Source organism: Rutidosis leptorrhynchoides, chromosome 6 (assembly GCF_046630445.1).
Source record: "Rutidosis leptorrhynchoides isolate AG116_Rl617_1_P2 chromosome 6, CSIRO_AGI_Rlap_v1, whole genome shotgun sequence".
In the NCBI taxonomy this organism is placed as follows: Eukaryota; Viridiplantae; Streptophyta; class Magnoliopsida; order Asterales; family Asteraceae; genus Rutidosis; species Rutidosis leptorrhynchoides.
Genome location: NC_092338.1, coordinates 177072933 through 177145021, shown reverse-complemented (window position 1 = coordinate 177145021; position 72089 = coordinate 177072933). Strand labels below are relative to the sequence as shown.

The window sequence follows — 72089 nt, the reverse complement described above, 5'->3', positions numbered from 1 at the left end:
GCTTTCGTTCGAAAGATGGAGGATATCACATTGGGAAATCCATAAGTTACGATGTGTTTACTTTGACGCATATATTGCGGGGAACCCAAATGCTATTTTACGCAATGGGTTAAGAAATTATTTTGACTCAATATATCCGAATATTGGACTTCGTGATTTAGAAAAAGCAGCTAACATGCAACATAAAGAAGCATGTTATGCTTACGGATTAGTAATGTTCGCTTCTCACCAAAGTGAGAACAAGAACATCGGGCTACAACTATTAAACAAAACGTTCCCACAAGTGACGGAGTCGGTAATTGGGGTAAGAAATGAGGTTTTTAGATTGTTACGGGACTGTTGGACATTACGTAACCCTCGTCCCTTTGACGACGTTACAACACGCTGTCTTATCAACGGCCATAACGGTTATGTTCCACAAGACCAAGGATGGGAAGTAATCCTAGTAAAACCAGAATGCATGACTTGTTTCTGGACGTATGAATTACGTGTCTTTATTGCCTTTGCTGAACGACTTGTGTACTAGCTAGAATTATCTTCACAACCATCTTGTATCCAATTTATTGTGTGCTATATTTCATGCTATATGTAAAATAAGTGGTATTGTAAATTTGTGAAATATTGTGTAAAAGTTTGAACGCGAAATATTATTATAATCAGTTTTTCATATAGAATTGTAGTAGTTGAATTGTATATTGGCTACTAAGTATGAACTTAACGGGTAGGTACTACCCGAATTTAAACTTATAAAACACTAATATGAAGAAAAAGCTTTTATAAATGAGTTCATATTATGCTACGAAATACTATTAACTACTCTTAATATTCTGTATGATTAACTTGTTCCATTTGACTATTTTGAAGGAAATGGCACCGACTACTCGACACACCGTGAATATGAATGAAGAGGAATTCCGTACTTTTCTAGCTTCAAACATAGCCGCAGTACAGGCTGCGCTACATACCAACAATAACCTTGGATCTAGCAGTACAGGAAATCGTGTAGGATGCACCTACAAAGAATTCACTGCCTGCAAACCTTTGGAATTTGATGGAACCGAAGGACCGATCGGATTGAAACGGTGGACCGAGAAGGTCGAATCGGTGTTTGCCATAAGTAAGTGTACTGAAGAGGACAAAGTAAAGTACGCTACGCATACCTTCACAGGTTCTGCGTTAACATGGTGGAATACCTATCTAGAGCAAGTGGGACAAGATGATGCGTACGCACTACCGTGGTCAGCATTCAAGCACTTGATGAACGAGAAGTACCGTCCCAGAACCGAGGTCAATAAGCTCAAGACAGAACTTAGAGGGTTACGAACCCAAGGATTTGATATTACCACGTACGAAAGACGATTCACAGAATTGTGCCTATTGTGTCCGGGAGCATTCGAAGATGAGGAAGAGAAGATCGACGCGTTTGTGAAAGGATTACCGGAAAGAATCCAAGAAGATATAAGTTCACACGAGCCCGCCTCCATACAACAGGCATGTAGAATGGCTCACAAACTAGTGAACCAGATTGAAGAAAGAATTAAAGAACAGACTGCTGAAGAGGCCAATGTGAAGCAAGTCAAAAGAAAGTGGGAGGAAAACGGTGATAAGAATCACCAATACAACAACAATCGCAACATCAATCGCAACTACAACAAACGGCCCAACAACAACAACAACAACAACAGCAACTATAACAATCATCCCAACAACAATAATAACCGCAACAACAACAACAATCAGAAGCAGCTATGCCAAAGGTGTGAAAAGTATCACTCGGGGTTCTGCACCAAATTTTGCAACAAGTGTAAAAGAAATGGTCATAGCGCGGCGAAGTGTGAGGTCTACGGACCAGGGGTTAATAGAACGAAAGGAACAAATGGTGTCGGGACGAGTAATGGCGGAGCAAGTAGTGGCGGAGCATGTTATGCCAATGTAGTTTGTTATAAATGTGGAAAATCGGGCCACATTATTAGAAATTGCCCGAACCAGGAGAACACGAATGGACAAGGCCGCGGAAGAGTTTTCAATATTAATGCGGCAGAGGCACAGGAAGACCCGGAGCTTGTTACGGGTACGTTTCTTATTGACAATAAATCTGCTTACGTTTTATTTGATTCGGGTGCGGATAGAAGCTATATGAGTAGAGATTTTTGTGCTAAATTAAGTTGTCCATTGACGCCTTTGGATAGTAAATTTTTACTCGAATTAGCAAATGGTAAATTAATTTCAGCAGATAATATATGTCGGAATCGAGAAATTAAACTGGTTAGCGAAACATTTAAGATTGATTTGATACCAGTAGAGTTAGGGAGTTTTGATGTGATAATCGGTATGGACTGGTTGAAAGAAGTGAAAGCAGAGATCGTTTGTTACAAAAATGCAATTCGCATTATACGAGAAAAAGGAAAACCCTTAATGGTGTACGGAGAAAAGGGCAACACGAAGCTACATCTTATTAGTAATTTGAAGGCACAAAAACTAATAAGAAAAGGTTGCTATGCTGTTCTAGCACACGTCGAGAAAGTACAAACTGAAGAAAAGAGGCTCAATGATGTTCCCATTGCAAAAGAATTTCCCGATGTATTTCCGAAAGAATTACCGGGATTACCCCCACATCGATCCGTTGAATTTCAAATAGATCTTGTACCAGGAGCTGCACCAATAGCTCGTGCTCCTTACAGACTCGCACCCAGCGAGATGAAAGAACTGCAAAGCCAATTACAAGAACTTTTAGAGCGTGGTTTCATTCGACCAAGCACATCACCGTGGGGAGCTCCTGTTTTGTTTGTCAAGAAGAAAGATGGTACATTCAGGTTGTGTATCGACTACCGAGAGTTGAACAAACTTACCATCAAGAACCGCTACCCACTACCGAGAATCGACGACTTATTTGATCAACTACAAGGCTCGTCTGTTTATTCAAAGATTGACTTACGTTCTGGGTATCATCAAATGCGGGTGAAAGAAGATGATATTCCAAAGACTGCTTTCAGAACACGTTACGGTCATTACGAGTTTATGGTCATGCCGTTTGGTTTAACTAATGCACCAGCTGTGTTCATGGACCTTATGAACCGAGTGTGTGGACCATACCTTGACAAGTTTGTCATTGTTTTCATTGATGACATACTTATTTACTCAAAGAATGACCAAGAACACGGTGAACATTTGAGAAAGGTGTTAGAAGTATTGAGGAAGGAAGAATTGTACGCTAAGTTTTCAAAGTGTGCATTTTGGTTGGAAGAAGTTCAATTCCTCGGTCACATAGTGAACAAAGAAGGTATTAAGGTGGATCCGGCAAAGATAGAAACTGTTGAAAAGTGGGAAACCCCGAAAACTCCGAAACACATACGCCAGTTTTTAGGACTAGCTGGTTACTACAGAAGGTTCATCCAAGACTTTTCCAGAATAGCAAAACCCTTGACTGCATTAACGCATAAAGGGAAGAAATTTGAATGGAATGATGAACAAGAGAAAGCGTTTCTGTTATTGAAGAAAAAGCTAACTACGGCACCTATATTGTCATTGCCTGAAGGGAATGATGATTTTGTGATTTATTGTGACGCATCAAAGCAAGGTCTCGGTTGTGTATTAATGCAACGAACGAAGGTGATTGCTTATGCGTCTAGACAATTGAAGATTCACGAACAAAATTATACGACGCATGATTTGGAATTAGGCGCGGTTGTTTTTGCATTAAAGACTTGGAGGCACTACTTATATGGGGTCAAAAGTATTATATATACCGACCACAAAAGTCTTCAACACATATTTAATCAGAAACAACTGAATATGAGGCAGCGTAGGTGGATTGAATTATTGAATGATTACGACTTTGAGATTCGTTACCACCCAGGGAAGGCAAATGTGGTAGCCGATGCCTTGAGCAGGAAGGACAGAGAACCCATTCGAGTAAAATCTATGAATATAATGATTCATAATAACCTTACTATTCAAATAAAGGAGGCGCAACAAGGAGTTTTAAAAGAGGGAAATTTAAAGGATGAAATACCCAAAGGATCGGAGAAGCATCTTAATATTCGGGAAGACGAAACCCGGTATAGGGCTGAAAGGATTTGGGTACCAAAATTTGGAGATATGAGAGAAATGGTACTTAGAGAAGCTCAAAAAACCAGATACTCAATACATCCTGGAACGGGGAAGATGTACAAGGATCTCAAGAAACATTTTTGGCGGCCGGGTATGAAAGCTGATGTTGCTAAATACGTAGGAGAATGTTTGACGTGTTCTAAGGTCAAAGCTGAGCATCAGAAACCATCAGGTCTACTTCAACAACCCGAAATCCCGGAATGGAAATGGGAAAACATTACCATGGATTTCATCACTAAATTGCCAAGGACTGCAAGTGGTTTTGATACTATTTGGGTAATAGTTGATCGTCTCACCAAATCAGCACACTTCCTACCAATAAGAGAAGATGACAAGATGGAGAAGTTAGCACGACTGTATTTGAAGGAAGTCATCTCCAGACATGGAATACCAATCTCTATTATCTCTGATAGGGATGGCAGATTTATTTCAAGATTCTGGCAGACATTACAGCAAGCATTAGGAACTCGTCTAGACATGAGTACTGCCTATCATCCACAAACTGATGGGCAGAGCGAAAGGATGATACAAACGCTTGAAGACATGCTACGAGCATGTGTTATTGATTTCGGAAACAGTTGGGATCGACATCTACCGTTAGCAGAATTTTCCTACAACAACAGCTACCATTCAAGCATTGAGATGGCACCGTTTGAAGCACTTTATGGTAGAAAGTGTAGGTCTCCGATTTGTTGGAGTGAAGTGGGGGATAGACAGATTACGGGTCCGGAGATTATACAAGAAACTACCGAGAAGATCATCCAAATTCAACAACGGTTGAAAACCGCCCAAAGTCGACAAAAGAGCTACGCTGACATTAAAAGAAAAGATATAGAATTTGAAATTGGAGAGATGGTCATGCTTAAAGTTGCACCTTGGAAAGGCGTTGTTCGATTTGGTAAACGAGGGAAATTAAATCCAAGGTATATTGGACCATTCAAGATTATTGATCGTGTCGGACCAGTAGCTTATCGACTTGAGTTACCTCAACAACTCGCGGCTGTACATAACACTTTCCACGTCTCAAATTTGAAGAAATGTTTTGCTAAAGAAGATCTCACTATTCCGTTAGATGAAATCCAAATCAACGAAAAACTTCAATTCATCGAAGAACCCGTCGAAATAATGGATCGTGAGGTTAAAAGACTTAAGCAAAACAAGATACCAATTGTTAAGGTTTGATGGAATGCTCGTAGAGGACCCGAGTTCACCTGGGAGCGTGAAGATCAGATGAAGAAGAAATACCCGCATCTATTTCCAGAAGATTCGTCAACACCTTCAACAGCTTAAAATTTCGGGACGAAATTTATTTAACGGGTAGGTACTGTAGTGACCCGAACTTTTCCATGTTTATATATATTAATTGAGATTGATATTTACATGATTAAATGTTTCCAACATGTTAAGCAATCAAACTTGTTAAGACTTGATTAATTGAAATATGTTTCATATAGACAATTGACCACCCAAGTTGACTGGTGATTCACAAACGTTAAAACTTGTAAAAACTATACGATGACATATATATGGCTATATATATAGTTAACATGTTTTTATTATAATTATGTATCTCATTAGGTATTTTAACAATGAGTTATATACATAAAAATGAGACTATTAATTTAAGAAACTCGAAAACGATATATATAACGATTATCGTTATAACAACGTCTTACTAGGTACATATGAATCATATTAAGATATTGATACACTTGGTTAATTATGTTAAATTTTAAATAAATATATTATTAAGTGTATTAACAATGAAATACATATGTAAAAATAAGACTACTAACTTAATGATTTCGAAACGAGACATATATGTAACGATTATCGTTGTAACGACATTTAACTGTATATACATCATACTAAGATATATTATATATCATAATATCATGATAATATAATAATTTAACATCTCATTTGTTATAATAAACAATGGGTTAACAACATTCAACAAGATCGTTAACCTAAAGGTTTCAAAACAACATTTACATGTAACGACTAACGATGACTTAACGACTCAGTTAAAATGTATATACATGTAGTGTTTTAATATGTATTCATACACTTTTGAAAGACTTCAAGACACTTATCAAAATACTTCTACTTAACAAAAATGCTTACAATTACATCCTCGTTCAGTTTCATCAATAATTCTACTCGTATGCACCCGTATTCGTACTCGTACAATACACAGCTTTTAGATGTATGTACTATTGGTATATACACTCCAATGATCAGCTCTTAGCAGCCCATGTGAGTCACCTAACACATGTGGGAACCATCATTTGGCAACTAGCATGAAATATCTCATAAAATTACAAAAATATGAGTAATCATTCATGACTTATTTACATGAAAACAAAATTACATATCCTTTATATCTAATCCATACACCAACGACCAAAAACACCTACAAACACTTTCATTCTTCAATTTTCTTCATCTAATTGATCTCTCTCAAGTTCTATCTTCAAGTTCTAAGTGTTCTTCATATATTTTACAAGTTCTAGTTACATAAAATAAAGAATACTTTCAAGTTTGCTAGCTCACTTCCAATCTTGTAAGGTGATCATCCAACCTCAAGAAATCTTTGTTTCTTACAGTAGGTTATCATTCTAATACAAGGTAATAATCATATTCAAACTTTGGTTCAATTTCTATAACTATAACAATCTTATTTAAAGTGATGATCTTACTTGAACTTGTTTTCGTGTCATGATTCTGCTTCAAGAACTTCGAGCCATCCAAGGATCCGTTGAAGCTAGATCCATTTTTTCTCTTTTCCAGTAGGTTTATCCAAGGAACTTAAGGTAGTAATGATGTTCATAACATCATTCGATTCATACATATAAAGCTATCTTATTCGAAGGTTTAAACTTGTAATCACTAGAACATAGTTTAGTTAATCCTAAACTTGTTCGCAAACAAAAGTTAATCCTTCTAACTTGACTTTTAAAATCAACTAAACACATGTTCTATATCTATATGATATGCTAACTTAATGATTTAAAACCTGGAAACACGAAAAACACCGTAAAACCAGATTTACGCCGTCGTAGTAACACCGCGGGCTGTTTTGGGTTAGTTAATTAAAAACTATGATAAACTTTGATTTAAAAGTTTTTATTCTGAGAAAATGATTTTTATTATGAACATGAAACTATATCCAAAAATTATGGTTAAACTCAAAGTGGAAGTATGTTTTCTAAAATGGTCATCTAGACGTCGTTCTTTCGACTGAAATGACTACCTTTACAAAAACAACTTGTAACTTATTTTTCCGACTATAAACCTATACTTTTTATGTTTAGATTCATAAAATAGAGTTCAATATGAAACCATAGCAATTTGATTCACTCAAAACGGATTTAAAATGAAGAAGTTATGGGTAAAACAAGATTGGATAATTTTTCTCATTTTAGCTACGTGAAAATTGGTAACAAATCTATTCCAACCATAACTTAATCAACTTGTATTGTATATTATGTAATCTTGAGATACCATAGACACGTATACAATGTTTCGACCTATCATGTCGACACATCTATATATATTTCGGAACAACCATAGACACTCTATATGTGAATGTTGGAGTTAGCTATACAGGGTTGAGGTTGATTCCAAAATATATATAGTTTGAGTTGTGATCAATACTGAGATACGTATACACTGGGTCGTGGATTGATTCAAGATAATATTTATCGATTTATTTCTGTACATCTAATTGTGGACAACTAGTTGTAGGTTACTAACGAGGACAGCTGACTTAATAAACTTAAAACATCAAAATATATTAAAAGTGTTGTAAATATATTTTGAACATACTTTGATATATATGTATATATTGTTATAGGTTCGTGAATCAACCAGTGGCCAAGTCTTACTTCCCGACGAAGTAAAAATCTGTGAAAGTGAGTTATAGTCCCACTTTTAAAATCTAATATTTTTGGGATGAGAATACATGCAGGTTTTATAAATGATTTACAAAATAGACACAAGTACGTGAAACTACATTCTATGGTTGAATTATCGAAATCGAATATGCCCCTTTTTATTAAGTCTGGTAATCTAAGAATTAGGGAACAGACACCCTAATTGACGCGAATCCTAAAGATAGATCTATTGGGCCTAACAAACCCCAACCAAAGTACCGGATGCTTTAGTACTTCGAAATTTATATCATATCCGAAGGGTGTCCCGGAATGATGGGGATATTCTTATATATGCATCTTGTTAATGTCGGTTACCAGGTGTTCACCATATGAATGACTTTTATCTCTATGTATGGGATGTGTATTGAAATATGAAATCTTGTGGTCTATTATTATGATTTGATATATATAGGTTAAACCTATAACTCACCAACATTTTTGTTGACGTTTTAAGCATGTTTATTCTCAGGTGATTATTAAGAGCTTCCGCTGTCGCATACTTAAATAAGGACGAGATTTGGAGTCCATGCTTGTATGATATTGTGTAAAAACTGCATTCAAGAAACTCATTTTGTTGTAACATATTTGTATTGTAAACCATTATGTAATGGCCGTGTGTAAACAGGATATTTTAGATTATCATTATTTGATAATCTACGTAAAGCTTTTTAAACCTTTATTGATGAAATAAAGGTTATGGGTTGTTTTAAAATGAATGCAGTCTTTGAAAAACGTCTCATATAGAGGTCAAAACCTCGCAACGAAATCAATTAATATGGAACGTTTTTAATCAATAAGAACGGGACATTTCAATTTACAATCAAATACTTAGGTGGTCATGATATTATGCTTATATTTGATGAATCCGATCCGGCCCTTGATTTGATAAATAATTCGCAACCCTCTTTGGAAATGGCTTGAGGATATTAATCCATGGGACCCTGAAGTTTATAAATCCTCTGGTAGATTAGCTTATATTAACATTTTTGGGGTCCCTATCACTTGTTGGTTAGAAACTACTTTTACCGATATCGCCAAAAATTGGGGAGATGTTATTGAAATGATTAGTTGCTCTATCACCAACGAGAACAATCAAGATTTATCATATGGTTCGGTTATCGTCAAAACTTACGATTTCTCCCCGATAAATGGCAAAGCTATTATTAATCCAGGTGACATCAATCAATCTACGGTCTATATCACCGAAGTACATAACTTTTCTATGTTTAATCTTTACGGCGATATCGATGATTCATCAAATTGGGATGAGGATTGTCTCTCGGATGATCAAATATCGGATGAAGAATCGCATCTTGATTGTGATAACTTTGTTGAAGGAAAGGATACAACGAATAACCGTGCAACTCACCATAATTCAAACCAACCATACATGGTTTCCTCACCCGAAAACCACACTTCATCCAACTCTTCCAAACGTATGGATACTATTCGACTCCAACAAAATGTGAATAACATATCACAACATACTCCCAACACTTCAACTTCTACCAATTATGAGGACATCATAAATATAAACGTACAAAACCCTGAAATCACCAACCCCGTACATAATCACCACCCTTCAAATGAACTCGAATCAAATGAACCACCCCCCATCCCCAAATTTTCAGACCACGAAACTGTCACCAACACTCCTTGCCCCAATATTATAGAACCTGCAAATTCCGGGTCAGTTGACTCCTCACAGCCTGCTTCTGATGCCCCCATCACCCCCTCACAGCCTACTTTCGATGCCCCCATCACCCCCTCACAGCCTGATTTTGATGCCTCTGTCACCCCTCCCATGTTATATAAAATAATGAAAAAGGGATCTCCTTTAACGACTCATGCTACTGACCTCAGTCCACTTTCCCCACCTAGCTCCCTAAATCACGAGTGCAATGAAAACCATGCTACTGATCAGACTCCAAATATATCCCATGAACAAATTGATGAACCTTCTAATCCTATATTAACCCCTCAACCAAACTCACCAATTTATTTTATGCCCGCACCAAACGATACACATCAAACTAATTCCAACCCATTCGATCTTGATACATTACTATATTTCGGAAAGGTTGTTGCTAAAAAGAAAAAAAAGTACCAACAATGATACTAATCCTATCCCTAATCCAAAATCTACATCAAACATCTTCAAAAGGGTTAGTAGAGATGACACCTCTAAATCCAATCATGACACCTCACTCGCTACCGAAAAAGTTCGACCAAGGTCCAACATGCTCTATATTAAACATCTTGCTAGAAGCGGACAGAAACTCAGAATCTCACATTTGGCAAAACGAACTAAATCTTCAACTATTGTTGGTGGTAATACATCTCATCTTGCTAGAGGATCCAACAATGAATCACTGTGTGGTAAAAATAATAACAAAACAGGCTCTTCTACTAGTAGCAGTTTAAACACGAATGAATTTGGAAAATGTATCGGGATCCGTCGCAACATCCAATGATTCCACTCTCCGTTGCATCGTTTTTTATTTGTAAGTTTTCTCTCATGTGTACGATTTCTTTAAATATTCGGGGCATTGGGCCAACGGGTAAAATAAGCTGGCTCAGTCGAATTTGTAATAAAGAAAAACCTACGATTTTAGGACTCCAAGAAACCAAATGCGGACAAACAAAAGACAACACCATTGAATCTTTCTGGGGTAATTCTGACTTTAAATTCGTCCAAAAGGATTCGGTTGGTGCATCCGGTGGTATCCTAACTATTTGGAACACCAATATTTTCTCTTTTAAGTATGCCATTGAGGGTGAATTTTTCTTAGCAATTTGCGGAACATGGGCGGGATATGATTCTGAAATTGCTTTCATCAATGTATATGGCCCTCATTCCAGCTCTAAAAAACACAGATTTGGATCGAACTTTCATCTCTCATTAATTCTCTCTCCATTCCCCATATTATCTTCGGTGACTTCAACGAAGTCCGTAATAAAACAGAACGTATGAGCTCAGAATATAACCAACATTGGGCAGACAACTTTAATAATTTCATTAACAACTCGGGTTTAATTGATCTCCCCTTAGGTGGCAAAAGATTCACAAGGATATGCGAAAAAACAATGAAATTTAGCAAATTAGATAGATTTCTAGTCTCCAATAGCATATTTACACTTTGGCCTAACACATCCTCCAAAACTCTCGATCGTGATCTTTCTGATCATTGTCCTATCATCCTAAGGAACAACCCCCTAGACTTTAGCCCTAAACCTATACGGATATTTGACGCATGGCTTAACCTTAAAAATGCCGAGACCGTCATAGAAAGGGCTTGGTCAATCCCTTTCTCTGGTAATAGACCTGATTGCATCTTCCGTAATAAGCTAAAAACATTAAATTAGAACTTAAAAAACATAGCACTCAACTCGAAACCATTGATTCACAAATCCACGGACATCTATCCGAATGTAATAATTGGGAACAAATTGCTAAAACCAGACAATTAATTGAATCGGAAAAACAAAAATGGATTGAAGAAAAAATGCAATATATCGTTAAAGAAAAAAAGAAATCTAATATGCTTAAACAAAAATCAAGAATTAAATGGGCACTCGAGGGTGATGAAAATTCAAAATATTTGGACAATTACATCAAGCGTAGAACAAGTAAAAATAATATACACGGTTTGTCAATAAACGGCACATGGTCCGAAGATCCTAACCTTATAAAACAGGAAGCATACTCACACTTTAACAATCTCTTCCAATCCAAACATCTTCGTGAGGAATGTCCTTTCGATAACGTTTCACATCTCGATTATATCACCCATTTAGACAATCAACTTCTCGAAGCAAAATTCAGCGAAAAAGAAATATGGGAAGCCATTTCTAACTGTGATAGCTCAAAAGCACCCGGCCCGGACGGGTTCAATATGAAATTCTTTAAAAAACACTGAGAACTGATCAAAAATGACCTCATAAAATCTCTCGATTGGTTCTGGGACAACTCGGAAATATCCAAAGGATGCAACGCTTCTTTCTTCACCTTAATCCCGAAAAAATCTAATCCTATCGGTCTTACCGAATACCGCCCTATCTGCCTAATAGGTAGTTATTACAAAATTCTCACAAAAATCCTTTCCAACCGTCTCGCAAAAGTCATCCATAAAGTCATAGGCTCTGAACAAACCGCTTTTCTCAAAGGTCGAAACATCTTAGACAGTGTTTTAATCGCTAATGAAATAATTGATGAATTAAAACGTAAAAAACAAAAAGGCCTAATCTTCAAAGTTGATTTTGAAAAGGCATTTGACTGCATCAAATGGAACTTTCTATTTAACACCATGCACTACATGGGTTTTGGTCCAAAATGGATTAGTTTCATTCGAGCATGTCTTTCCTCTTCATCCATCTCCATATTAATCAACGGCTCACCAACTAGAGAATTCGTACCTGAAAGAGGAATTCGACAAGGCGATCCCATATCGCCGTTTCTTTTCATCATCGTTGCCGAAGGACTTAATATACTTACCAAAAGAGCATTATCCAATGGTCATCTGCAGGGTTTAAAAATTGGCCACGACAACCTTTTCATCACACATCTCCAATACGCGGATGATACAATCTTTTTCGGTGAGTGGAACAAAAGAAATGCCAAATATATCTCCAAACTTTTAAAATGTTTCGAAAACATATCTGGTCTCAAAGCCAACTTTCACAAAAGTAAACTCTATTGTATCGGAACATCCACCTATGAAACCGAGCAAATGGCCAATTACATTAACTGCTCTGCGGGCTCTACCCCGTTTACTTATCTCGGTCTCCTTATTGGTGTACCCACATCTCACGCTTCCTCCTGGCAGCCAATCGTTGAAAAGTTTGACAAAAGGCTTTCGGATTGGGCCGCCAAATCTGTCTCCTTTGGGGGTCGTCTTACGATCATCAAATCCATCTTAAGTAGTATCCCATTATACTACTTCTCCCTATTCCATGCACCTGCCGCTATCCTTAAGGTACTTGAATCCAAAAGACGGAAATTTTTCTGGGGAGGTTCTTTAAATGATAATAAAATTAATTGGATTAAATGGAATCAGATTATTTTGCCATATGAAAACGGGGGTTTAAATGTAGGGTCTCTTTTTGCTAAAAACATTTCATTAGTTTGTAAATGGTGGTGGCGCTTCAAAAATGAACATAATGCATTATGGGTAAAAATTATAAAAAGTATTTATGGGCCGGGGGGGGGGGGGTGGTGGTTTGGATACTAATGTTTTATGCAGGAATTTTTCAGGTCGTACCATTTGGAAATAGATTATCAAAGCCGGTAAAGTCGCCGACAAACTAGGCACTTGCTTTACATCTTCTATTTCAAAACGCATCGGCAATGGCACTTCGATTAGCTTCTGGCATGACATATGGATCGGTTCTGAAACTCTCAAAACTACCTTTCATAGATTATATATGCTGAAATCTCAAAAAGATGCAACTGTTGCCGAAAGAATATCGAATGTTAGCCCCAATTCAATCGGAATTTGGGATTGGTCTCGAGCACCTAGCGGTCGGGCTTTAGATGAACTTACGGAACTCACTAACTTAATATATTCTGTAAGTATTTCGGATCGCCCCGATTCATGGAAATTCTCCCTCGATGCATCTGGCATCTTCACTACATCATCCTTGTCAAATTTGATTAATACACTTAAGTACGGCGCTCACTCTCGAAATATATTACTTCCCCGCAACAAATATATCCCACAAAAGGTCTTCATATTCATATGGAGAGTCATTCAAAAAAAAATTCCGGTAAGAAGTGAACTTGACGAAAAAGGAATTGATCTACATACCATCTTGTGTCCCTTATGCGATCATCATATCGAAACCATTGATCATGCGTTGATTAACTGTCCTAATGTGTCTTCAATTTGGGCACAACTACTTGATTGGTGGAATCAAAATAATACAACAATTTTCGACGTTAATGGTGCCATCATCTCCGACCAAGGTTTCACACATAACTCCGTTGAATTCTCCTTATGGCAATCTACTAAATGGATTGCATGTTATATTATATGGAAACATCAAAACCTAAAAGTATTCTCAAATAAATTATGGAATCCCGCCATGATTATCTCCGAGATTCAATCTCAAAGTTTTAGCTGGATCTCAACTAGATCCCGGAAGAAAAATCCTATTGAATGGCATCAATGGCTCCTTAACCCTTCTTTTTATGTGGCATCGCCTTCAAATCGCATGGGAATCGGTTAACAGGATTTTACTTAAATCGGGTAGTGTTCGTAGTTTTTATTTAGCCTATGTGGGGTAGATTAAATGGGTCGGTTTGCTTGGCAACTTTGTTGCCGCTTGATCGGTACGGTTGTCTCTTCCTTCCCTGCTTGTTCTTTCAAGTTCGTTCCCTCATAGTGTTAAATAGGCTTCGCCGTTCCCGTTTTTTTTTTGCTTCATATTCTATACTCCAATCTTTTCCAATCGTTTTTTCAATATGTTCATAACATTGTATAGATGAATATAGGGACTTGTAACGTTAATATCAGTCTAATAATAATAATACTTTTTGCTTTTAAAAAAAAAAAAAAAATTACTTCTTTGTCTATTAGATAAAGAGGTAATGAATATATTCATGCATATTAACATATATGTATCATACAAAGTTGTAGGAAAGATGTATTGAATCATCTTTTATAAAGGAAAGTATTACTCGCTCTACTTAACAAACATAAGCATATCCAACTACGTGAATTTTAATAGTACATGAAAGTTTGTTAGAGTTGATTTTTTTTTCTTATTTGTTTTAAAGGCAAGTTGTTTGATTTGATATGATGTGTGAATGTTATTGATACTTTACAGATATCTCGTAAACCTATAAAATGACGAATCAACGATTCTATGAAAAGTTTGATATTGAGTATGAAACGGGTGACACATCTAAATTCTATAAATTGGCCCGATCTAATTCAAAATGTTGTTCGCAGATTATAGGCAAAAATCATGATCAAAATCCAACATATTAGTCATGAAAAATATATTGCTTCCTTCATACCTGTGATCAAAATATCTATTTTGACTGACAGTTTTAAAATTTTTCACTGACCACAGTTTTTACCGATCAAATAGAATATATAATTATTGTAGTCTCGATTCATTGCAATATGAAATTGAACACTTATTTAGAATAAGTTTAAAATAAGTATATGAACAATCTATAATAAAATAGAAGATAGTACCGGAAATAAAAAAATAAATACATGCACCTTAAGAAAAAATTGTTTTGAAAAATTTCAAACAAAAAAAGGGATTAATGTTTAAAATGCAAAAAAAAGAAAAGTAAATAATTTTTTTTTTTCAGACAAATAAAGATTATATTAATCATAAACTTTCAAATACAGAACAAGGCGCAGGAACAAGCCTGCCCTCAAATACAAAGACTATCAATCAGGGGCGGACCTATGAAGTGTCAGGGTGGGTCGGCCGACCCCGGTGGATTTGCAATTTTTAGTGTAAATTTTTTCGATTTTTCGATTTTGCCCCCGGTGAAATTTTTTTTACCCCAAACCCTTCATATATTGTCCCAAAACCTCCATATTTTGTCCCAAAACCTTCGTATTTTGCCAAAAAATCTCTAAATTTTACTCAAAAAACTCTATTTTTGCCCCAAAAGCTCCATATTTTGACAAAAAAATTCTCTACGTTTTAGAAAAAAAATTCGCCCCCGGTGAAAAAATTTCCTGGATCCGCCACTGTTATCAATACCAACAAAAGGGAACAACTACCCCAATAACACAAACAAGCATACAAAGCACCTAATTTAAGTCGTCCCATCTTTCAAGACAGCTTACAAAGCACCTCAGGTAGGACTAGACCACCCACGCCATCATCTCCCATATTTGCATAACTCGGCCTCAATTGCTGCCTTGATGGAAATCCAGACCAATCTGAGGGCATGGCCGGAAAAACCCCCTTCTCCGCTGCTCCCGCAACACATTGTGGGAAAGACGATCTTTTGTGGATTTTAAAGTGTAGATATAACTTTGTGTGTAATATTGCAGTCTTTGAAAATCGATCTCGTGACCTGTAACAATAAGTATGAGAACACAACCACTTTAACTACACAATGTTATTATAAAATTCAAATTAATTAGCATTAGCATAAATTATCATCTATTCTATTACACCGTATAAAGCTAAAAAGAATGAAAAAGATAGATTGTCCAATTACATGCCAACAAGCTTCCCCCACTCACTTATTTTATTTATTAAAAATTTATTTACTATGTGGTTTTGTTGCCATGTTCTCATTCGATCCACGCTTCTAGCATTTCATTAAAATACACATAATATATATATATATATATATATATATATATATATATATATATATATATATATATATATATATATATATATATATATATATATACATACATACATATATATATACATACATTTTTTTTCCTCTTTTTTTTTTTTTTTTTTTTTTTTTTTTTTTTGAAAAGCAAGAAAAATTCCATTAACCACAAAAACTAAAATGAGAGATGCATTCTCTCAATACAACCACGAAACGTTTAAGGGTTTGCAAGATAACAAACCCAACACGAAAAATTACAATAGATTTAAGTACACACTAGGATCATTAATCCATGTTAACCAATCTAGTTTTTTTCCTTTTTTTTATGCGGTTTGAGATCCAATCAAAGGAGAGGTTTGAACCTCATTGAAAGCCATGGGAGACGTCCAACTCGTACCTCAGAACACTTTGTTATTTCTATTTTTCCAAATCAAGTAAACACATACCCATTCGACCGCTTGCCACACTTTATGTCCTAAAGAAGTAGACGAGTTTAAACCATTCCCTCGTAAGACCTCGCTAATGCTCAAGTTGTTGAAAACACCTAAGCCCCACCATTTAAAAACCCGAGTCCACAAGTCGAACGCATATTTACAAAAGATGAAAGTGTGATCCACGGATTCAATTTCTTCATCACATAAAGGGCATCTTACACTATGCAAGTCAATCCCCCGATTATCGAGATTAAGTCTCGTTGGAAGCCGTTTTTTGACCGCCCTCCAAACAAAGATTTAGAGCTTTTTAGGAACAAGGGGGTTTCGCATAGTCTCGATACCAATTTGTACTTGGTCTTCGAGCACGTTGGTAAGTTTTTTTAATAGAAAAGACTTCATCGATTGCGAGAGCCCAATAACACGATGAGGAATCAGATTCTAAAAACCTGTAATTATCGATTTCAGCACAAAGGTTATCGAGTTCTGTGACCGTTCGTCCCGTTGGTTGTCTCGCCCAATTCCACTTCGGAGTAATCTTCCCACCTACGAAATCCAGTCGATCCATGATCCTTGCTTCTTTCTCAGTCTCCAATTTGTACAGCCTGCTGAACCTGGACTTGAGTTCCATCCCACCAAGCCAATGTTCGTTCCAGAAAGCAACAGAGGATGACGGATGAATACTTTTGTGAAACGAGTTTGAGAAGCTTATTCCGAATGCATCCAAATCGTGACCTGCTAAGAGAATAGTACGCCAGGTGCTCGGTTTTAAGCCACGAATTGCTCCAGGGCTCAATTCCAAACCCCCGTACGTACCATATGTAGTGACCCGAACTTTTCCATGTTTATATATATTAAATTAAATTGATATTTACATGATTAAATGTTTCCAACATGTTGAGCAATCAAACTTGTTAAGACTTGATTAATTGAAATGAGTTTATGTAGTCAATTGATCACCCAAGTTGACCGGCGATTCACGAACGTTTGAACTTGTAACAACTACATGATGATATATATATGAATATATATATATATATATATATATATATATATATATATATATATATATATATATATATATATATATATATATATATATATATATATATAGTTAACATGAGAATTATCATAAGTAAGTATCATACTAAGTATATTAACAATGAGTTATATACATAAAAATGAGACTATTGAATTAAGAAACTCGAAACGATATATATAACGATTATCGTTATAACAACGTCTTACTAAATACATACGAATCATATTAAGATATTGATACACTATGTTTAACATGATAAAATGATAATTAAATATATCATTAAGTGTGTTAACAATGAACTTCATATGTAAAACAAGACCACTAACTTAAGAGTTTCGAAACGAGTTATATACGTAACGATTATCGTTGTAACGACATTTTAATATATATATATATATATATATATATATATATATATATATATATATATATATATATATATATATATATATATATATTGTATCAAGATATATTCATACACCATGTTATCATGATAATATGATAATTTAACATCTCATTAGATATAATAAACAATGGGTTAACTACATTAAATGAGATCGTTAACTTAAAAGTTTCAAGACAACACTTACATGTAACGACTAACGGTGACTTAACGACTCAGTTAAAATGTATATACATGTAGTGTATTAAGATATATTAATACACTTTTGAAAGACTTCAAGACATATATCAAAACACTCATACTTAACAAAAATGCTTACAATTACATTCTCATTCATTTTCATCAACAATTCTACTCGTATTCATTCAGTCTTCGTACTCGTATTATACCCAGCTTCTAGACATACTTACTAGAGGTATATACCAATAGGAACTAGCATGAGATTCCACTCTTGATTATGTCATACATGACTAATCAAGTTTAACTTCTACCATGAACTAATCAACTAATAAGAACTCCTTTTAACCCCACTCACCACTCACCATTCACTCCATTTCAATTCCATTTTCCTTACTAATTCTCTCTCAACACACACATACACCTATGAACGAATTTTTCTAGTAACCAAATCATCATTTTCATCAAAAACTACTTCAAGAATCAAGCTATAATCATCATAGGAAGAACACTTCAAGAACACTTCGAAAATCCTTTCAAGTTTGCAAGTATACTTCCAAGCTTTCTAATTCATTCCAAGTAATCATCTAAGATCAAGAAACCTTTGTTATTTACAGTAGGTTATCTTTCTTATTCAAGGTAAAACTCATATTCAAACTTTGATTAAATTTCTATAACTATAACTATCTTAATTCGAGTAGAAATCTTACTTGAACTTGTTTTCATGTCATGATTCTACTTCAAGAACTTTCAAGCCATTCAAGGATCCTTTGAAGCTAGATCATTTGTTGTCACTTCCAGTAGGTTTACCTACTAAACTTGAGGTAGTAATGATGTTCATAACATCATTCAATTCATATATATATAACTATCTTATTCGAAGATTTAAACTTGTAATCACTAGAACATAGTTTAGTTAATTCTAAACTTGTTCGCAAACAAAGTTAATTCTTCTAACTTAACTTTTAAAATCAAATAAACACATGTTCTATATCTATATGATATGCTAACTTAATGATTTAAAACCTGGAAACACGAAGAACACCGTAAAACCGGACATACGCCGTCGTAGCGAAACCGGGGGCTGTTTTGGTTTGGATAATTAAAAACTATGATAGACTTTGATTTAAAAGCTATACTTCTGGGAAAATGATTTTTCTTATGAACATGAAACTATATCCAAAAATCATGGTTAAACTCAAAGTGGAAGTATGTTTATCAAAATGGTCATCAAGACGTCGTTCTTTCGACTGAAATGACTACCTCTACAAAAATGACTTGTAACTTGTATTTTCGACTATAAACTTATACTTTTTATGTTTAGTTTCACAAATTTCAGTTCATTATGAAATCATAGCAACTTGAATCACTCAAAACGGATTTAAAACGAAGAAGTTATGGGTAAAACAAGATTGGATAATTTTGCTTGTTGTAGCTACGTGAAATTTGTAACAAATCTATACAAATCATAACTTAACTAACTTATATTGTATTACACATGTATTCTAACATATATTATGTAATCTTGGGATACCATAGACACGTATACAATGTTTTTACATATCATATCGACCCATCTATATAATATATTTTGGAACAACCATAGACACTCTATATGCAGTAATGCTTGAGTTAGCTATACAGGGTTGAGGTTGATTCCAAAATAATATATATACTTTAAGTTGTGATCTAGCCTAAGACTTGTAGACAGTGGGTCGTGGATTGATTTGAGATATTATATATTGCTTTATTTCTGTACATCTAACTGTGGACAACTAGTTGTAGGTTACTAACGAGGACTGCTGACTTAATAAACTCAAATCATTAAAACGTAATAAAAATGTTGTAAATATATTTTGAACATACTTTGATATATATGTACATGTTTGTTATAGGTTCTTGAATCGACCAGTGGCCAAGTTTTACTTCCCGACGAATTAAAAATCTGTAAAAGTGAGTTATAGTCCCACTTTTAAAAATTTAATATTTTTGGGGTGAGAATACATGCAGTTTTATAAATGTTTTACGAAATAGACACAAGAAATCAAAACTACATTATATGAGTGAATGATCGAAGCCGAATATGCCCCTTTTTGTTTGGTAGCCTAAGAATTAGGGAACATGTGCACCCCTAATTGACGCGAATCCTAAAGATAGATCTATTGGGCCTAACAAACCCCATCCAAAGTACCGGATGCTTTAGTACTTCGAGTTTTTATATCATATCCGATGGATGTCCCGGAATGATGTGGATATTCTTATATGCATCTTGTTAATGTCGGTTACCAGGTGTTCACCATATGAATGATTTTTATCTCTATGTATGGGATGATGTTTATGAAAAAGGAAAATATGAAATCTTGTGTTCTATTATTACGATTGATAAATATATAGGTTAAACCTATAACTCACCAACATTATTGTTGACGTTTTAAGCATGTTTATTCTCAGGTAATTGTTAAGAGCTTCCGCTGTTGCATACTAAATTAAGGACAAGATTTGGAGTCCATGCTTGTTTAATATTGTTTGAAAACTGCATTCGAAGACATATATTGTTGTGTAATATTATTGTAAACCATTATGTAATGGTCGTGTGAAAACGCTATATTTTTTATTATTAATTTTAAAACTTTATCGATAAAATAAAGATTATGGTTTGTTTTAAAATCGAATGCAGTCTTTGAAAAATGTCTCATATAGAGGTCAAAACCTCGCAACGAAATCAATTAATATGGAACGTTTATAATCAATATGAACGGGACATTTCAGTTGGTATCCGAGCGTTGGTCTTAGAGAACCAGAAAATTGCATTAGTGTGTCTTACCGAGTTTGTTAGGATGCATTAGTGAGTCTTGACTTCGACCGTGTTTTCTTTAAAAACGATTGCTTAACACTTTTTGTTGGAAACTATATATTATTAACATGTAAATATTATGTGATATATTAATCTCTTAACGTGTTTGATATTGTGTGATAGATGTCTACCTCTAGTACAAATCCCATCAACTCACCTAATAATAATGAAGAGTCGAATATATTTTGGGAAGATTCACAAATTCCCGAGGAAGAATCGGAAGAGGAGGAACCGGAAGAAGAGAAACTTGAAGAAGAAGAGGTTTCGGAGGATAAAATATTAATACCTACAGTAAAATGATTAAATGAAAGAAAATCCTCAACCAATGGACCAAAGTTAAAAATGGTCAATGGTGTTTCCGCCAAGGAAGCAAAATATTGAAAAAATTATCAATTTTCTGATGAATAGGATCCCGGCGAGGATTTCGATGATGTTATAGAAATTACCCCAACTCAATTTAATAAGGCAAAAGAGAATAATAAGGGAAACGGCTTCAAAATAGTGAAACCTGATTCTGACCCCGATGAACTTTATGTGTATCGTAAACGCCCGTATTTCTTAGATTTTAACAATAATCCGGGAACATCTAGGCCACCAGGTTTTTCTAAACCGTTTGTGAAAATGACGGCTCATATTAGAGGATCACCATGTATCCCTAGGAAATTAGCCAAACGAACTAAGTCCGAAGAAGAAGAAACCAGTGAGTCGGAATAAAGAGTTGTAATCATGCTGTGTAATATATGTTTTGTAGTGTGTTTGTATTTTTTATGTTATATGTAAAAATTTCTTGTATTGTTTGTTAATTATCTTTTACGAATCTAATCCTTGTTTATTTTACAGTATAAAAACAAAAATGGACGTTAAGGATAGACAAGTAAAAATTTTAGAAGACCTACCAGGAGATATGATTGATGAAATCTTGTCTAGAGTCGGGCAGAATTCATTAGCACAATTATTTACCGCAAAATTAGTTTTTCGAACATTTGAAAGACATTCCAGGCATGCCTTAGTTTATAAAAGGCTTTCCTTTGAAAGATGGGGTATATCACATTGGGGAGACTTTAAGTTACGCCAAGTTTTCTTTAAGGCATTTAGTGCGGGAAACCCAGATGCAATTTTACGCTATGGGTTACGAACCTATTTTGACTCAACACATCCCAACATAGGACTCCGTTCTTTAGAAAGAGCTTCTAACATGCAACATAAAGAAGCATGTTATGCTTACGGATTAATAATATTCGCTTCTCACCAAATTGAGAAAAAGGACAATGGGTTGCAACTTTTAAATAAAATGTTCCCACAAGTGACGGACTCGGTAGTTGAGGTGAGAGACAAGGGTTTTAGATTGCTACGGGGCTGTTGGGCATTACGTAACCCTCGTCCTTTTGACGACGTTACAACATGCTGTCTAGCCAACGGTCACAACAGTTATTTTCCACAAGACCAAGGATGGGAAATAATACTAGTAAAACCCGAATGCATGACTTGTTTCTGGACTTATGAATTACGTGTCTTTATTGCCTTTGATGAACTGTAACACCCCGTTTTCCCCGTATATGATTTATAGGTGTATTGTGTATGTACGATAGGCGTATGAAGGGTTCGGGACATGTTTGGGTGTTGAGGTCTTGTATGCAAGGAAAGGTGTCAGACCACGTTGAACGTCGCGGCGCGACGAAGGAGGCCGCGGCGCGGCAATTAACTGTAATCCAGATCAGAAGTCCGATTAAAAATGATCCCAGACCTAGGCAAATGTCGCGGCGTGACACTTAAGGCCGCGACGCGGCGATACGGGCAAACTGGTACCAGATTCTTGTAATTTTAAATAAGGTTCAAGGGCAATTTAGTCATTTCACGTTTGAGCCAGATTTGAGGTTTTAACCTCATCCACTCATTTCATTTTCCTTTTCTTTTCATTTTTCTCTCAAAACTCAAACACCCAATTGAATTCAAAGGGATTTTTGGAAAGGAAGAAGAGGGATTTGATCTTTGGCGTAGTTGACAAGTTTGTTCTCCTCATTCTTAGCTACACGGTGATACTAGTGGTAAGCTCTAACTCTGAATTTCGTTTTTGTGTTCATCATTCAAATTTAGGGCTTTTGATTGTATGATTCATAGATGGAACCCATTTAGTTGTTAATTGAAGATTGACACCAAGATTCGGGTTTATATGTGTTAAGGGCGGGTTTTGGGTTGGTTAATGATTTAACCATGTTTAAGATTTGAGAATGGTGTATAATCACTAGTATTAGTGATTATTGATGTTTTGGAGACTTCTAGGGTTCTTGTGGTTGACTAATTTTGACTAGAGTCAAAATTAGGGTTTGTTGATGGTTATGACCCGAATGTCGATTCGTTGAGGTTTATAAACTTAAAATGGATTAAGTTGAGGTATGAAACCGAGTTAAATATGTTTTGGTGTTAAAACTTGTAAATGGTGAGATTTTGACTTAGTGGGTCAAAATTAGGGTTATGGACGATTTTGAGAACGATAAGTGTTTAACACTTGTGTTCGGGTTTAATTGGCATATTAGGACCATTTACACTCGTGTTAGTGATTATTGGTTAGTTTGGGCGCGTTCGGTGCTTGAAAGTGCAGTTGGGTCGAAATTGCACTAGTTGTCAATTTGGGTTGATTTGTAAGTCCACCCTAATTGTGTGTTATTGTATTTGTGATAATGGATTTGGTACTTTCCATTGACGTGTTGCGGAATTACTCGGTTGCATTCATCAAGGCGACAAGGTGAGTGTTAATATCCTATGTGCATATGTATGTGTAGGATGGGTGCGGGTCGGGTGAAGTGGTTCTCGGTTATAGAGCTCACTTCACATATAGGTGGATTTGATGGACTTGCGTTTTGATCCAATTGGCACAGTTGTGCGTTTTGGTTGACCACCTTTGGCGAGGTACCCGTTTTGTGTGTACACTATCACACGTGGTTGTGATGTGGATGATATAACCCCAATGGCGAAGGGTTTTGATGTTGAAAGTGAATCGCGTGTGGTTTCGGGTTCACGATGACATGTGTAGTTCGGTCATCTTATTGAGGTAGTGATCTCGTGTAGTTCGGATTACTAAGGCTCGTGTAGTTCGGCCAACCTTGATGTTGTCTTATTAAAGATAGTAATCTCGTGTGGTTTCGGATTACTAAGGCTCGTATAGTTCGGCCAATCTTCATTGTGGTGTTTGGTATTCGGTAATGGGTTAAGGGGTTAACCTTATTCGTTTATATATTATTATATATATATTGTTGTATTGTCGTGATGTAGCTAACCCTCCGGGTGTAGCTTCTTGGCGTTGTTCGCATCGTCGTTGGTGAACTTATGTTTGTTGATGCATATTTAGCTTGTTGCTTAGTGATCGTACGGTATGCTTAGATTAGCTTGCCTTTATGCTTGGATGCTCCGGTATGCGGTATTTGATATTTTGTGGCGTGTCCATTTTATGCATATATATGTATGTAGTATATTTTCACTCACTAAGCGTTAGCTTACCCTCTCGTTGTTTACATTTTTATAGATTGCATGGACGTGGTGGCTCGGGTAAGCGTGAGACTAGTGGACTCGCGTAGTTGCTTTAGAAGGCTTGCTTTTGGATTGTTTAGGATTGGGTAGCGTATCCCCAATCGCCATGCTCAGCTTTATTTTGTATTAAAAGTCGTGTGGTCGAAACTAGTATTATGTACTTAAAGGGTAATTTGGGCATATGTGGACCCGGTGTCGTAAAACCCTTTTTATTAATGGAACGTGTTAATTTTAACTATTGTATTATGTTGTGAAAAGCATTTGGTCTAAATGTGTCGGGAAGTCGAAGATCTTTTTGCGTGAGTTGGAAAATCCGGACAGCGGGCTGCCAGGCCCTGTGCGCGCCGCGCACAGGTGGGTGTGCGCGCCACGCACCCCATTTGGTCAGCCCAGTCAGTTTTAATTTTTTTTTATTCCGCATTTTTGGTTGGTTAACGGGTTGGGATGTTACAAGTGGTATCAGAGCATGGTCTAAGGGATTTAGGTGACTTGAGATAGGTGCCTAAACTTAGACTTTTGTGCGTGCTTAATTTGTTGCGGGACTTGTAGGATTACGGGTCAGAATGGATTATAGTTAGTGCCTTGTTTGTTGGTAGACTAACGTTATATTAGTAATGCGGATATTATTAATATATTATTGTGTTGTGATGATAATTCTCGCGTGTGTTTATATCGCGTAGAATTTTGTTTGTGTTTGTTTATAACATCGAGCGAGACGGTCGTTGTGCTAACAAGTCGATACGACGTGTGTGCGTAATAAGGACTTGCAAACCTTATTACGGGTGCAAATCGTGCCTAACAAGTGATGTACGACGAGTGTTTAGCAAGATGGGGCGGTGTTGTGTGCTTGGTTTTATACGTTCGTGATCTAAACGCTTTGCATTCCTTAGAATGGCGACGGGAAACGGGATCGAGACGAACTACGTGGAGTTTAACGCTAGAGTTGCGGCCGCCGTTACGGAGCAAATGAGTGCGTTTCGAGAAGAAATGGATAAGAAGTACTCCGAACTTCAAAGTAATGGTGAAATGGAGCATTGTCTTAAGAGCTTCATGAGGACTAAACCCCCGATGTACGACGGGAAACCGGATCCTTTGATAAGCACAACTTGGATCTCAGATGTCGAAGGGTGTTTTCGTACTATTGATTGCCCTCCCGAAAAAAAAACGAGACTTGCTACGAGTTTGTTGCGGGGCAGGGCGAGGGATTGGTTGGATGGTAAGATTGATCTTGCCGGTGGTGAAACGTTTATGGCTTTATCGTGGAACGAGTTTAAGAAGGAATTCTTCGAGGAGTTCCGGACTTCAGCCGATTTGTCGGAAATGCGAAACGAGTTTCGAAATTTGCAACAAGGTTCTATGGACTTGAATACTCTCAAGACGACCTTTATGTCGAAGGCTCGTTTTTGCCCGGAGTATTTGGGGAATGATCGTTTGTTGATGGGGGATTTCTATCGGACCTTGAATGACGAATTGAAGAGTAAGATTAGTCGGGGTCAAGCGAAATCGTTTGTGGAATTATTTGACTTGGCTAGAGGTTTCGAGTCGTATTCGTAATCCAAGAAGGGTGAACCTTCAAGTGAGAAAAGGGTTGTTTCGTATGGTGCTCCGAGTAAGAGGACTAAGGGTCCGAGCGTGAGCACGGGTGGTACGCGGACGAGTATATTGGATTCTAGTGCGCCTAGACGTTACAATTGTGGCGTGAGGGGTCACAAGTCTTGGGAATGTTCGGTACCAAAGGGTGATGGCATGGTGTGCTTCAATTGCCAAGAGGAAGGACATCGTAAGTCGAAATGTCCCAAGTTAGCGGGGACGGGTGCGGCAAGGAGACGTTAAGGTACGTTTCATTTTAATAAATATGTCTTTGATTATTTATTAAGTGCCGTTGAGTTTAAGTTGTTAAATGCATTGAGTTGTGCATATTGTTGTTATGGGTGACGTTCCTAATGGAAGTACCCTATGGTGACGTTTGATTGTCGGGTGGAGGGCGTAAGACTTGGTGCAACCAAGCGTTCCTTAGTATTTGGGAAATGTTTCTACCAAGCCATGGAAATGGGTTTTGGTGTTCGGTTGTCTAGCGCGTGTTCGCTTTTGTGTTGAAGTTGATGAACCATGAGGTTCGACTGGTGGGATGAAACCCGAGAAATCGAATGTTTTGGGTCTCGATGTATGTTGGTAAAGGAGTCTACGTGATGCGACATTAGGTGCCTCTTTTATACCTACTAGCGTGGTGTTCGACTCTGATTATGTTGCGGTTACATTGTACTTAGGGTACCGAAGTGAAACCCTTAGTTACATGAGTGACTGGGTGAAGTTTGACAAGCTATAGCAATTGGATGATTGCTAGGGTAGAGTTATGTAATTTGCGGTACACTTTTCGTTCGAAGTGTTAAGGATTGGATGAAATCCTTCATGTGCTGAAGATTGGAGCGAGATGTAGTGATGGGTCGTGTGAACCCAATTGTTGGTAAAGTCTACCTTTCGTAGCAATGTACGGTTGTACAAAATGCGGTTATGGAACGTAGTTCCAAGTGGGGGAGTTACACTCCCGCACGAGGAAATTTTAGTGTGAGATTGCGGATGATGCTTTTGATAGATTCGGAATTCGTGTCGGGACCTAGTTTTGGTCGATTTGTAGTAGAGTACAATTTTGGTTAAATTGTACTTATGAATTTGGATTTGAAATATCACCGGGGTGGTAATGTGGTGAATCTCGTTGGGAGATAATGGGCGTATTTGACGAGCAAGGTGAAATCCCTCGGTTAAGGGATGTTTGTGTCGGGTTCTCTTCTAAGAGAAATATTGTTTTGTGCCTATGGGCGTGATAGGTGGTTCTTGCTCGATCTTGTTAGCAATGTTTTATGCCTACGTATGGTTCGTGTGCGGGAGATTCCAAGTTGAGTGGAATGATTCTATGTATGCTTATATACTTAGTTTGCTTGTTGTATTGTGGCAAGTGATATCCAATGGCGAGGATTCACTTTTCGTTGACCACGGTTAGAATGTGATAAGTAGTAAGTGTTATCCGTTAGGATTCGCTTTTCGTTGGCTACTTATTGGTATGTGGAATGCGTTTTCTGTTAGGAATCGCTTTGGTTTGGCCATGTGTGAGGCATGTGATGAGTGATTAATGTTTGACTTATCGCTCTTCGTCGGTCACATGTAGGTAGTTGGTTATGTGGCGAATGATTAACGTTTGACCTATCGCTCTTCGTCGGCCACATGTGTGATTGAGGTAAGTGTTAACGTCTCGGTGGCACTTTTCATCGGCCTCGTCGGTCACGTGCGCTTTGTGATGGTTGGTGAGTGGTTAACGTATTTGACCTACCGCTCTTCGTCGACCAACATCGAGTCGAATGTCGACATTGCGTATTGTTGTTGATGTGTGATCTATTGGGTGTTTTATACGCCAATGGTGGGGTCCTGAGGACCATGTTGTATGATTAGTGATGCGATAGTCGTGTTTCGCTCACCTGTTGCTACGGGTGTGACGATAGTCGATTTTGTACACCTTGGGTTAGCGTTGCCATGGTCGTTTTGGGCGCTAACGGTTTTAGCCGTTGCTTGTGATGTTGTACGGTAGTTGCGTATTGGTCGTATTGCGCATTACAAAGGATGTTTAGTGATTGGTGTTATCCGTAAGGATTCGTTTGGTTCGGTCTTCATCGTTTCGGGTTGTTGACCTTAGGTTTAGACTGGTTGCTTTTAGCGTTGTACTCGGTAAGGGTACGCTAAGGGATCGATATCTTAGTAAGAGATTGGTTGAGTTTCCCGATGTGAGGGATTGAGCAAGTTTTAGTGCTCGGATTGTGGAATTGATAAATCGCGGGTGACGATTTAGTTGGTAAAGTCAATTCATTGGGAAGAATTGCTTAGGAAAGTCGGTTGAGACTTATGTTTGAGGACCGTGAAGTGTGGTCCGTTTGGTTAAGTGACGAGGATCACGAGGACGTGATCGAGTCTAAGTGGGGGAGAGTTGTAACACCCCGTTTTCCCCGTATATGATTTATAGGTGTATTGTGTATGTACGATAGGCGTATGAAGGGTTCGGGACATGTTTGGGTGTTGAGGTCTTGTATGCAAGGAAAGGTATCAGACCACGTTGAACGTCGCGTCGCGACGAAGGAGGCCGCGGCGCGGCAATTAACTGGAATCCAGATCAGAAGTCCGATTAAAAATGATCCCAGACCTAGGCAAATGTCGCGGCGCGACACTTAAGGCCGCGGCGCGGCGATACGGGCAAACTGGTACCAGATTCTTGTAATTTTAAATAAGGTTCAAGGGCAATTTGGTCATTTTACGTTTGAGCCAGATTTGAGGTTTTAACCTCATCCACTCATTTCATTTTCCTAATTTCCTTTTCCTTTTCTTTTCATTTTTCTCTCAAAACTCAAACACCCAATTGAATTCAAAGGGATTTTTGGAAAGGAAGAAGCGGGATTTGATCTTTGGCGTAGTTGACAAGTTTGTTCTCCTCGTTCTTAGCTACACGGTGATACTAGTGGTAAGCTCTAACTCTGAATTTCGTTTTTGTGTTCATCATTCAAATTTAGGGCTTTTGATTGTATGATTCATAGATGGAACCCATTTAGTTGTTAATTGAAGATTGACACCAAGATTCGGGTTTATATGTGTTAAGGGCGGGTTTTGGGTTGGTTAATGATTTAACCATGTTTAAGACTTGAGAATGGTGTATAATCACTAGTATTAGTGATTATTGATGTTTTGGAGACTTCTAGGGTTCTTGTGGTTGACTAATTTTGACTAGAGTCAAAATTAGGGTTTGTTGATGGTTATGACCCGAATGTCGATTCGTTGAGGTTTATAAACTTAAAATGGATTAAGTTGAGGTATGAAACCGAGTTAAATATGTTTTGGAGTTAAAACTTGTAAATGGTGAGATTTTGACTTAGTGGGTCAAAATTAGGGTTATGGACGATTTTGAGAACGATAAGTGTTTAACACTTGTGTTCGGGTTTAATTGGCATATTAGGATCATTTTCACTCGTGTTAGTGATTATTGGTTAGTTTGGGCGCGTTCGGTTCTTGGAAGTGCAGTTGGGTCGAAATTGCACTAGTTGTCAATTTGGGTTGATTTGTAAGTCCACCCTAATTGTGTGTTATTGTATTTGTGATAATGGATTAGGTACTTTCCATTGACGTGTTGCGGAATTACTCGGTTGCATTCATCAAGGCGACAAGGTGAGTGTTAATATCCTATGTGCATATGTATGTGTAGGATGGGTGCGGGTCGGGTGAAGTGGTTGTCGGTTATAGAGCTCACTTCACATATAGGTGGATTTGATGGACTTGCGTTTAGATCTAATTGTCACGGTTGTGCGTTTTGGTTAACCACCTTTGGCGAGGTACCCGTTTTGTGTGTACACTATCACACGTGGTTGTGATGTGGATGATATAACCCCAATGGCGAAGGGTTTTGATGTTGAAAGTGAATCGCGTGTGGTTTTGGGTTCACGATGACATGTGTAGTTCGGTCATCTTATTGAGGTAGTGATCTCGTGTAGTTCGGATTACTAAGGCTCGTGTAGTTCGGCCAACCTCGATGTTGTCTTGTTAAAGATAGTAATCTCGTGTGGTTTCGGATTACTAAGGCTCGTGTAGTTCGGCCAATCTTCATTGTGGTGTTTGGTATTCGGTAATGGGTTAAGGGGTTAACCTTATTCGTTTATATATTATTATATATATATTGTTGTATTGTCGTGATGTAGCTAACCCTCCGGGTGTAGCTTCTTGGCGTTGTTCGCATCGTCGTTGGTGAACTTATGTTTGTTGATGCATATTTAGCTTGTTGCTTAGTGATCGTACGGTATGCTTAGATTAGCTTGCCTTTATGCTTGGATGCTCCGGTATGCGGTATTTGATATTTTGTGGCGTGTCCATTTTATGCATATATATATATGTAGTATATTTTCACTCACTAAGCGTTAGCTTACCCTCTCGTTGTTTACATTTTTATAGATTGCATGGACGTGGTGGCTCGGGTAAGCGTGAGACTAGTGGACTCGCGTAGTTGCTTTAGAAGGCTTGCTTTTGGATTGTTTAGGATTGGGTAGCGTATCCCCAATCGCCATGCTCAGCTTTATTTTGTATTAAAAGTCGTGTGGTCGAAACTAGTATTATGTACTTAAAGGGTAATTTGGGCATATGTGGGCCCGGTGTCGTAAAACCCTTTTTTATTAATGGAACGTGTTAATTTTAACTATTGTATTATGTTGTGAAAAGCATTTGGTCTAAATGTGTCGGGAAGTCGAAGATCTTTTTGCGTGAGTTGGAAAATCCGGACAGCGGGCTGCCAGGCCCTGTGCGCGCCGCGCACAGGTGGGTGTGCGCGCCGCGCACCCCATCTGGTCAGCCCAGTCAGTTTTAATTTTTTTTTATTCCGCGTTTTTGGTTTTTTAACGGGTTGGGATGTTACAAGTGGTATCAGAGCATGGTCTAAGGGATTTAGGTGACTTGAGATAGGTGCCTAAACTTAGACTTTTGTGTGTGCTTAATTTGTTGCGGGACTTGTAGGATTACGGGTCAGAATGGATTATAGTTAGTGCCTTGTTTGTTGGTAGACTAACGTTATATTAGTAATGCGGATATTATTAATATATTATTGTGTTGTGATGATAATTCTCGCGTGTGTTTATATCGCGTAGAATTTTGTTTGTGTTTGTTTATAACATCGAGCGAGTAGTTGAATTGTATAGTAGCTACTAAGTATGAACTTAACGGGTAGGTACTACCCAAATTAAAACTATAAAATGCTAATATGAAGAAAAAGCTTTTATAAATAAGTTCATATTATACTACGAAATACTATTGACTACTCTTAAATTCTATATTATTAACTCAATTCTTTTGGCTATTTTTGAAGGAAATGGCACCGACGACTCGTCAGAACTTGAACATGAGCGAGGAAGATTTCCGTGTTTTCCTTGCAGTAAACATAGCCGCAGTACATGCTGCGATACAAAATAACAATAACTTTGGATCTAGCAGTGGAACTAATTCCACAAGAAATCGTGTAGGATGCTCCCACAAAGAATTCACTGCCTGCAAACCTCTAGAATTCGATGGAACCGAGGGTCCAATTGGATTAAAACGGTGGACCGAGAAGGTCGAATCGGTGTTTGCCATAAGTAAGTGTACTGAAGAGGACAAAGTTAAGTACGTCACGCATACCTTCACAGGTACTGCGTTAACGTGGTGGAACACCTATCTTGAACAGGTAGGACAAAATGCTGCTTACGCACTACCGTGGTCAGCATTCAAGCACTTAATGAACGAGCAGTACCGTCCTAGAAACGAGGTCAATAAGCTAAAGGCATAGCTTAGAGAGTTACGAAAACAAGGGTTCGACATTAACACGTATGAACGACGATTCACAGAGTTGTGCCTATTGTGTCCAGGAACGTTCGAAGATGAAGAAGAGAAGATCGACGCATTTGTAAAGGGATTATCAGAAAGGATTCAAGAAGATGTGAGTTCACACGAGCCCGCTTCCATACAAAAGGCAAGTCTAATGTCTCATAAAGTCATAAATCAGATTGAGGGAAGAATTAAAGAGCAGGCAGCCGAAGAAGCCAACACGAAACAACTCAAGAGGAAGTGGGAGGAAAACAGTGACAAGAGTCACCAGTACAACAACAACAACAATTACAACCACAATCGCAACAACTATCCCAACAACCACAACATAAATCGCAATAACAACAATCGCAATCCCAACAACAACAACTACAACAAACGTCCCAACAGCAACAATTACAATAATCGTCCCAACAACAATAACAACTGCAACAACAACAATAATCAGAAACAGCCATGCCAAAGGTGTGAAGAGTATAACCTGGGGTTCTGCACAACATTTTGCAACAGGTGTAAAAGAAATGGTCATAGCGCGACAAAGTGTGAGGTCTACGGACCAATGTATAACAAAACTAAAGGAACAAATAATGTCGGAACGAGTAATATCGGAACAAGTAGTGTCGGAGCAAGTAATGCCAACGTAGTCTGTTATAAATGTGGAAAACCGGGCCATATTATTAGAAATTGCCCGAATCAAGGGAATACTAATGGGCAGGGCCACTGAAGAGTTTTCAATATTAATATGGCAGAAGCACAGGAAGACCCGGAGCTTATTACGGGTACGTTTCTTTTTGACAATAAATCTGCTTATGTTTTATTTGATTCGGGTGCGGATAGAAGTTATATGAGTAGAAATTTTTGTGCTAAATTAAGTTGTCCATTTGACGCCTTTGGATAATAAATTTTTACTCGAATTAGCAAACGGCAAATTAATTTCAGCATATAATATATGTCGGAATCAAGAAATTAAACTGGTTAGCGAAACATTTAAGATTGTTTTGATACCAGTAGAGTTAGGGAGTTTTGATGTGATAATCGGTATGGACTGGTTGAAAGAAGTGAAAGCAGAGATCGTTTGTTACAAAAATGCAATTCGCATTATACGAGAAAAAGGAAAACCCTTAATGGTGTACGGAGAAAAGAGCAACGCGAAGTTAAATCCTATTAGTAACCTGAAGGCGCAAAAATTAATAAGAAAATGTTGCTATGCTGTGCTAGCACACATCGTGAAAGTCAATTCCGAATAAAAGAACATCAATGATGATCCCGTCGCAAAAGAATTTCCCGATATATTTCTGAAAGAATTACCGGGACTACCTCCACACCGATCTGTTGAATTTCAAATAGACCTTGTACTTGGAGCTGCACCAATAGCTCGTGCTCCATACAGACTCGCACCCAGTGAAATGAAGGAACTTCAGAGTCAATTACAAGAACTTTTAGAGCGTGGATTCATTCGACCAAGCATATCACCGTGGGGAGCTCCTGTTTTGTTTGTCAAGAAGAAGGATGGTACATTTAGGTTGTGTATCGACTATTGGGAGTTGAACAAACTTACCATCAAGAACCGCTACCCACTACCGAGAATCGACTACTTATTTGATCAACTACAAGGCTCGTCGGTTTATTCGAAGATTGATTTACGTTCTGGGTATCATCAAATGCGGGTGAAGGAGGATGATATTCCAAAGACTGCTTTTAGGACGCGTTACGGTGATTACAAGTTTATGGTTATGCCGTTTGGGTTGACTAACGCACCAGCTGTGTTCATGGACCTCATGAACCGAGTGTGTGGACCATACCTTGACAAGTTTGTCATTGTTTTCATCGATGACATACTTATTTACTCAAAGAATGACCAAGAGCACGAAGAACATTTGAGAAAAGTGCTAGAGTTGTTAAGGAAAGAAAAACTGTACGCTACATTTTCAAAGTGTGCATTTTGGTTGGAAGAAGTTCAATTATTTGGACACATAGTAAAAAAAAAGAAGGTATTCAGATGGATCCATCAAAGATTGAAACCGTTGAAAAGTGGAAAACCCCGAAAACTCCGAAGCATATATGCCAATTTTTAGGACTGGCTGGTTACTACAGAAGGTTCATCCAAGATTTTTCCAAAATAGCAAAACCCTTGACTGCATTAACGCATAAAAGGAAGAAATTTGAATGGAAGGATGAGCAGGAGAAAGCGTTTCAATTGTTGAAGAAAAAGTTAACTACGACACTTATATTGTCATTGCCTGAAGGAAATGATGATTTTGTGATATATTGTGACACCTCAAAGCAAGGCCTTGGCTGTGTATTAATGCAACGAACGAAAGTAATTGCTTATACGTCTAGACAATTGAAGATTCACGAGCAAAATTATATGACTCACGATTTGGAATTGGGAGCTGTTGTTTTTGCATTAAAGACTTGGAGGCACTACTTATATGGGGTCAAAAGTATTATATATACTGACCACAAAAGTCTCCAACATATATTTAATCAAAAACAACTAAACATGAGACATCGTAGGTGGATTGAACTGTTAAATGATTACGATTTTGATATTCGTTACCACCCGGGGAAGGCAAATGTGGTAGCCGACGCCTTGAGCAGAAAGGATAGAGAACCTATACGAGTAAAAGCTATGAATATAATTATTCATACTAACCTTACTATTCAAATAAAGGAGGCGCAACAGGGAGTTTTAAAAGAGGGAAATTTGAAGAATGAAATACCCAAAGGATCGGAGAAACATCTTAATATTCGAGAAGACGGAACCCGGTATAGGGCTGAAAGAATTTGGGTACCAAAGTTTGGAGATGTGAGAGAAATGGTACTTAAGGAAGCACATAAAACCAGATACTCAATACATCCCGGAGCGGGAAAGATGTACAAAGATCTAAAAAGTACTTTTGGTGGCCGGGAATGAAAGCCGATATTGCAAGATATGTAGGAGAATGCTTGACGTGTTCTAAGGTCAAAGCTGAACATCAGAAACCATCAGGTCTATTTCAACAACCTGAAATCCCGGAATGCAAATGGGAAAACATTACCATGGATTTCATTACTAAATTGCCAAGGACAGCAAATGGTTATGATACTATTTGGGTAATAGTCGATCATCTCACCAAATCAGCACACATTCTACCAATGAGAGAAGATGGTAAAATGGAGAAGTTGGCGTGATTATATTTGAAGGAAGTTGTCTCCAGACATGGAATACCAATTTCTATTATCTCTGATAGGGATGGCAGATTTGTGATAGTGCTCCAAATGAACATATATTTAGTCGCAATATCATCCCAATATGTAAAGTTTTTAGTTGCAATTGTTCTATTTTTTTGTAATATTCGTTTAAATAAATAAGTGCGAAGACAAAAGAAGAAAACGACGATTTGAAGATGCAAATGACCAAAAAGCACAAATGTACAAGATATAATTCAAGTGGTTCAATTTATTGATGAGAAACGTCTAAAAATGAAAGAGTACAAGTCGCGGAACGCAAAGTACAAGATATCTACGCGTACGAAAGGACGTTCGAAAATTTGGAACCGAGACATGAACCGAGCATCAACGCACGAGTCAACGGAGCTAAAATTACAAGTCTACTATGCACAAGAATATAATATAATATATATATAATTATATAAATTATATATATTATATTATATATTAAATTAAAACAGCCGCCCACGTTTTAAAAACCAAATGTGAGCTGGAATAGCTGGCCATGCGATCGCATGGCCAGGAGGCACAAAAGTCATGCGATCGCATGGCAGGAGATAGCTGGTCACATCTATAAATTGCAATGTTTTTGGACGAATTTTTACACATCTTTTTCCTTTCTTTCCTCTGATCAAATTATATATATTTATATTTATAATTTATGTTTAATTTAAGATTAATAATAATTGGGTTATTGTAAGAAATGTTTTGAGGTTTTGTAAGTCGAAATTCTGTCCGGGTAACGCTACACGATAAATAATCACTGTAAGCTATGTTCTTCCCTTTTAAATTAATGTTTCGTAACTAAGTTATTATTATGCTTATTTGAGCTGAAGTAATCGTGATGTTGGGCTAAATATTAAGACGGGGTTATTGGATTTTGTACCATAATTAAGGTTTGGACAAAAGACCGACACTTGTGGACATTGGACTATGAACTATTAATAGATGAGGGGTATTGTCTAATTGAATGACAACTCGTTGGAATCTGTCGAACCTATCTTCAAATTAGTTAATCTAATAATTATTAAATGATTATGCATGTTCTATTTAGTAACATTTATATGACATCTTTTATGATCATTTAATTAATTATTCGGATTGGGTAATTGATTATTCATTCTGATCAAGTGGGTAAATTAATATTCATATCTCATTAAAACAGGGGTGGATTACATACAAGGATAATTAGTGTAATTGTTAACAAAGTATTAAAACCTTGGATTACACGCAGTCGATAACCTGGTGTAATCATTAAACAAAGTATTAAAACCTTGTTACAGTTCGAATCCCTAATTAGTTGGAATATTTAACTTCGGGAATAAGGTTAATTTGACGAGCATTTTATAATTATGATCGATAGACTATTATGGACAAAAACCAGATAGGCATCAAATAAATCCAGGACAAAGGACAATTAACCCAGATAAATAAATTAAAATCAAAACGTCAAACATCATAATTACGGAAGTTTAAATAAGCATAATACTTTTATTTCATATTTCATCGTACCTTTATTTACTGTCATTTTAATTACTGCAATTTACTTTATCGCAATTTAAATTCTGTCATTTATATTTTCGTCATTTATCTTTACGTTTTATTTAAAATCGACAAACCGGTCATTAAACGGTAAAAACCCCCTTTTATAATAATAATAATACTACTATATTACTAATATATATATATATATATATATATATATATATATATATATATATATATATATATATATATATATATATATATATATAATATACAAATATAATTATTTAAAAATATAGTGTACGCAATAAGCCGTCTCCTTGTGGAACGAACCGGACTAACTAAAAACTACACTACTCTACGATTAGGTACACTGCCTATAAGTGTTGTAGAAAGGTTTAAGTATATCCCATCTATATAAATAAATAAAACTTGTGTAAATTGTATCGTATTTCGTAATAAAAATATTAGTATTTCGTATACACCGCTGAACATATCAAGTTTTTGGCGCCGCTGCCGAGGACGCAATAAAACGCTATAAAAAAAATTATTAGTTTTTAAGCTATTTTTGTAAAAATATATAAGTTTTAAAAAAATATATAAAAACATAAAAAAACATATTTTTCTATATTTTTAAGTGTTTAAGTAAAAAGAAAATATATTTTATTTAATTTATATAAAGGTATAAAAGTATTATTTTTAGTTCTTAAAAATATAAATTTATTTATAATAAATATTACTTATATATTATTTTTATAAATTAAAAATCAAATTAAAATTAAAAGTATTCGGGCCGAAACTGTAGCAGCCCAACAACAAAGGCCTGGTATCCGAGTCCATGCGACCGCATGGCTTTTTAACCCTAAACTCATGCGATCGCATGAGCTGATGGGACAGTTCTGAAACCTCAGCCGACGAATTAGGGTTACGGTTTAATTAATTATAATTATTAATTAATTAGAATTAGGGTTTTAATAAAATAATAATTAGTATTAGTGTTATTTAATTTTGTATTTTTAAGTTTTAATTAGTTTTAAAAATTTATAATTAATACTTTTATAAAATAATAATATAAAAATAATATTTTTATAAAAATAAGTAATTTTATTATTTTTGTATCTTTTTATTATTTAGTACGTAGTTTATATTTATCGTTTGTAATTAGTTTTAAGATTAGTTTTTCCCGTAGTAATTTTTTTATTTCTAGATTTTTAGGCTTTGCCGTAAAATTCCTTAAGTGCTTTTTCTTTAGATTAAGATTTCGGCGCTTTAGAATTTTACGACGTCACTTATCGCTTTAGTTTTAAATAGATTTTAGTGCCTAATTAAGTTATTGCCATTTTGGATATAGAATTCCTTTTAAGCTTTAATTTCTTCAGATGCATTTTTAAAATTTAGTTTTTAGACTTTTAAGTTTCGACGCTTTACTTTCTTATTTTATTTTTCGACCTTTTATTTTATTTTTGACATTTTTCGACGCGCTCTTTTTCTTTTTCATTTCGACGCTCTAGTTTTTAGGACATAGACTTTTTATTTTCTTTAAATTTCGACGAAAAATTATTTTAAGCGGTTAAATTGATAGACATTCAAAATTTTCTGGTTCGTAGTAATAGTTGGATTTGTTAGTGGCGAGTTGTGGGCTTCCGATTTAAAGGGTCCTGGCTATCTGCTGCATCTATTGGCTATTCGAAACGTAGGCAAAATCAGAAATGTCTATTAATTTGATAACTTATATAATTTTTATTTTTATAAATAATACGATATTCAGTGAATGCACCGAGCAAAACGTTCACCACCTTTCATACGTTCATCACCTGTAACTCGATCAAGACATCTAGCCAATATTGTCGCCGTTGATTTTTCTTTAGAATCATCATCTAGACCACCAAGTACTCCAATTCAAATTTTCGATAATCCATTTTTTGAACCCGACCTCATAATTGAGAATCCAGAGGATATTTAGGGACAATTCAGAGATCCCGAACCACTAATCATTCCTCCTGAACCACAAATCACTCATCCAGAGATTGTCGAGGAAGAAACCATTAAGTCAGAATCCTCTAGTGATTCAGATTCAACAAATTCAATCATGAAAAATCCGGAACATCTAAGTATGGAAGACCGAATGAGGGCTAAACGCACTGGCCAAGGAAACGCCATTATTAAGCCAGACATTAATATGCCAGATTATGAAATCAAAGGACAAATCCTACACATGGTAACTAATCAATATCAATATAGTGGTACGCCAAAAGAAGATCCAAATGAACATCTTCGAACCTTTAATAGGATCTGTACTCTATTCAAAATCAGAGAAGTTGAGGATGAACAGATCTATCTCATGTTATTTCCCTGAACTTTAAAAGGAGAAGCCAAAGATTGGTTAGAATCGTTACCTGGAGGGGCGATTGACACATGGGATGTCTTAGTTGAAAATTTTCTTAAAAGATTCTTTCCGACATCTAAAGCCGTGAGACTTTAAAGAGAAATTGTTACGTTCGCACAAAAGCCAAATGAAACATTATATGAGGCGTGGACAAGATTCGGAAAATTGTTGAGAGGATGTCTTCAACATGGTTTAGATACTTATCAAATAGTACAAATATTCTACCAAGGTGTCGACGTTGCTACACGAAAAGACATCGACACAGCAGCTGGTGGTTCCATTATGAAGAAAACCGCAACCAAAGCTCACAAAATTATTGATAACACAGCCTCCCACTCACATGAGTGACACCAGAAAAAAGATATTTTTCGTTCATCTAAAGTGGCTAGAGCTGAATCTAGCCATGACTTTGATTCCGTTTCCGCGAAAATAGATGCTTTCGAAAGACGAATGGAAAAGATGACTAAAGATATTCACTCAATACGAATCAATTATGAGTAATGTGGTGGACCACACTTAACGAAAGATTGTCACATCGATCAAACGATGGAACAATGAGAGAATGTTTCCTACATGAACCAAAGGCCGGGAAATAATTATCAAAATAATTATAAACTGCCAAGGCCAAACTTTAATCGAAATCAAAACATTCTTTACAATCCAAATGGGCCTAACAATAACTCGTATAACCAACAAGGTCTGAATAACCAACCAACTCAAAACAACACTTTCAATCAACAAAGACCTGGTTTGTATAAACCACCACAACAAATCGAAGAGAAAGAGTCAAATCTGGAAGAAATGATGGCAAAGCTAATGGAATCTCAAACACAATCTATTACATCTCAAACCCAAACGAATGAGAGGTTTGATCAGTCATTAAGAACTCAACAAGCTTCCATTTTGAATCTAGAAAAACACGTAGGTACTCTTGCTAGCATGATGAGTTAGAGGGAACAAGAAAAGCTACCGAGTAATACTAAAGTAAATCCTCGGAATGAGAATGTTAATATGGTTTCAACGAATTCTGAAAAACCAACACCAGAAGATGGGAAGGTTTTAGATGTGAATAACAATGAAGAAGTTACAACACCACCACCACCCGAGTATGTAAAGCCAGTGGTGGCAACATACAGACCACCCATCTCGTTTCCAAGAAAAGGAGTTGAGTATGAGAAAGTAATAGGTAATAAAGTTTGTGATACCTCTGGAAAGAAGAAGAAGAATAAAAAAGTACAAGAAACAAAAACCGTAAAGATAAACCCGGTGAAGACAGTTCCACCAAAACTTCCACCCAGGGTGGGTGATCCGGGTAAATTTATTGTTCGTTGTCTACTTAGTGATTGTGTCATGTATGATGCACTAGCAGATTTAGGTGCGAGTGTGAGTGTTATGCCACTTTCATTATATAAGAGATTAGGAGTAGGTGAGTTAAGTCCAACAGAAATGAGTGTTCGAATCTTTGATCAAACCATTAAGCACCCAGTTGGAATTGCTGACAACCTACCCATTCAAGTGGGTAATTTAACCTTTTTAGTCGAATTTATTGTCATTGACATAGAAGAGGACTCAAATGTTCCTCTAATTTTAGGTCACCCATTCTTAGAGTCCATCGGGGCATTAATTGATGTAAGAGAGGGTAGAATGACACTTAGTGATGGTGACAAATCGATCACCTTTGTGAGTCGAAAGGCTAAATCTCCACCAACCAAAACCGTTGAACCAACAAAAACGATTGGTGAGAACCATATTGTTTTACCAACTCCAACGGTAGTGCTTAGCAATAATAAAATGCCTAAGTGTGGAGAAGATGAAGTAACACCTAATGATGACCTGATAACAAAGAACCCCATTGTTGATACAAAATTAAATGACTCCGTTATTAACAGTTCAATGAAGAAACTTATTAAACGGATTCACGATGCTAGAACTAAGGGGAACTCTAAGTTATGTAATCGGTTAGTATCCAATCTATCGCCTAAAGAAAAGGCGAAACTAGTTGAATTTGTGGATATTACATAGGAATCCGACCAAAGGCTTAAAGCAAAAGTCACAGATATGCAAGTTGATTATGGTCCAAAAGAAATTGACAATGAAGTTAATCAAAATTTTGACACCACAGCTACCTAAGTGTAGGGAGATTTAAATGTTCTAAAAGGAAAACGCTGTCTAGAGTTAGTTGTTCTGTTCTCATGTAGTTCCGAGAATGGAATCCGATTGGTCTTTTCCACTAGCAGACACTAAAGAACTAGTTTTCTCCCCCCATTCTGAATTTTTTTGTTTTTGTTTTTGTTTTTGTTTTATAGGTTTTCTATGAAATTAATACGCTTTTTAAATTTAAGTTTTGTGTGAATTTAAAAACAAAAATTACTTTATATCATTAAGTTTAAAAAAATGATTTCTAAAATTAATCGTAAGTTGAAGACTAGGTCATGGAACCGAAATTGCTTTACCCGAGGGCGGGGCGAAAAATTTTGTTATCATTATTTTTTTAATTTTATTGATCTAAAGTATACCAAAAAAAATAAAAAAAATCCAAAAATCTTTGTTTTTTTATAAAAACAATCGCTTTAAAACGACAAATTTTAAATTTTGTCGAGGGACAGACTAGGTAAACATACCGAAACTACCTAAAGTAAAAGGAAACAAAATTTTAAAAAATTATTCATTTAAATTGTTTTCATAAATAAAGGTTTTAAAAAATATATATATAAAAAATATAATAAAAATATTATGTATTTTTGTAGTTTATCTTATGTACAAAACAGGGTAAAACAACGCACTTTCAAAGACTGACATTAAAGTTCAGCAAAAGCTACTAATTTTGACGACAAGACGCAAAATATCAAATGTGATATAAAATAATATGTTTGCAAACTCGGTATTTTTAATCACTTTTTTACGCTAATCACCCTCATGAATTTATAATTATAGTCTGATTTCATGCAAATGAGGGCATTGCATGATCTCAAGTGTGGGGAAGGGTTATAAATTCTCTCGGGTTTACACTTAGTTTAATTGCCAAATTTTGTGAAAATTTAAAAAATTTTCAACTAAATGAATTCAAAATCATGTTTATACATATTTCTGAACGATAAACTAGGTGTTAATGCCGAAATTATTGTTACCTCAGAGAGAACATAAATGGAGAAACAGCCCAAAATGCTTGAATTCATTTAAAATGGAATATAAGAGAATAAAAAGGCAAAGAAAAGAATAAATAAAAGCTAAGTGTGGGAAGAATTTACCAAGTTCTTTAAAACACATATCACATATTTAGTTCAGATTATTGCAGGTACTTTTGCTTTGGACTAAACTAATCAGTTTTACCCGATTTACTGTAATATATTTGAAAGAAAGATGGATCTACACGATGAATTAATTCCATCATTAAAAGGAAGTAAAGTCTTTCGAAAAAGACACACGCTTCTTGATTTAGGTCAGAAAGTTGTCGTCCAGACCAGCTGTAGGTTGATGAAAAATCTAGAAAAGTCATCTCTAAAATCAGCAAGAAATCCACGGACCTCAGCATCAAACAGGGTCGCCAAGTGGTTAGACTTATCCTAACCATGAGAGGATCTGTCTCGTAAAATTGGGAGGACGCCGTGCAAATTAGCTTGATAAGACTAATGAATCAGACCCCCAGAAAGGATAATCTTCTTAAAGATTAAAAATCAGCTTTTATGCCTGTTGTTACTCAATCCTTGAGATTGACCTTAAAGATTGAGAATTACAAACTCATGAAATTCAATGATATCTAAACTCGAGCTTGAACGAGAAAATATTTTGATCAAAATTACAAAGCGATTTGTTTTCTGAAAACCCATTTTCAATGCGTTCATTACCATTGAACGTAAAATCCTAAGAATTCAACCGCTTAAAATCGGGTATCAACCGTAAGAACGGTGGTTGCATAGCACGGTCGAAGATAGGACCTTGTGCCAGACCGAAAAATTATAGGGTGATCTTTGCTATTGCTCCTACAAAGGATAGTAATTGTATCCGACACATTGTGGACCATGAACATCTGCATGTCATTGGACATTGCCTCAACAGTTGCTTGTTCATCGCTTTCCTTTACAACCGGACGGTAGTTTACCAAAAGGTAATATACGGAGCAAGTATACTGGACGTGTTGCTTTCCTAATACAAGGTTAGCAAGTGGGTGACACAAAACCACAAGTTTTGAGCTAAAATTTTAAAATATGAAACCCACAAAACCCACAAAAACATTTTGCAACACCGGTGAAGGGTTATTCTGGAAAACTTGTCTAGGGTAAAATCTAGCTTAAATTTTCAAAAGATCAAATGTTTTCATAAAGATCCAATTTTCTTAAAGGATCTAAATTTTTATAGTCATGTGGGACTGTAAAACACATCGTTACTATCATTGTTTATACCGCCGTATCAAAATCACTGATGTATAAAGTGTGAGAATAAAAAAATGATTCGAGTGAAGTATGATTTAATTTCAAGTTCTGTATTGCTTGAGGACAAGCAACATTCAAGTGTGGGGATATTTGATAGTGCTCCAAATGAACATATATTTAGTCGCAATATCATTCCAATATGTAAAGTTTTTAATTGCAATTGTTCTATTTTTATGTAATATTCGTTTAAATAAATAAGTGCGAAGACAAAAGAAGAAAACGACGATTTGAAGACGCAAATGACCAAAAAGCTCAAATGTACAAGATATAATTCAAGTGGTTCAATTTATTGATGAGAAACGTCTAAAAAAGACAAGAGTACAAGTCGCGGAACGTAAAGTACAAGATATCTACGCGTACGAAAGGACGTTCGAAAATCCGGAACTGAGACATGAACCGAGCATCAACGCACGAGTCAACGGAGCTAAAATTACAAGTCTACTATGCACAAGAATATAATATAATATATATAATTATATAAAATTATATATATTATATTATATATTAAATTAAAACAGCCGTCCACGTTTTAAAAACCAAATGTGAGCTGGAACAGCTGGCCATGCGATCGCATGGCCAGGAGGCACAAAAATCATGCGATCGCATGGCAGGAGATAGCTGGCCACATCTATAAATTGCAACGTTTTGGACGAATTTTTACACATCTTTTTCCATTCTTTCCTCTGATCAAATTATATATATTTATATCTATAATTTTAAGTTTAATTTAAGATTAATAATAATTGGGTTATTGTAAGAAATGTTTTAAGGTTTTGTAAGTCGAAATTCTGTCCGGGTAACGCTACGCGATAAATAATCACTGTAAGCTATGTTCTTCCCTTTTAAATTAATGTCTCGTAACTAAGTTATTATTATGCTTATTTGAGCCGAAGTAATCGTGATGTTGGGCTAAATATTAAGACGGGGTTATTGGATTTTTTTACCATAATTAAGGTTTGAACAAAAGACCGACACTTGTGGACATTAGACTATGAACTATTAATAGATGGGGGGTATTGTCTAATCGAATGACAACTCGTTGGAATCTGTCGAACCTATTTTCAAATTAGTTAATCTAATAATTATTAAATGATTATGCATGTCCTATTTAGTGACGTTTATATGACATCTTTTACGATCATTTAATTAATTATTCGGGTTGAGTAATTGATTATTCATTCTGATCAAGTGGGTAAATTAATATTCATATCTCATTAAAACAGGGGTGGATTACATACAAGGATAATTGGTGTAATTGTTAACAAAGTATTAAAACCTTAGATTACACGCAGTCGATAACCTGGTGTAATCATTAAACAAAGTATTAAAACCTTGTTACAGTTCGAATCCCTAATTAGTTGGAATATTTGACTTTGGGAATAAGGTTAATTTGATGAGCATTTTATAATTATGACCGATGGACTATTATGGACAAAAACCAGATAGGTATCAAATAAATCCAGGACAAAGGACAATTAACCCAGATAAATAAATTAAAATCAAAACGTCAAACATCATGATTACGGAAGTTTAAATAAGCATAATACTTTTATTTCATATTTCATCGTACCTTTATTTACTGTCATTTTAATTACTGCAATTTACTTTATCGCAATTTAAATTCTGTCATTTATATTTTCGTCATTTATCTTTACGTTTTATTTTAAATCGACAAACCGATCATTAAAAGGTAAAAACCCCCTTTTATAATTATAATAATACTACTATATTACTAATATATATATATATATATATATATATATATATATATATATACAAATATAATTATTTAAAAATATAGTGTACGCAATAAGCCGTCTCCCTGTGGAACGAACTGGACTTACTAAAAACTACACTACGCAATGATTAGGTACACTGCCTATAAGTGTTGTAGCAAGGTTTAAGTATATCCCATCTATATAAATAAATAAAACTTGTGTAAATTGTATCGTATTTCGTAATAAAAATATTAGTATTTCGTATACACCGCTGCACACATCAATTTGTTTCAAGGTTTTGGCAAAAAGTTCAGGTCTCTAATTTGTTGGAGTGAAGTTAGAGATAGAAAAATTATGGGTCCAGAGATAATCCAAGAAACTACCGAGAAAATCATTCAAATTCAACAACGGTTGAAAACCGCCCAAAGTAGACAAAAGAGCTACGCGGACATTAAGAGAAAAGATATAGAATTTGAATTTGGAGAGATGGTCATGCTTAAGGTATCACCTTGGAAAGGCATTGTTCGATTTGGTAAATGAGGGAAATTAAATCCAAGGTACATTGGACCATTCAAGATTATTGATCGTGTCAGACCAGTAGCTTACCGACTTGAGTTACCTCAACAACTCGCGGCTGTACATAACACCTTCCACGTCTCGAATTTGAAGAAATATTTTGCTAAAGAATATTTCACTATTCCGTTAGACGAAATCCAAATCAACGAAAAACTTCAATTCATCGAAGAACCCGTCGAAATAATGGATCGTGAGGTTAAAAGACTTAAGCAAAACGAGATACCAATTGTTAAGGTTCGATGAAATGCTCGTAGAGGACCCGAGTTCACCTGGGAGCATGAAGATCAGATGAAGAAGAAATACCCGCACCTATTTCCAGAAGATTCGTCAACACCTTCAACAGCTTAAAATTTCGGAACGAAATTTATTTAACGGGTAGGTACTGTAGTGACCCGAACTTTTTCATGTTTATATATATTAAATGAAATTGATATTTACATGATTAAATGTTTCCAACATGTTAAGCAATCAAACTTGTTAAGACTTGATTAATTGAAATGAGTTTATGTAGTCAATTGATCACCCAAGTTGACCGGCGATTCACGAACGTTTAAACTTGTAACAATTACATGATGATATATATATGGATATATATATATAGTTAACATGAGAATTATCATAAGTAAGTATCACACTAAGTATATTAACAATGAGTTATATACATAAAAATGAGACTATTGAATTAAGAAACTCAAAACGATATATATAACGATTATCGTTATAACAACGTCTTACTAAATACATACGAATACGAATCATATTAAGATATTGATACACTATGTTTAACATGATAAAATGATAATTAAATATATCATTAAGTGTGTTAACAATGAACTTCATATGTAAAACAAGACTACTAACTTAAGAGTTTCGAAACGAGTTATATATGTAACGATTATCGTTGTAATGACATTTATATATATATATATATATATACATATATATATACATACATATATATATACATACATATATATATATATATACATACATACATATATATATATACATATATATATATATATACATATATATATATATACATATATATATATATATATATATATATATATATATATATATATATATATATATATATATATATATATATATATATATATTGTATCAAGATATATTCATACACCATGTTATCATGATAATATGATAATTTAACATCTCATTAGATATAATAAACAATGGGTTAAGTACATTAAATGAGATCGTTAACTTAAAAGTTTCAAGACAACACTTACATGTAACGACTAACGGTGACTTAACGACTCAGTTAAAATGCATATACATGTAGTGTATTAAGATATATTAATACACTTTTGAAAGACTTCAAGACATATATCAAAACACTCATACTTAACAAAAATGCTTACAATTACATTCTCATTCATTTTCATCAACAATTCTACTCGTATTCATTCAGTCTTCGTACTCGTATTATACCCAGCTTCTAGACGTACTTACTAGGGGTATATACCAATAGGAACTAGCATGGGATTCCACTCTTGATTATGTCATGCATGTCTAATCAAGTTTAACTTCTACCATGAACTAGTCAACTAACAAGAACTCCTTTTAACCCCACTCACCACTCACCACTCACCATTCACTTCATTTCATTTCCATTTTCCTTTCTAATTCTCTCTCAACACACACATACACCTATGAACGAATTTTTCCAGTAACCAAATCATCATTTTCATCAAAAACTACTTCAAGAATCAAGCTATAATCATCATAGGAAGAACACTTCGAAAATCCTTTCACGTTTGCAAGTATACTTCCAAGCTTTCTAATCCATTCCAAGTATTCATCTAAGATCAAGAAACCTTTGTTATTTACAGTAGGTTATCTTTCTTATTCAAGGTAAAAATCATATCCAAACTTTGATTCAATTTCTATAACTATAACTATCTTAATTCGAGTAGAAATCTTGCTTGAACTTGTTTTCGTGTCATGATTCTACTTCAAGAACTTTCAAGCCATCCAAGGATACTTTGAAGCTAGATCATTTCTTGTCACTTCTAGTAGGTTTACCTACTAAAATTGAGATAGTAATGATGTTCATAACATCATTCGATTCATATATATATAACTATCTTATTCGAAGATTTCAACTTGTAATCACTAGAACATAGTTTAGTTAATTCTAAACTTGTTCGCAAACAAAGTTAATTCTTCTAACTTAACTATTAAAATCAACTAAACACATGTTCTATATCTATATGATATGCTAACTTAATGATTTAAAACCTGAAAACACGAAGAACACCGTAAAACCGGACATACACCGTCGTAGAGAAACCGGGGGCTGTTTTGGTTTGGATAATTAAAAACTATGATAGACTTTGATTTAAAAGCTATACTTCTGGGAAAATGATTTTTATTATGAACATGAAACTATATCCAAAAATCATGGTTAAACTCAAAGTGGAAGTATGTTTATCAAAATGGTCATCAAGACGTCGTTCTTTCGACTGAAATGACTACCTCTACAAAAATGACTTGTAACTTGTATTTTCGACTATAAACATATACTTTTTATGTTTAGTTTCACAAATTTCAGTTCATTATGAAATCATAGCAACTTGAATCACTCAAAACGGATTTAAAACGAAGAAGTTATGGGTAAAACAAGATTGGATAATTTTGCTTGTTGTAGCTACGTGAAATTTGTAACAAATCTATACAAATCATAACTTAACTAACTTATATTGTATTACACATGTATTCTAACATATATTATGTAATCTTGGGATACCATAGACACGTATACAATGTTTTGACATATCATATCGACCCATCTATATAATATATTTCGGAACAACCATAGACACTCTATATGCAGTAATGCTTGAGTTAGCTATACAAGGTTGAGGTTGATTTCAAAATAATATATATACTTTGAGTTGTTATCTAGCCTGAGACTTGTAGACAGTGGGTCGTGGATTGATTCGAGATATTGTGTATTGCTTTATTTTTGTACATCTAACTGTGGACAACTAGTTGTAGGTTACTAAAGAGGACTGCTGACTTAACAAACTCAAATCATTAAAATGTAATAAAAATGTTGTAAATATATTTTGAACATACTTTGATATATATGTACATATTTGTTATAGGTTCGTGAATCGACCAGTGGCCAAGTTTTACTTCCCGAGGAAGTAAAAATCTGTAAAAGTGAGTTATAGTCCCACTTTTAAAAATTTAATATTTTTGGGATGAGAATACATGCAGTTTTATAAATATTTTACGAAATAGACACAAAAAATCAAAACTACATTATATGGGTGAATGATCGAAGCCGAATATGCCCTTTTTGCTTGGTAGCCTAAGAATTAGGGAACATCACTAATTTTGAGAATTAGTGCACCCCTAATTGACGCGAATCCTAAAGATAGATCTATTGGGCCTAACAAACCCCATCCAAAGTACCGGATGCTTTAGTACTTCGAGTTTTTATATCATGTCCGATGGATGTCCCGGAATGATGGGGATATTCTTATATGCATATTGTTAATGTCTTTTACCAGGTGTTCACCATATGAATGATTTTTATCTCTATGTATGGGATGATGTTTATGAAAAAGGAAAATATGAAATCTTGTGCTCTATTATTACGATTGATAAATATATAGGTTAAACCTATAACTCACCAACATTTTTGTTGACGTTTTAAGCATGTTTATTCTCAGGTAATTGTTAAGAGCTTCCGCTGTTTCATACTAAATTAAGGACAAGATTTGGAGTCCATGCTTATTTAATATTGTTTGAAAACTGCATTCGAAGACATATATTGTTGTGTAATATTATTGTAAACCATTATGTAATGGTCGTGTGAAAACGCTATATTTTTTATTATCAATTTTAAACCTTTATCGATAAAATAAAGGTTATGGTTTGTTTTAAAATCAAATACAGTCTTTGAAAAATGTAAGACCCTAATATTTATTAAAACAGAGACATATATAGAGTACATGAAGTGTGGGTGACCTTGTATATTTAAACAGAGGTCAGAGAGTGATCTTTTAATCAGACACATAGGGGTGCGCCTGGCGCACTCTTCACTGTAGCCGGATTCTGTTCTTTTAATCAGATATTTTGATGGGCTTTTTGGTAATTTCACTTGTGGACGAGTTTAAGGCCAGTAGGTCAGATCTTGGGGTGTCATTCACTCCATTTCCAACAACCTTATCCTATCCACTTCAATTTTAGAGAGAGAGAGAGAGTGAGATTCTTGTGTGAGAAAGCTCAAGCAAAGGAAGAAGGAGCTAGTTTTAAGTCTTGGCTCTAGTTATAAAGTTGTTCATCTCCTCTCTAGCTACGTTTTGGTTATGGTGGTATGTTCTAACTTTGATTTCCCTATTTTAATTTGTATAAGGGTTAGGATTTGGGTTAGTGATGAACATAAAACCCATATTTAGTGATTTTGGGTGTTCTTGGGTAAGATTGAGTCACGAAGACTCAATAGTAACTAACCTAGGGTTTCAAAGTGTTAATTGAGTTATATGAGCCTAAAATGGGTTAGTTAATTACTAACACACCTAGATGTTTAGTAAATGGGTGTATGTGGGTTTGTGAATGACCCGAAATGGGTGTGTTGACCTTAAAGTGGTCAAATAGGTAATAATTGACCTAATTGGGTGAAATGGGTATAAATTACCCTAAGTTTGTATTAGTTAGAGTTAGAAGACTTTAAATCACTAGCTTTAATGATTTAAGATGAGTCTTGGCCATTTAAGGGCGGTATTGGCGTAATTGAGTTATTTAATGCAATTGGGTCATTAAATGCTCAAGTGTAAGTAATGTGGTTAGTTCCACAAGTTGTGTATTGAATGTGTACTTAATGTATTAGGTACTTTGCCTTGAAGCTTTCGGAAGTGCATAAGCATCATCTTGGTGTTAAGGTGAGTGGAATAAGTATACATATATGTATATAATGTATTTATTTGTAGGGACGGATATGTGTTGTCCGAGTTAGTGATATATGTTGTTGTACACTAACGGTTCCTAAGAACGGATATGTGTTGTCCGAGTTATTGATATATGTCGTTGTACACTAATGACTTTTATGAAAGGATATGTGTTGTCCAAGTTAGTGATATATGTTGTTGTACGCTAACAGTTTTTGTGAACGTATATGTGGTTAGTGATATATGTTGTTGTGCACAACGGTTGTTATGAACACCGATGGGAAATTCGAGTACCATTCTTTTGTACGATTGGTTTACCATGGTTGTGTAAATTTTGTACTAGCATATTTAATTGTGAACTATATGCTTTTGGAATCGCTAGCTTATTTTGATTGCGGATGTTGGTATATGCATAATGTTTGCATAGTGGGCGAATTGCTAGCTAGTATGCGGTATTATGTAAGTGATTGCAAGTAAGTAGGTTATATATGTGTATGTATAATTATTGCATTCACTAAGCTTTGCTTACCCTCTCGTTGTTTACCTTTTTATAGGATCGGTCGTTGACAAGGGTAAGGGCGTACGGTTGGATTAGAGATTCCCACTTGCTTGATAGGGGACGCTTTTGGATGTGTTAGCTTTTGAAGTTTGACCGAGAGTTGGATAGTTTAACCCCCAAACATCATGCTCTAGTGTCGTTTGGAACTTAAACTATTTCGGTTGAAACTTATACTTTTGTACGAAACTCGTATTACAGCATATGTGGTCTCGGTTTCGTAAAACTTATTTTATGATTAAATCATGTGAGTTTTAACTATTATATCATGTTGTGAAAAGCATTTCATCCAAATATGTTGGGAAGTGGGAGATCATTAATTGAAAATTTACAAAACCAGACAGAAGCTGTTTGGGCCTGTGCGCGCCGCGCACCCTAGAGTGGTGCGCGTGGCGCACTCTTCTGACATAAAAAAAAAAAAATTATTCTGCGTGTTCGGTTGGTTATTGGTTTGAGTTGTTACAAGTGGTATCAGAGCATGGTCTAAGGGATTTAGGCGACTTGAGATAGGTGCCTAGACTTAGACTTTAATGTGTATGCGTTTAATGCGGGACTTGTCGGAGACGGGTCGGACCGGGGATTGGTTGGTGCCTAAGTTTAGGTGAACTAACTATGCGCTAATTGTTTTGTGTTGTGTTTTTGCAATCATCAAGTGAGATAGACGTTGTACTAGCGAGTTAATGCGACGTGCTCTCGTAAAAATGATTAGCTACCATTGTAACGGGTCCAAATCATGTCAAGCAAGCGATGTACGACGATTGTCGAGCAAGATGGGGTAGTGTGGTGTATATGTATATATGTATGTGTTAAGTCCTTTCGTTTCGTTATTTAACCTTTTCCATTTTATAGAATGAAGACGAGAAATGGACCCGAACATGATAATGGAGGTACGAGCGAGGACTCCGAGTTTACGGCCAAAGTTGAGGCCATCTTTAAATGTCAAAAAGTGGAGTTTCTCTGTTGATGCATTTTATGCAAGTCCCTAGACATCTAACCTACGTCCATTACAGGTGCAACAGTTTACAAGATACCATGATCGCTCGTTATTATCCTATCTGTGTTTATATGTGGTTTCAGGTGCTACAGGAACGCGATAAGGATGTTTGACTTTGTTAGACTTAGTCAGACGTACGAGTCAAGCATCACTCGTACGGCTGACAGGATCATACGCACGGTTGATGCTGAGCTAAGTCACAATTATAACCTAAATGAGAAGACACGAGTGAGTGATCAACCGTACGGCCGATGAGGCCAACTCGTACGAGTGATGGATGACACGTACGATTGAGTCAACAGCTGAGGTATATAAAGGTTTATGTTCTTCATTTTAGGTTAAGCCTCTCACACACACAATCACTCAGATCTGGTTCACCTGATCCGATTTTCTCTCAACCCAAATCACTCCAGGTAGTGAATAATAGCTCTAGGCATTAATCTAATCACAATCCTTGTTGTGGTTTGACTAATTTAATCCCAAAAAGCTTCCCATATTCACTTTGATTGGTTTGATTCACTAATTCTGCCATTGTGTGAATTAAACCTGTTGATCTCGAAGTTCCTAGTCATGTTTCATCATTGGTATCAGAGCGTTGGTTGTGATTTCAACATCATCAAGTGATTTTTGGTGATTAATAGGGTTTATTTTTGGGTTTTTGAGATAAAGGTTATTTTAATCAAAAAGGAATCATTTTTACGTGTGTAATTGTAATTAGAGAGTGTGTTTATGTTTGTTTAGTGCTAATCTAGCTATTGGACGAAGAAATTGAGGTTTAGCATCAATTTTTAGGGTTTTTGGGTGATTTGAGCTGAACAGCAGTTCACACGAGTGGGTCAAAATTTCTTGATCACACGCACTGTTGACCACACGGTTGATCGTCACTCGTGAACTCACATGCACAGATTAGCATAACCTTTTGAGGTTAAGTGACAAGTTTGATCACACGAGTGATCACGCGTTTGACGGTGACACGTACGATTAATCACACAGTTGATTATCACTCGCACGTCTAAGAATTTGTGTTTGATTTTATTGGATAAGTAGTGACACATACGTCTGAGTCTGTGACACGTACGGTTGATACTTTCACACGTACGGTTGATACTATCACACGTACGAGTGATATCCAATATTGCACGTCTGATCTTTGTTAAAAGTTTTTTTCAAGATGTTTAATTCAAATGACTACGCGTTGGCTGCACCGTTAGTCCAGAGCATTACGAGTATGACTCAACTATTACTCCTCGCTGAGAGTGAATCAGGAAGTGGTACAAAATGTCCAAGGTTATTGAATATGGATAACTATTCCACTTGGAAGTCAAGATTTAAGATTTGGTCTGATGGTCAGGACACGAAGCTTTGGAAGTATATTGAAACTGAATTTCAATGGCCACGTTCACCTGTTACAAATGAATTGTATACGTTACATAATGTAACACCCTAGGAAAATCCCACATTGCCCACACACATGAGTGATCATGGGATTATAATGTAATACTCACGCTTAAATGACACAACGCGTTTTGGGATCACAAGCAGAGCAGATGTGCGAGTACGTTGCAGTTAATCGTGCTCGGACGAGAGCACTACCGGGATGGGTGACCTCCTGGGAAAGTGCTTCTCGTGTGTGGTCGCCAAGAAAAAGCCGTGCGCCTGCGGGCAAAGCGGACAATATTGTGGTCATGTTAAGCTGGGGTGTTACAGAATGGTATCAGAGCCACTCATGTGCCGTTGGGGTGGTGGGGCAAACCTCATTGAGGACGATGAGTCCCTAAGGGGGGGTGAATGTAACACCCTAGGCAAATCCCACATTGCCCACACACGTGAGTGATCATGGGATTATAATGTAATACTCACGCTTAAATGACACAACGCGTTTTGGGATCACAGGCAGAGCAGATGTGCGAGTACGTTGTAGTTAAGCGTGCTCGGGTGAGAGCACTACCGGGATGGGTGACCTCCTGGGAAAGTGCTTCTCGTATGTGGTCGCCAAGAAAAAGCCGTGCGCCTGCGGGCAAAGCGGACAATATTGTGGTCATGTTAAGCTGGGGTGTTACACATAATATGCCTTCAGAAGAGCGTGAAGAATATAATTTGGAGAAGAAGATGTACTGTAACTTGACAAATGCTCTTGATGGTCCGATATTCCATCAATTTCTGTGTCACGACAATTCGTTCAAGATATGGGAAGCACTTCGTACTTTCAATGAAGGGAATTCGTCTTACAGAACCAGAAAAGGTTTAGAATTGAAATCTGAGTTTGATCGTTTTCACTGGCAAGTTGGAGAGTCCATTACAGAATTGGTTGAAAGATATCGTCATTTGCTAGCTGAAATACATAAGCATGATGTAACCATTGAAGAGAAAGACAAAGTAACATGTCTAGCTGGAGCATTACCGTTAGAATGGAATGGTTTCGTATTGACTATGAAAACCAGTGGAGAATTAGCTACTGCTACAGTGAACTCATTTATTGCAAGACTTCAAGAAGAAGAACTAGAGTTGTTAAACAAAGTTAAGAGGTCTAAACAAGTTCAAGACACGAAAATGTATTGTCCAAATGGTTATACACCGTCTAAGTCGGCTCATGCACCATTTCAAACAGCTTTCGCTACAAACAATCAGAATATGTATGGTTTGAATGTAAGCAGTGCACCTATTCAACAAACTTCGTATCCACCACAAGTTTCACCATGTTCTCTCAATACTCAATTACAGCCTACTACCAATAATACAGAGACGTCTACACCGACTGCATCAGATGTTCTTTCTACACTTACGATTGAAAACATGAGGAAAGCTGGGAAAGAAAAGATAAGTGAAGATATAGCTTTGCTATCAAGCCTGGTCAACTCTTATGATAGTTATCTTGATGGTCGTGTGGGCAACATTCATCTAACAACCGAAGATTATCATCAACTTGATAAAGATGAAGCTGAAAAGATGGATATTATGTGGGGTATGGAAAATCTTGTGAGACGAGCAAAAGATTACGAAAGCGAACTGGAAAACCGATCAGTCTGACCAAGGATACAAAACTGGGTTTTGATATGAATTCTGTTACTTGTTACAACTGTAGAGAATTAGGTCACTTTTCAAGACAATATACGAAACAAAAGAAGCAGGGTAATCGTAATCCATTCAAGAATCAGAACTACAGTTCTCAGAGTCATTCAACTAAATGCGAGATCTACATTACTGATAAAGTAAATGAGGCAGAAATAGCTGAAAGTCTGAACAAAGCTTTGGTTGTCATTCATGGAGACGATGATGATTGGTCTATGAAGTTAAATATAGCTGATCAACAACCTAAGGCTAACATGGCTAAGATTTCTGAAGTAGAAGAAGATTGTGTCACTAGTAAGAGTTTAATTGAGAAGCTGACTGCTCGTGCTGAAAGAGCTGAAGAATTGTCAAGAACCATTCGAAAAGAGAAGGTTCAGAAACAAGTTGTGAGCAAATTCAAAAAGGCACGTGATTCAGTTCCTCATACACCTGAATCTGGAAGTGTCTCACCAACATCATCAGAGGACTACTACTTCAACAGTTGGAAGGATAAGTATGGTGATACCTCAGTGTTTGAAGACAGTCTAGAAGCAGATCATAGTGAAGAAACATTAGTTGATGATGATAAGGAATTAGACGAATGGGGTAGAATGATTGCTGTTGAATTGGAGATGTTAGTTCTTTTGGGTGAAGGTTCAGATCTCGAGAGTGTAAATTCAGAAATTGATGATTCAGACAAGACGTCAGAATCAGAGGTTGAAGATAAAGCTGATCATATTGGGACAGATCAAACTGATTTTGAAGCATTGAACAATCAAGCAGTTGACTTATTGAAGATGTGCTTATCAGCTAGTGATCTTGAAAAAGTTTTCGGTTTGACAAGAGCTAAGGACATATGGGATAAACTTGAGCAGATTCATTTGGGAAAAGATGCTGATACTTCAGAGTTTCTTACAGACTCGTTAGAATCAGAAGATGAGCTCGATGATAGGAAGAAGACAGATTTCTTTGCATTTATGGCTGAGACTTCCTCATCAAATAATGCTCAACAGGTATCTTCTGATCCATCTACTGTTGTTGAATGTGTTAAATGTGCTGAATCTAAGGTAACAATAGATAATTTAACTAAGGCATATGCGGAAATGAAAGAAAAATGGCATGCAGACCATGTGACCACTAAGGTTGAAAATGAGTTGAAAGAGCAAATCAAAGTTTATAAAAAATAACTTCACGATCTGAAATGTTATAACTTTGATATAAATCAAGCTTTAGTTAAACGTGTTGACACAATAAATGAATTGAAGAAAGAAAATGAATGCGTTAAAGCTGATTTAGAAGCTATGTCAATTAAGATGAAATGTTGGGCAAGTACGTCACAATGGAATGCATTAATGGTTGAATTAAATGGGACCAAGGGAAAGGGTATTGGATTAAAGACCGCAGCTCCACCATTAAAGAACAAATTTGTTAATGCAAATGTTGTTGATGGACGACCAGAAGACTGTATTCCACCTAGTTATGAGGACTATGTTGAGAAGAACAAAAAGTGTAGCTCAACTGAGAATGCACCTTCTGATGATACAACTGAAGGATCTTTAGATCATGAGGAAGATAAGAAAACTGGTCTAGGAGATAAGTCTGAGAAAAGGAAGGTGATAACACCTGATGAGCCAATTCGGATTATGAAAAATCCAAAGTTTGCTAATAGAGTGGTTCCACCGGTTACACCTAAACCTGTATCTAAATCTGTTCCTAGAAAGAGATCAAACGTTTCTCCCGTGTCAGCAAAAATACAAGATCCCTCTTCCTCTAACTCTAATGACGAATATCAATCTAGAGGATATAGAGAATTTCGACAATGTTTTAGTTGTGGTGTGTTTGACACATTGCTGCTAACTGTCCTACAAGGTATAGAACACAAAGACGTAAGATTGACCTCACATATGATGATCACCAATCACCTCATACTCACAGAACAGGTTCACCTGTTCGTGATGAAGTTCGTTCTAGAAGACATACGACAAATATTGTCTATGGAGACTATAAGAGAAAGAACTTCAATAGGTCAATTTCCCCTGTGAAGATGAAAGTTCCTGAGAAGGATACCGAGGCAAGAGTTGCCGAATCAAGTGATCGTGGTAAGTCTTTTGAACCTAAGGCACGATCACCTTCACAAAAAGTTAGTCGTCGGAAATACTTTTCCCGCAACAAACCACGAGTGAATCGCTCTGAAAATGTGCAGAATGTGAAAAACCAGAAGAGCAATGTTGCTTCTTCTAAACTGTCTAAGTTTATGGTTTCCAACGATGAGATTCCACCTGACTCAAATGGGAAATGGATGGAGTTTCAAGCTATGGGTGTTAATGGACAACCTACTGCCGTCAGGGCGTGGGTTCCCATTATCAATTAATTTTCTTAATGTGATATGCAGGGAACCAGGGTACCTGCGAACAACACTTGGATAGTGGATAGCGGCGCTTCGAGACATATAACTGGACAGCTATCTCTTCTTTTGGATGTACACCCAATTAAGGGAGGTTATGTTGCATTTGCCGGAGATAAAGGAGGTCACATTTCAGCTCAGGGTTTACTGAAGAATGAGAAAGTTATTTTCGACAAAGTGAATTACTGTCAAGAGCTTGCAAACAATTTGTTGTCGGTTTCACAAATCTGTGATAAAACTTTCAAATTAGCATTTGATGACAAATTCAGCTACATTCTGAAACCAGAGTTTGTGATTCCTCCTGAAATGATATTGATGAAGGCTCCTAGACAAGCTGATTTATACATGCTAGATATGAATGTTGCTATTTCAACTGCTGAACATCATCAAGCTTTTGTTTCTAAAGCGACTGAACAAGATTCTATCACTTGACACAAACGCATGGGTCATCTAAGTTTTCGGAAAATGAATCACCTTGTCCACAACAATCTTGTAGAGGGTGTTGATCTTCGATCTTTTCATATTCCAGGAACATGTGTTCCGTGTAAGAAGGGTAAGCAGAGCAAGAAAGCTCATAAGCTGGTGAAGTATAATCCAATTTCTGCTCTGCTTGAATTGCTACATATGGATCTTTTCGGTCCAATTCGTTTTGTTAGCATTGATGGTAGTAAGTATTGTCTAGTGGTAACTGATGATTATTCAAGATTCTCTTGGGTAATGTTTTTGAAAGAAAAGTCTGATACGTTTGAAAACTTGAAAGTGCTAATTAATCGATTAGAAACAAGCTTTAATCTTAAGGTAAGAATTGTGACAACGGTACAGAATTCAAGAATCAGTATCTTGTAGGTTTCTGTATTGAAAAAGGCATTAATATGCATTTCAGTTCTGCATATGCTCCTCAGATGAATGGTGTTGATGAAAGAAAGAATAGAGTTTTGATAGAGACAGCTAGAACAATGCTGGCAGATTCATCATTGCCTGTTCATTTTTGGAGTGAAGCTGTTGCTAATGCGTGTTACACTATGAATCGAGTTCTGACTATTAAAAAACTGGGTAAGACCTGCTATGAGCTACTGCATGGGAGAAAACCATCTCTGAAGCATCTAGAACCATTTGGTGCACCATGAACCATCTTGAAAAGAAAACCAGGTAGTAAGTTTGATTCAAAAGTGGTTACTGGAGTATTTCTAGGATATAGTTCTCCTAACAAGCGAGTTTTCAACAATGAGACAAGATGTGTTGAAGAATGGTCTGAAGTTGACGTCCAAAGGAATCATACGAAGAATGCTCAGAAAAGTCATCCTTGGATTTACAACTATGATGAGCTGATTGACTCATTCAATCTTGCACCAGATCCAATAGAAAATGAAGTTGAGTTACAGATGCTGTTTGATTTGCAGAATGAACCAGAAGTACCTGCACCTACTCCAACTTCAACTCCATTACCCACAGTCAATGAGCCAGTTCAAGATTCAGATCAAGTTGTTGATCCAGTGTACGACACCTGTGGATCTGATATCTCAAGTGAAAATTCTGATAATCCTGAAGATATTGGTGATACTATGAATCTACAACCTGAGATACCTGTTCCCGCACAACCAGTTCCCAGAACTACAGCTGCTCATCCTAGAGAGAATATCATTGGAGATCCAAATGCATGTGTTAGAACAAGAAGACAAGTTCAGTTTGATGGTCAAGTTGATACTCATATGACAGTCGCTGCTGCATATTTCGAGTTCTCATGTCATATTTCTAGAATAGAGCTAAAGACAACAAAAGAAGCCTTGAAGCATGTTAATTGGGTTATGGCAATGCAAGAAGAGATTCAGCAATTCCATCGTCTAGATATTTGGAAGCTAGTTACTAAGCCGCATGGTGCTAAAGTAATTGATCTCAAATGGGTTTGGAAGTGCAAATTTGACGAAGATGGCAATGTTATCCGTAACAAAGCAAGATTGGTTGCTAAAGGTTATCAGCAAGATCCTGAATTTGATTACGATGAAGTTTTTGCTCCTGTTTCCAGATTGGAAGCTATTCGTATTTTCTTGACTTTTGCTTCATTTATGAAGTTTAAAGTTTATCAAATGGATGTTAAGAGTGCATTTCTTTATGGCAAGCTGAATGAAAGAGTATATGTCAGTCAACCTCCGGGTTTTGAAGATCATCTTCATCCTGACAAAGTTTACCGATTACGTCGAGCCCTTTATGGTTTGCATCAAGCTCCTAGAGCTTGGTACGGATGGTTATCAAGTTATCTGATTGAAAAAGGATATCAAATGGGTACGGTAGATTGTACTCTGTTCACAAAGGTTAAGGATGATGATATCATTTTGGTCCAGATTTATGTGGACGACATTATTTTCGGTGCTACTAAGCAGGAACTCATTGATGAGTTCAAACAGGTGATGAAGGATGAGTTTGAAATGAGTAAATTGGGTCTCTTACACTACTTTCTTGGTTTATAAGTCGAACAGACTAGTAATGGTATTTTTCTTCATCAAGCAAAGTATGTAAATGATATACTCGAACGATTCGGTATGACTCAAGAACGTCCTGTGTCAACTCCATTAGCTGTGAATCATGGTATTTCGCTAGAGTACGAAGGAGAACCTGTTGATCCTACTTATTATCGAGCAATCATCGGATCGCTCATGTATCTCACTGCATCCAGGCCGGATATTATGTTCGCAACATGTCTGTGTGCTCGTTATCAAGTTAATCCAAATACAGTTCATCTTACAGCTGCCAAAAGAATTCTACGTTATCTGTTGCATTCGCCAAATCTCGGTATCTGGTATTCGAAGGATGTGAAGTTTGATCTTGTAGCTTACAGCGATTCAGATTATGCAGGATGCAAAATCAACAACAAGTCTACATCAGGAGAATGTCAATTTCTAGGTGAAAGGCTGGTGACCTGGCAGTGCAAGAAGCAAACTGCAGTCGCACTTTCCACGTGTGAAGCTGAATACATTGCTGCTGCAAGTTGCTGTTCGCAAGTTGTTTGGATTCAACAACAACTTCGCGATTACGGGCTAAAAATATCTTTCTCTCCTCTTTATATTGATAATACTGCTGCCATAGCAATTACTAAGAATCCTGTGCAACATTCTAAGACTAAACACATAGGTGTTAAATATCACTTTCTTAGGGATTGCCATGAGAAAAAGATTATTGAGGTTAAGAGAATAGGTACTAAGTACCAGAGGGCTGACCTTTTTACTAAGGCATTTGATAAACCTAGGTTCTTGCTACTACTAGAGATGAATGGCATTGTTGATCGAGACAAAGTAATTTCGGATGTTGATTGTGAGGGTTAATCAAACTTTTAGACTTTGCATGTAGGATGCATGACATATAGTTTTTAGTTTTTAATTTGTATTGCATATTTTTGCTTGCTGTCTGTATTTCTTTGCATGATTTCTTTCATGTTTGCATGCTAGTCCGTAGTTATTTTCTGTATTCCTTTGTTAAAATCCTAAAAGACAAAAAGATTTTATGTTTTAGTATTTTAGGGGGAGTATATGCTTCAGCAGAAAATACCTAAAAAGTGAAAAATGCCTCACCAGAAAATCTTAAAAAGTTGAAAAATCCGAAAATGAGCTTGTTTTGATTAATATGAGGGAGATGAAGAAATTACTGTACTGAGAATTGATATATTTGATTAGTAAGGACTGATTTGAATGTTTGTGTTTATCTGTTATGTGATGTACTGATAGATGTGACTTATGAATTCTTGATATTAGACAATCATAATAAGAACCATAATCATCTAAGAATCAGAAGTCATGGACGATCTGTAGTGTTTGAAGGTAGTCACCTAATTATCTTCAAAACTGTATCTAATGAAAATTGTTGAGGATCTCAACAGTCAGTTGAGGGTATCCCCTATCATAATTGATAATCGTTAGAGAAAGTTGGTGTTGGATGTCCCCAAGCAATATTCAAACGTTGCTCTACCAATTCAGCCTCACAGCTATGATTGGGACATTTAATAGATCATTTAAGGGGTTGAGGATTATCTGTTTGGCTGGTGCATACCACGTTGTCACTGGCCTAAGACTTTATAATCGAAACTAAACCCCGATATTATCAGAGAAAATTAGTTTATGTGGAAAGTAAGTGTCCCTTCTCACTTAAGGTCGAAAAGTATAACTCTTTATTGCGGACCGTTCAAGCATAAGGGAGAACACCTTCGAGTGATCTGAGCACACAACAAAGAAACATGAGTTCATGCATAAAAATGGAAAATCCATTCATGATGGCATTCAAAATCAATATAACAAAAGACAGTGATATGCTGAAAAATCAAAATATCAAAAGAAATTCAATGTCAATAAAATTGGCGTATCAAGATGGCAAAGTCCTGAAAGTATGAAGAATGCTGATTCATGATGTGCTCATAAAGAACTCGGATCATTTCGCGCAGCTTGAATTGTTTAATCATGACGTTCACACAGAACTATCAAGATTCTTGTCGTCTGCAATATAGAGTTATATCCATTAAGACTGTAAGTTGGAAAGATACTTACCTAGATATACTCTAATTAAATATATATATATGAAAGTTTAACTTTCGATTCCGTTTTCCATGACAACTTAAACATAAAGAAGTTAAGGGCCTCGAGATTTATTTCGTGTGATGACTGGTCATTAGGCAAGTCTGCTTTAACTGTAGACCAATCCCCGCGGTAAATTGTGCGCCTATTCGGATAATCCAATATACTCTGAGATCAGCCGAGCCAACTAGATTGAAGATTGTCAAAACATTGGTAGAAGCCAAAGGCTGACAGGGTTATTCAAAATGCCGTGAGAACCATCCTGTTCAATTTGAATGAAGTACATGGAAAGAGATAATGGAAAGTTACGCGTAATGAATTGACAACCTAATAGAAATGCACAATCATAAGTGATGAAAGACTCAAGGATTAATGAACTTAGCATGATCTCAAAAATCATTGCTTTATAGTGTTCAAGTAATTAATGCCAACATGATTGTCGAAGTGTCCGAAATGAATATGTTCATGTTTAATGAGGATTGATATCAGTAATTGCATGATAATAGACATAGACTGGATAATTGGAAATGAACAATAGAAATTGATTCAATATGTCAGTTCTGATCCATTTTTAAAATTTGATTAATCATTTTGCTCACAAAAAGAATGTGGATTTGTATGTCTTGTATATCTGTTCTGTTATTTTGTTTGCATTGTAAACTCAAAACAACAAAAAGATTTTGGTTTTGCATGTTGTTGCATTTCATGATAGAATGTCTTTTATTTGCATGATTTTAGTTGCATGACATTATATTTCAGAAAAGCTTTAAAGATTTTATTTATCTCTATTTTCTGATTAATCCGGTGAATGTGCATTAACATCTGACATAACCTTATCGAGATCAAGATATTGTTGGACACCAAATCCATGAGAAAGATGTTTATAGAGATTGTGATTGTTTGAAGGACCTTTTATTTTAAGTATTAAGGAAGATAAGTTGACATTACACTGTAGGATTTACCTTTGGAACACATAATGTTTAGGGTAATAACTTTGGTCAGGTTAGGATTTTTGATCTACCTAAGTGTTAATGGTCATTTCTTGAAGGTTTTAGTGATTTATGACTCAAATTAAAGTGTTCGTTAGCTTTAAGATTGCCAAACGAGTCGGAATCCTAAGTTTGTGAAAATTTTGAAGTTTTAAATTGCCTAAGTGCTCACTCGCACGCTTTATGTGTGAACCGTATGACTGATTTATCTCGCACGCTGCTGAGCTCGCACGCTTGATGTGTGAACCATAAGTCAACTGGGTCACACGCACGTGTGATGTAGATGAGACGCATGTTTGACGGTGGATCGTGTGATCAACCGCACGGTTGTTCACGAGAGTATAAATAGGGGTGATGAGCTCAGCAGCTTACACTTGTGCACCCAACTCACTTTTTCTTTGATCAACACCGATCAGTCATTCCTTTGCAACGAACGTTAAGCATACTTAGATGAATTCAGCGCCACCAATTAGGTATAATTTCATCGAGTTTAAGTTACATAATTTGTTGTTTTGATGTATCGAAACCCTAAGTGGGTATAACTCGAATTTCATGAAATTAAAGGTTGTTTTGGTGTATATCTGTGATTGTTTTGTGTTAATCGGAACCTTATTATGCTATTGTGATGTAAATCGGTCCATAAAACGTTCCATTATGTGATTTTGATGATTTAAAAAGGCATTTAATATCGGGTTTCATCAGACATGCACGAGTGACATCACTCGCACGCGTGAGACATGACTCGTACGAGTCAGTACACGGTTGATGATTAACCGTGTGGACCCTTAAGGTCATTCTTTTGTCCTGTTTTTGTTGATCACTCGTTTGCAAAAGCTGACACGTGTGCTTACACGCACGAGTCACCACACGGTTGATTTACTCGTTTAAGAATTTTTGCATCAGCTGTGTACCCTGTCTGAAACCATATTACTGCTCAAAAGTGTCAACAGTGACACGAGTGACTGTATCACTCGCACGGTTGATCCCTCAGCCGCACGTGTGACACTATCACCCGCACGTTTCATTATGTTTAACATGATTATGACACCTTGATGCAAATGCTTTGATGCTTTATGTTGATTGTTTCATATATCTAACATCTCTGTTTACTTTTCAGTTCTTGTTAAGTTATCATCAAATGGCAGAACAACAAGTAAATGTTCCGGTGGCTAATGTTGAAGGACAGGGGGAGCAACTATCTAATCCTCAAGCTAATCCCGTCAACCCACCTGCTCAATGAGAGATTCCGTTAGAGATGGACAAACACAACAATCAAGTTGCTGTTTATGACATTACACTGGAAAGAGGCTCTCACTTTAAGGAGATTGTTGAATTCCTTAAGAGATCAAGAATTCACACTGCTATTTCCACTGAATGCACTGCATACTACAGTCATCAGAGAGAATTCTGGAGAAATGTTGTGGTAGATATTGATGAAGATAAGCTTGTAAGTAAGATTCAAGGTCATGACATTACTGTTTCTAAAGATGTGATCAGAAGGATTTTGGGTTTTAATGATGCAAACTACTCACATATGACTATCAGTAGAGAACGAATCCATGGTTGTTTTAAGAGATGTGCTTACTCTGGTCAACTAATTGGCAAATCTGAATTGGTGAAGACATGTCTGCCACCACAGTTTAGATATCTTGCTCATGTGATCATGCATTGCTTGAGTGGACACAAATCAGGCTTTGATAAGTTGAACGAAAAAGTACAGAGTATGTTTGTGGCACTAGTCTTGAAGGCACCATACGATTTCTCAGGGTTTGTTCTTCACTACTTCAAAGCGAACCATTTCAGTTCTTCCCAGAAGTATCTGATATATGCACGTTTTCTATAATTGATCATTAATGATGCTGCACCTGATCTACCTAAGCTTGAAGAAGATATTATTCACCTTTTACCGATGGCTCCGATTACTTTCCAAAGAATGGAAGAAACAAGAATCAAGGAATTGAAGCCTGACTTTAGCCGAAAGCTCATTTGTCATCTTGCCAAGGAGGACTATCGATGCCCAGCAGGTAATGCTTGGAGGAATGAGGATTCAGACTCTAACTATGAAGTTATTGATGAGGAAGGTGAAGGTGATAATCAGAGAGCTGCTGGTAATGTTCAAGGAGGAGATAAGGTTGATGACGAGATTATTGAGGGTGACGATGAAGCAACTGAGGAAGATGCCAGTTTGACTCAAAGGAAGAGGAAAGGAAAGGATCCTATGCCCGAGCAACCAAAGATGAAGGAAAGAAGAACGAAGTATCCTTATGATACACCTCAGAGATCATCACAGGGAGGTTCTAAACAACAGGTTCTGAGAAAGCCATCCGGGTTTATGAGAGAAGCAAGAACTGCTGTTACCTCACCTAAACCTGCTACAACATCCCCTCAGGTCACTTCGGATGAATACAAGACTCAGCAAAATCTGTTGATGTCTTTGATCACGAAATTAACCAATCTTGAGAATCAAGCCATTGAAGATAAGAAGCTCAGTAATGCTAGGATTGAATCTTTAGCTGATGAAAACAAAAAGTTATCTGACAGGTTGGATCGTCAGAAGGAGAGAACAGATAAGCTGAAGAAGAAGTTTTTTACTGTGAAGAAGGAGAACAGGGAGAAGTTGAAAGCTTTGAATGAAAGAATCGAACAGCTTAACACGGGTAAAACCAAGTTGATAACGGAGAAAGGAGAACAGTATTCTTCTGATTTGGGTGAAGACGTTGAAAGAGATGATGATGAAGAAGCTGGAACTGAGGAACCCTCTTTTGATATACCATTAGTGATACCTATTTGAAGTTTTAATGAATATGGTGAGGTCTTTACTGCTGAATATTATATGAATTATTCAAATGTTTTTAATGATGCAGAAAAGGGGGACAGTCCACCAAGTGATTTCCCAGTGGAACAGCTTGCTGCTCTAGCATACGATAGTGAAAACGATACAGAGGATGCAGATACAGCTGAAGCTGAAAACAAGGCTCCACAAGAAGAGTCATTTGCTAGTATCCCTCCCGAATCAATCTAAAATATCAACTTAAGTGATTTCGATAATTTGTTTGCTGATGAGAAGAGTGAAGATTCTGTTGGTAAGGAAAGTGTTAAAGAGGATGTGATTGTTGAATCCGAGGACGAATTTGTGACAGAATCTGATGATGAAGAAGAAGAAGAAGAAGAAGTTGAGATTGTTATGCCTTCGCTTGCACAATACTCTCACCCGTCACTCAATACTTTGAAAGACTTTTTCAATTTGAGTAGTGAGGTGAAAAGAAAGAACTTAATAGATCTAGAACAGGCGAGGAAGGTATACAAAGAACAAGTGAAAGATGTTGATGTGTTAATTGAAAGAAACAAAAAGTTCCGTCATGAGAAACTGCTTGCTGAGAAAAGGAGAAAAGAAACTGAATTGAAAGATAAGAAACTCCGAGCCGAACAAGCTAAAGCCGAGACATGGAATGAGATTAATGAATGGTTCAAATAAGATAGGGTTAAAGTTAACAGAAATGTTGTAGAAGACGAAGTCCGTCAGAGTTGGTGGAAAAAGAACGTCGTTAACCCTGATCAAGTAGACAAGCCAGAACTCGAGCCAAAGTTTGTTAGTTTTTATGAGAAAGGAAAGAGAACCAAGAAGTATTCCAAGGGTAAAATACTGAGCTGGGGTTACTTCAAGGAGATTAATTTCTTTGCTATTAAGAGGGAAGGAGGAGTAGATTATATGGCACGTCCTAGTCACTTCAAAACTCTACCTTACTTCGAGATTATGCAACTTGCGAAGCTGAAGATGTTGAACGCTGAAGATAGTGACATTTCCCGATGGTTTCAGAGAAAACTGAGATATGAATACAAGATAGGGAAATGGGATATCTTTAGGTCAACAGCCACCAGATTCTACATTCATCCAATAAAGAAGAATTCTAAGGGAGGACCCGTTCGTGTTGTAAAGTTCCGTCCAGCTAAGTATATGAAGTAATCTCCCTTGATGCCCTTACCCAAGGATATTTGTAAAAACTTCAGATGGTGGTTCTATGATGAATTATTAGAGGAAGCAGTAATCTTGACTGCAATTGAGAAGGATGATGGAAGCATACAGTTCGATAATGTGAGGATTCTAGATCCTATGTGGCTGGGGAACTTGTTGAGATTTGATGTGGAGACTCTTCACCGCAATCACATTACGGTCAGAGATGATCGAAAGGAGGAAGCTATGAGATATCAACGTGTGATCGATGTTCTCTATGCGTACCTCAACAGAGAAAGTGATGCTCAAAGCTCAAACCAAGTTCAAGCCAGCTGATCTATGTCGGATACCGTGTTGCTCGTTTGTATTTTGTTTTTGATGATGATGTATTTAAGCGAGAGAGAGAATCTGGATATACACTTGATGTTAAACTGATGTTACTTTTGGACTTATATGTATTTCATGGACATTTACTTTATTGTAATCGATGGTCTAGGTCCTAGGGGGAGTTGTTGATGCATTTTATGTAAGTCCCTAGACATCTAACATACGTCCATTGTAGGTGCAACAGTTTACAAGATACCATGATCGCTCGTTGTTATCCTATCTGTGTTTATATGTGGTTTCAGGTACTACAGGAACGCGATAAAGATGTTTGACTATGTTAGACTTAGTCAAACATACGAGTGAAGCATCACTCGTACGGCTGACAGGCTCATACGCACGGTTGATGCTGAGCTAAGTCACAATTATAACCTAAATAAGAAGATACGAGTGAGTGATCAACCGTACGGCCGATGAGACCAACTCGTACGAGTGATGGATGACATGTACGGTTGAGTCAACAGCTGAGGTATATAAAGGTTTATGTTCTTCATTTAGGTTAAGCCTCTCTCACACACAATCACTCAGATCTGGTTCACCTGATCTGATTCTCTCTCAACCCATATCACTCCAGGTAGTGAATAATAGCTCTAGGCATTAATCTAATCACAATCCTTGTTGTGGTTTGACTAATTTAATCCCAAAAAGCTTCCCATATTCAATTTGATTGGTTTGATTCACTAATTCCGCCATTGTGTGAATTAAACCTGTTGATCTCGAAGTTCCTAGTCATGTTTCATCATTCTCGAAGACATTAAGAAGATGTTTCTAGATACGATCGATGAGAAACTAGTTAATGTGGTTAGGGAACAAGTTAAGCTTGTTCTCCAAGGGATAATGTGGAGAGACGGGACTTCTTTTATAAGAATCTCAAGGACTCCCAACCTCCCACCTTTGATGGTGAATGGGACCCACTTAATAGTGCCCGTTGGATCTCCGATATGGAGGGGGCTTTTCGTACATGTGAATGCCCTCTCGATAAAAAGATGAGGTATGGTTGTAGCATGTTAAGAGGTGATGCTAAATTGTGGTGGGACGCGAAGATCCAACTTTATGGCAAAGAACAATGCATGGAATTCACTTGGGATGAATTCAAGAAGGAGTTTTTCCATGAATACCGAACTTCGTCTGATCTTACAAGGCTTAAGGACGAGTTACATTCCTTGAGGCAAGGGTCGATGGATTTGAACACTCTCAAATCTGTTTTCTTGTCAAAGACCCAATTTTGTCCGGAGTATGTCAGGAATGATAAGATGTTGAAGGAAGATTCTTACCGAATCTTGAACGATAACTATCAAGAAAAGATTAGTGTAAGTGTGGTAAAAAGCTTTGATGAATTGTTCATCATGGCAAAGGGTTTTGAGGTGCTCATTTTGAGAAAGAGTGGCTTTACTTTCGGAAAAAGAAAGTTTGAGGGTTTGAGTCATTCGAACTTTTCAAACAAGAATAGCAAGAAGGGCTCTGAAGGCATTGGTAGTGTGAAGAGGGGAAATTCCAGTGGTCACGTGGTCACTTGCTACAATTGTGGGCACAAAGGTCACATCTCTCGTGATTGCCCGAAATTATCATCTACACCCAAACTCACTTGTTATAATTGTGGTAAAGAAGGGCACAAGAGGCCGGAATGTCCCGATTTGAATAATGACCATGTTAAGAAGTTAGAGAAGACGGCGGGTACAGCTAGGGGACGCAATTACTTGATGACCAATGATGAGGCCAAGCAATCCAATGAAGTCGTCTCAGGTACTTTCATGGTTAACTCTAATCCGGCACGGATACTTTTTGATAGTGGTGCTAATTTGTCCTTTGTGTCGCCTCAATTTGTGCCTAAGTTAAATAAACCGCTAGCTAAGTTAAGTCATCCGGTAGAATTCGAAATAGTGGATGGTAAAACGGTGCTAGGGGTTGATGTTTGTAAAAATTGTAATGTTGTGTTTGGTACCGAAACTTTGAAATCGATCTCCTTCCGATGACTTTGGGTGATTCTGATATTGTCGTTGGTATGGATTGGTTCGATCGTTATAGAGCCGATATTGTATGCCATGAAAAATCTATTCGTGTGAAGGCCCCAAGTGGGGGAGAGTTAATTATTCATGGCGATAAGCGAAGAAGACTTGTGCCGATATGCACTTTTACACGGGCACGTCGTTTCCTTGTTAGTGGTGGCAGGGCTTTTCTTGCCCATGTTGTTGATACTCGTGATGAGCCACCACCCATTCGTGAAATTCCGGTGGTAAATGAATTTGAAGACGTTTTTCCGGATGAGTTACCGGGTGTTCCGGCGGAAAGACAAGTTGAATTTCGCATTGAGTTGGTTCTGGGGGCTACTCCCATTGCTAAAACTCCTTATTGTTTAGCACCAACGAAAATGCAAGAGTTGTTAAATCAAACCCAAGAATTACTTGAAAAGGGTTTTATTCGACCGAGCGCTTCTCCATGGGGTGCTCCGGTTTTATTCGTGAAGAAGAAGGATGGTAGTATGCGGATGTGTATCGATTATCGGGAGTTGAACAAAGTGACGATCAAGAATCGTTATCCATTGCCTAGGATTGACGATTTGTTTGACCAACTCCAAGGTGCAACGTATTTCTCTAAGATCGACCTACGGTCCGGCTATCACCAAATGCGGGTCCGTGAGGAAGATATCGAGAAAATGGCTTTTCGAACGCGTTATGGGCATTTTGAAATCGTAGTTATGCCTTTTGGTCTTACAAATGCACCGGTGGTCTTCATGGATCTTATGAACCGAGTGTGCCAACCTATGTTGGACAAGTTGGTAATTGTGTTCATTGACGACATACTTGTCTATTCGAAGAGTATGAAGGAACATGAACATCATTTGTGAAGTGTGTTAAAGACGTTGCGGAAGGAGAAGTTGTATGCTAAATTCTCCAAATGTGAATTTTGGCTAAGGGAAGTTCAATTCCTTGGCCACATTGTGAACAAAGATGGTATTCAAGTAGATCTGGGGAAGATAGAGACGGTGAAGAGTTGGGGACGACCGACTACGCCTACGGGAATCCGAAGTTTTCTCGGATTCCCCGGTTATTATCTTCTGTTTATCCAAGACTTTTCTAAGATTGCTTCCCCATTGACGAAGTTGACGAGAAAGAATACGAGATTTAATTGGGAGAATGAGTAAGAAATTGCTTTTCAATTGTTAAAAGAAAAATTGCGTCGAGCTCCGGTGTTAGTATTGACGGAAGGTGTGGAAGACATGACGGTTTATTGTGATGCTTCTTTAAATGGGATCGGGTGTGTTCTAATGCAAAGGGGTAAAGTCATCGCTTATGCCTCTCCACAATTAAAGGAACACGAAACGAGATATCCGACTCATGATCTTGAGTTGGCGGCGGTTGTGCATGCGTTGAAAATTTGGCGCCATTACTTGTATGGTGTTAAGTGTACGATTTATTCGGATTACAAGAGTTTGAAACACCTTTTCGATCAATGAGATTTAAATTATCGTCAACGTAGATGGATGGATATGGTGAAAGACTATGATTGTGAAATACTTTATCATTCGGGTAAGGAAAATGTGGTCGTGGATGCGTTAAATCGAAAGAGTCAACATCCGGCGATACGAGTAGGATCGTTACGCTTGATTATTAATAATGATTTTCTTGTAAAGCTTGGCGAGACTCAAATCGAAGCTTTTGTTAACAATAAGCATGAGGAACGAATCGTGGGACAAATGGAGTTTATTACCTTAGGTCCGCATGGTTTGTTATCTTTTTAAGGAAGGGTGTGGGTGCCTAAAATGGGTGATCATCGACGAGTGCTACTTGATGACGCACATAAGTCAAAGTATTCTATTCATCCGGGCGTGACGAAAATGTATTTTGATTTGAGGAAAGAGTATTGGTGGCCGGGCATGAAACGTGATGTTGTTAAGTATGTCGAACAATGCGTCACGTGTTTGCAAGTGAAAGCCGAACACCAAAAGCCGTATGGTAAGTTACAACCGTTAGAAATTCTGAAGTGGAAATGGGAGCACATTATCATGGATTTCATCACAAAGTTACCGAAGACGGCGAGAACCCAATTTGACTCAATTTGGGTAATAGTTGATCGATTGACGAAGAGTGCCTTGTTTCTTCCCATTCTGGAAGCGATATTGTCGGAAACTTTGGCTAAGTTGTTTATCAAGGAGGTGATATCGAGACACAGGGTTCCTATATCTATTATTTCGGATCTAGATACCCGTTTCACATCGCGGTTTTGGGAGAAGTTTCATGAAGATATGGGTACACAATTGAAATTGAGCACGGCGTATCATCCTCAAACGGATGG

The 72089-nt window shown here is 36.6% G+C and overlaps 1 protein-coding gene and 1 non-coding gene across 2 annotated transcripts; one reads left to right on the top strand and one right to left on the bottom strand.

Annotated features, from left to right (window-relative positions):
- Nucleotides 1-12355: 12355 nt before the first annotated feature.
- On the top strand, nucleotides 12356-14276 carry LOC139854274 (uncharacterized). Its single transcript, XM_071843588.1, has 3 exons — nucleotides 12356-13024; nucleotides 13106-13219; nucleotides 13323-14276. Exons 1-3 carry the CDS (start codon nucleotides 12356-12358, stop codon nucleotides 14274-14276), a joined length of 1737 nt encoding a protein of 578 aa, XP_071699689.1.
- A 25075-nt stretch (nucleotides 14277-39351) lies between these two features.
- Nucleotides 39352-39458, bottom strand: LOC139856421 (small nucleolar RNA R71). The gene has a single exon (XR_011761903.1). It is a non-coding gene; the product is annotated as a small nucleolar RNA R71 (small nucleolar RNA).
- Nucleotides 39459-72089: the final 32631 nt, after the last annotated feature.

Excerpts from the sequence above, each read along its gene's own strand:
- LOC139854274 (XM_071843588.1), top strand. The coding sequence starts at position 12,356 with ATGCACTACATGGGTTTTGGTCCAAAATGGATTAGTTTCATTCGAGCA. Across the intron at positions 13,025-13,105 it reads CACCTGCCGCTATCCTTAAG|ATTATTTTGCCATATGAAAA; the intron begins GTACTTGAATCC and ends AAATGGAATCAG. Across the intron at positions 13,220-13,322 it reads ATGAACATAATGCATTATGG|ATTATCAAAGCCGGTAAAGT; the intron begins GTAAAAATTATA and ends ATTTGGAAATAG.